Below are 60,948 nucleotides of genomic sequence, written 5' to 3'. Positions count from 1 at the left end.
ATAAGTTGCAGTTCACATGTTTGTTAAAATGTGCGTGTGTTCTAAAGAAAAATGTTCCATGAAATGGACTTCTTTCTTTCACACAAAAACACAGCTGAGCATAGAAGTACTGAGCAGTTATTTGAAACAAACATATTTTTCTGTTGGTGACCAGACAGCATTTGAATAAGGAATAATGTACTGGAGAGAACAAACAGCAGTCCATTTCATTGACTTAAGTTATCACATCTTTGTTTAATATGTTGGGAAATGTGTGCCAATTACAGTTCTGAAAATAAATGAGATCTGAAGATCTTTTCATGCACAATGTACATTGAGCCAGCACAACATTGTCAGTGCTACAAGAAGTTGTCCAGCTTCGTGATTCCCTTTCTATGGGACTGCAACTCTTCCCATTAATATAGTGACTCCAGAGGGATCATCCATTATCATTAAAATGAAGGGGTGGTTAACTGAAAACCCAATTGAAAACACAGTGAGATTGGAACTGGGAAGAAGCTGAGTGTCAGTGCTAGATGCTGTTTCAGTGCCAATCTCATGGGCATTCAAATCAGCTTTGTGAACAGCCTGCAAGGAAATGAAAGAAGTATTAATACTGTATTCAAAATATTAATACTGAGAGCCAGATGGGCTTGTTCTCAATCTTCAAGCCAGAGGTCTTTTACAAAAAATCCTTAGGAGATACTAAGGATTAGGCTTGTGCCCGATCAGAAAATTTGGATTCAACCCGATCCAAATTTACAATATTTAATTCAGAATCTATGGGCTCTGCCAATATCAGATATCTGGAATGGGTGTGCATACAGTTATAAAATCTGGCACACAGGAAGTGCACATTTGAAGGACTCTGTTATCCCCCACCCACATCCCCGCCACCACAAAGCTATGGGTCACTCCTCTGACTTTTGGTGATTATTATTTTTTAAACTCAAAAAGGTCTAAAAACAGTGAAAGCTGGTTTGTTTCAAGCCAGAATTTTATAAAACATTTTGGATCTGAATCCCCTGGTCCATAATTAGTGGAAAAATAAATGCACTCTGCGCATCCTCTGAGGTATACTCTTTCAGTCACTTTTTCCTTGTGGGACTTCTTAAACAACTTCACAAAGCAAAGCAAACAATCTCAAGTTCAAGTGTCCCTCTGGATCCTAACAGCCAATGGGAGCTGGGCAGTATCTCGTTTGGCAAAAGCCATCCTTTAAAGTGTGAGGCTGCAAAGAATTCAAATAAAACAGAAGGGGACAGAGCAGAACCGCAAAAAGAGCAGACGGGAGCCTTTGCCACCAGGTCAAAGAGTCAAAAGAAGAGCATACATCAGGGGAGAGATTCAGTGTATAGGTGCTTGTTTGCCAATGCCAGAAGATGGGTGAGCTGGAGTGCTTGGTTGCTAACGCAGAAATAGACATAGTGGGCATATCAGAAACATGGTGGAACAGTGAGAACCAGTGGGACACTGTTATCCCTGGGTATAAATTCTATAGAAAGGACAGGGAGGGGTGCCTTGGAGGAGGGGTAGCACTGTATGTTAAAGAAGGGATAGAATCTAGCAAGCTAGAAAATCTAAGTGGACTGGAGTCCACCACAGAAACCCTGTGGGTGACTATACAAGGCCGGAAAGGAAACGTGCTACTGGGGACGTGCTATCGCCCTCCGGATCAAAATGCCGACAGTGACTGGGAATTGCAGGAGGAAATCAGTAGTGGTGAGTCCGAACCGGTCCGGCGGCCATTCTAAGGAATGGCCGAACTGCCGGACCGGTTCGGGTCTTGGTGGTTCGGGTCCAGGTGGGGGGTATGACTTTAAGGGCGGGAGGGCTTGTTTACCCCTCCCGCCTCTTCGGCCCCCTCCAGCGCCCGTATTTAACTTAAAAGCGGGGCGCTGGAAACCAGCCGCCCCGCCGCCGCTACCGCTGCCCCCCCGAGCAGATTAACGATTAAGGGTGCCCCTGCCATCGCCCGCCCGCCCGCCAGCCAGCCAGCCCTCCCTCCCAGCTGCCCGCCCGCCCGAGTGTTTCCTTACCCAATGCTTGAAGTAAATGAGAGGAGCTACCGAACGGAGTTCCTCTCGTTAGCAAGGCCTCCAGAAGACTGAAGGCGCTTTGCGCGCGCGCGCGCATGCATTGGGTAAGGAAACACTCAGGCGGGCGGGCAGCTGGGAGGGAGGGCTGGCTGGCTGGCGGGCGGGCGATGGCAGGGGCACCCTTAATCGTTAATCTGCTCGGGGGGGCGGCGGTAGTGGCGGCGGGGGCGGCTGGTTTCCACCGCCCCGCTTTTAAGTTAAATACGGGCGCTGGAGGGGGCCGAAGAGGCGGGAGGGGTAAGCAAGCCCTCCCGCCCTAAAAGAAAGGGCCCCCCATCGGTGCCAGTCCAGACTGGGCCGGACCGTGCACATCCCTAGAAATCAGGGAGGCGTCAAGGAGAGGCAGGGCTGGAATTATGGGTGATTTCAACTACCCACACATAGACTGGGTAAATTCACATTCAAGTCAGGACAAAGAGGTCAGATTTCTAGATACGCTAAATGACTGTGCCCTAGAACAGTTGGTCATGGAACCAACCAGAGAGAAGGCAACCTTGGACCTAATTCTGAGTGACACCCAGGACATGGTGCGTGATGTCAGTGTCATCGACCCTTTAGGGAACAGCGATCACAGTGTCATCAATTTCAGCATACATGCGGGGAGAGAATCACCAAGGATGTCTAACGCAGACATTTTGAATTTCAGAAGAGGAAACTTCTCCAAAATGAGGAGTATGGTGAAAAGAAAGCTGAGGGGGAAAATCAGGAGAGTCACTTCGCTCCAGAGTGCATGGAGTTTACTCAAAACTACAATACTAGAAGCCCAGTTAGATTGTATACCCAAAAGGAGGAAAGGTACCACTAAGTCCAGGAGGATGCCAGCATGGCTAACGGGTACCGTCAAGGAAGCCATAAAAGGGAAGAAGACTTCCTTCCAAAATTGGAAGGCCTGTCCAAATGAAGAGAACAGAAAGGAACACAAACTCTGGCAAAAGAAATGCAAGGTGACAATAAGGGAGGCAAAAAGAGAGTTTGAGGAACATTTAGCCAAAAGTATCAAGGGGAATAACAAAAACTTCTTTAAGTACATCAGAAGCAGGAAACCTGCCAGGGAGTCAGTTGGACCATTAGACAATGAGGGAGTGAAAGGGATTATTAAGGAGGATATGGAGGTTGCAGAGAAGCTGAATGAGTTCTTTGCATAAGTCTTCACGGCAGAGGATACTGAGCATATACCTGCTCCTGAACCAGGCTTTTTAGGGATGGAGGCTAGAGAGCTGAGTCAGATAGAAGTGACAAGGGATGATGTTCTAAACTGTCTGGAAAAACTGAAAGCTAACAAATCACCAGGGCTGGATGGCATCCATTCAAGAGTCCTCAAAGAACTCAAATGTGAAATTGCTGACCTCCTTGCCAAAATATTTAACTTATCCTTGAAATCAGGCTCTGTACCAGAGGACTGGAGAGTAGCAAATGTAAAACCGATTTTCAAAAAGGGATCCAAAGGCGATCCAGGAAATTACAGGCCAGTTAGCCTAACGTCCGTTCCAGGCAAATTGATGGAAAGCATCCTCTAGGATAAAATTGTAAAGCACCTAGAAGAACAAGCCCTGCTGGGGGTAAGCCAGCATGGCTTCCGCAAAGGTAAATCTTGCCTCACCAACCTTTTGGACTTCTTTGAGAGTGTCAACGAGTGTGTGGATCAAGGTGATCCAGTTGACATAGTCTACCTGGACTTCCAAAAAGCTTTTGACAAAGTTCCTCATCAAAGACTCCTGAGGAAACTTAGCTGTCATGGGATAAGGGGACAAGTACATGTGTGGATTGCTAACTGGTTGAAAGACAGGAAACAGAGGGTAGGTATAAATGGAGAGTTTTCACAATGGAGGGAAGTAAGAAGTGGGGTCCCCCAGGGATCTGTACTGGGACCGGTGCTTTTTAATCTATTCATAAATGATCTAGAAGCAGGGTTAAGCAGCGATGTGGCCAAATTTGCAGATGATACCAAACTCTTCCGGGTAGTGAAATCCCAAACGGATTTTGAGCAGCTCCAAAAGGATCTCTCCAAACTGGGGGAGTGGGCAACAAAATGGCAAATGTGGTTCAATGTTAGCAAGTGTAAAGTGATGCACATTGGGACAAAAAACCCCAACTTCAAGTATATGCTGATGGGATCCGAGCTGTCAGTGACTGACCAGGAGAGGGATCTTGGGGTTGTGGTGGACAGCTCGTTGAAAGTGTCGACTCAATGTGTTGCAGCTGTGAAAAAGGCCAATTCCATGCTAGGGATCATTAGAAAGGGGATTGAAAATAAAACGGCTAACATTATAATGCCCTTATACAAAACTATGGTGAGACCACACCTGGAGTACTGCGTACAATTCTGGTCACCACATCTTAAAAAGGACATTGTTGAACTGGAGAAGGTACAGAAGAGGGCAACCAAGATGATCAGGGGCCTAGAGCACCTTTCTTATGAGGCAAGACTGCAACACCTGGGGCTTTTTAGTTTAGAAAAAAGACGGCTGCGGGGAGACATGATAGAGGTCTATAAAATCATGCATGGTGTGGAGAAAGTGGAGAGAGAGAGATTCTTTTCCCTCTCACACAACACTAGAACCAGAGGTCACTCCATGAAATTGATTGCCAGGAGGTCTAGGACCAACAAATGGAAGTACTTTTTCACACAACGCGTGATCCACTTGTGGAACTCTCTGCCACAGGACGTGGTGACAGCCAACAACCTGGATGGCTTTAAGAGGGGTTTGGATGACTTCATGGAGGAGAGGTCTATCAATGGCTACTAGTCGGAGGGCTATGGGCCAACTCCAGCCTCAAGGGCAGGGTGCCTCTGAGTACCAGTTGTAGGGGAGTAATGGCAGGAGAGAGGGCACGCCCTCAACTCCTGTCTGTGGCTTCCAGCGGCATCTGGTGGGCCACTGTGTGAAACAGGATGCTGGACTAGATGGGCCTTGAGCCTGATCCAGCAGGGCTGTTCTTATGTTCTTATGTCCACCATTCTGTCAGACCTTTCCCTAGAGGGGCCGGAATCCTCCCTCTGCTTACAATAAATTTGTGAAGCAAAAGAAATTCACTAATACAGCCAATTCTAGGGAGCACCAACTACAGAACTTCTTCACATCAAACACTAAAAGCGTGATATATATCATTGAATGTCCATCCATGCTCTCTACTATATTTAGGTACGTAAAACAATTAGACCTGTTAAAAGCAGGATAATGAAACATAAGAGCTGCATACGCAGAGGGATGATTCAGGCTGCTCTAGTGCAGTTTAGAACCCAGAGGCACACTTTGGGCCAGATCTCTGGTCCAAAGTCCAGTCCCCTGCCATGTGAGCAGGGGCTCCAAAATGTCCCTGAGGTCCTGGTGGTGGCAGCCATGCCACCATTGGGTGACCATGTGTGCAAGATCCACCCACAGTCTGATACTAGCAGCCTGCTGCCACCAGCCCCAATCGCTCTCCTGCGGGTGGCGGCGGTTGGGGGATAGTGTGGACCACCCGCCTGCCTCCTTGCAGAGGCTGGCCAAAGAAAGACTTCCAGATTCCCAGAGGTGAGGGTGGGCTGAGAGATGGAGCAAGCAAGCATGTGTTCTGACATGCTCGCTTGCACATCACGTGTTTGATTGCACAGGGCAGCGGCAGAAAGAGGGAGCAGCCCTTCACAGCAGCCAGGCTCCACATCACCACAGCAGCAAGCGAGGCCAAGGCTCCTCCATAGCAGAGCAGCACCCTCTGACTGTCTCCCTCCCTCCCTCCCTCATCCTGCTGGTCTGCCTCGCTAGGAGGCTCTGAGGTGGACGGGGCTCAGCCTCATTCCAGACATTGACGACTCCCCCAGCCTTTTATATTGGAAAGCATCTCTCTGAATACACGTGTTTGATCAGCATTCAGAGATCATTTGCAAACTGCAACTCTCCTTAAGCTGGTGTTAAATTTCAAGGTAGAGAAGAGCTGCTCTCTAGCTGAATGATTATACTGCACTTTCTTAGAGTTTCCAACAAGAACCTTGTGTAGAGTGACTAAAATAGGGCCAGAAGTCCCGCCCTGAACCCATCAGCCATACCCCTCAGAGCCCCGCTTACACTTAGAGCAGTGTTCATCTACCTCTGGATAGGAGTTGCAGTACACTTCTTTGTCCAAAAACCAACCCATAATAATAGTACTGGCAACAAATGGAGGAAAACAGAGAAGATTAAAGGTGTGCATACGGAGTAAGACCCCAGTTATAGCAGAGGTATACTTTTGCTAACTTTTGTTCCAAAACCCCACCTTCACTCACTGGCTCAGGTAACACATGCACACCAGCCATATACTGCTGCCTCTTGTTGTGGATCCCTGCTTGTCTCTTATATCTGGCAGAACAGCTCCTGCCTTCATCCCAGCAGCACAGGGGTCCTCCCAGTAGCTGTTTGCTAGTGTCTACACTGGGTCCCCTTTTCATGGTGAGCATCTTTAAGAGAGGGAACTCTCTTCTCTTCCTTTGCTATAGAACCTGCATTTAGAGGGCTTTTTTGGTTGAAAAGTGGTATATAAATATGATTACTACTGCCAATACAAATTTGGAAGGGTCTCTATAACAAATCTTCAAAAAGGTTGTGAGACCAGCCTTCCATTGTCTTCAAAGGCCAGATCTGTCCCAAATATCTCCTGAGAGACATCCCATGACATTCTGATGCTCAGATGACACCTTCAGGGGCCACCTGGCTGGGTACACCTGACTCACTTATTTAAATCAGAAGGCAAGTCCTGTGTAAACCAGCATACTTAAAACAAGCAAGCCTGGATAACAATGCTACCTAGTGACATTTGCTATAACTATTTGCTCTCCGGCAACAAGGGGTTCTTTTGGTCCATAACTATGTGGCTAAGCCCCAGTTCGTGCTGGTTTGAAACCTTTATTCAGTTTTCGACTCTGATCTCTGAAGTGGAAAATTGGGGGAAGAGATTAGTCACTTTCATTGGGAGCAGAGCATGGATGTCAAGAAAATTTGCAGGGTTGTTCACTGTATCTACAGGCAGTAATTGTAGCAAGGCTTCAATTCTGCTCTTCATTTGACTAGTAAAGGGCTACTCAACTGCAGCTTTTAGGCTGCTGTCAGACTATAGTACCCAGAATGCCTAGACCCCAGCCACATTGGCCAACAGCAGGGATGATGGGAGTTGTAGGCCAACATCTGCAGGTTGGATGAAATTGAATAGCCCTGTGACATCACGGGCATGTGACGATCTATTTCAGCTGTGCAGACAAGCTAGAGTGCCTCACAGTTATCAAGAGTCTATAGGCGGGATGGACAGTCCCAGTGGTCGGCCACCCCACGGCCACACGCTCCACCCTCCACGGCCACACACATGGCAGCTGAAATTTTGAGGGGGGGATGGAGGTTCAGCGTGGTGAGACAGTGGCAGGGTGGGTGCACAATGTCTTCAGGAAGTCTCCTTGGCTATTTAGAGCCCCCCCCCTGGATCTTGGAGGCCATGGACCAGGGCCCCAAGATCCAGGGGTAAGAATGCCTCTCTTACAAAGTGTGCTGTTTCAACAGCTCCTCCAGCACCTGGTTGTGTTGCAGATATTCCGGGCACATGCTGTAATCCTTTCAAACAATGCAATTATAAGATATGTATAATGGTTCTTTTAATCCATTAAAATTCCATCTATCCTAAAATTTCAAAATATTCCACTTTAATGGACCACCTTTTGAATCACAGAACAGATATTTGGTAGAATGTGACTTGTTAAAAAGAAAAATCTTCCCATTCTTCATTCTTTTTCACACAAAAGCACACGTGAGCATAGAATAATCACTGGGGTGCTTCTCATGATCAGCAAAAATTGGGCTAGCAGAGGCTAGCCCGATTTTTGTTGGTCGTAAGAATCACCGGGCTCGCAGCTGAGCCCGGTGATTCTTGAGCGGGCAACCTGCTCAAGAACCCCTGCTAAAAAGCAGGTTTGCAAAGCGAGCGCTCCTGCAAACTTGCTTTTTGCAATCGTGAGTAGCCGCGGCGCGCCTTCGCACCGTGTCTACTCATGAGTAGACCCCCAGCTGGGAGGCGAAAAGCCACCTCCCGGCTCAAGGGTCTCCCCAGTATGCCCTGCGCAGTCGCACAGGGCATACTGGAGCTTGTGGGGGCCACGCGGCCCCCACTCGCCCCAACCCTGCCGGCTCCATCACAGAGCCAGCTATTGTGTGGGCGGCCGATCCAGCCGCCCAGGGCTCCCTGCCCACTCACCAGGAAAAACCGGGTCTCACTGATCGTGAGACCCGGTCCACTGTGTAGTTACAAGAACCAATAAATATTTTATGTTGATAATTGCCAATACCTTAGAATATGAATTTTGTACTAGAGAGAGAGATACCAGAGAGAAACCAAAAATAAAACATTTATCACATTAGTGTTTAATTTGTTGGGAAATGTTTGTCAATGGCATTTCTGAAAGTAACTGGGGTCTAAAGACCTGTTCATGCACACTGCACATCAAACCAGGTCTGTGTTGTCAGGGCTGCAAGAAGAATACTGTCTGTGCAATTAGTTTCTTACAGGGTTTGAAATTCTTCCCATGAATATTACCTCATTTCCCTTCTGAATAATAAACTTGTAGGGCCTGTTAAATTCAGTTATAATGGGTAATGAAGTGTAAACTACTTCATTGGCAGTGGTAGCTGCAGCTTCCGTGCCGTCCTCATGGATGTTCAGATGAGCTTTGTGAATAGCCTGCATGGAAATGAAACAAGGATTAGGACTGAAGAGAGAGCCAGATTTTTTAAAGTTCATTTGTTCTGTTCCTGCCAAGTGAGGAGTTTCTTTAATCCCTTGCACAGCAGTTCTTGAACATGGGCCTCAAAATATTTCTGGGCTCAAGGCAAGTCCAAAGCGAAGATTTGGCACCCCCACCTCTTCATCTGTGCAGGTGCCCCCACCCCCTTCACCTACATGGGTGAGCGCGCCTTCCATCATGCAAGTTATTGACACTTTCTGTTGAGTGAATATTCAAGTTATAGCCTTTTTGCCTACTAATTCATTGGGGTTGCCTTTCTCTCTCACCTTAGGACCTTACCAAGTTCTGAATAAGAATCGTACTGACCTATAGACCATCCTAGGGGGTTCACACACTTTTTCTCAGTGCTCTATATACCGCTTTGCAACTAAAGTTCTCCAAGCAGTTGACACAGAAAAATAAATAATAAACAAGATGGGCCCGTGTCTCAAAAGGGCTCACAATCTAAAAAGAAGACACAGCAACAGCCACTGGAAGGATGCTGTGCTGGGGTTGGATATATGCTCTATCAGAGGATCTGCTTTTATCCCCAAAGGCCTGCATGAGCTCTCTGAGCACTGTGACTTTGCTGAAAGAAAAGGAAAATCTTAGAGACAGACTTTTGCTTGGGATTCTAGACAAAGCATTAGGAGAGAATGCAACTTGCTGAAAATTTTACTCTCAATCAAGCCATTGAAATGCCATGGAAATCAGAGACTAAAAATCACAGATCATGGAACAGTGGCAATTTTACACTAATGTGGAGGAAGTAACGTCTTCTCCACCAAGCATTGGAAGTTGGAAGAGGAGCCATTTGGAATGCTCTTTTGGAAAAGGCAAGAGCAGCCCTTTTGCAAAGGGGAAATTCACTTCTATAGCTGCAAAAGCCGAACTGAAGAAACCACAGATAGGCAGCCCAGCTATTTCAAAAGCACACAACAGTACAAATAAACAACCACTTCCAGTCTGCATGTACAAGATGTGGGTCCACAGCATTAGATCCACACCATTAGGAATATCCACAGCATTAGAAATAAATGTCCAGATAGAGAAGCACAGCACAATAAATATTTAAATATAGGGCACATTGATGTTGCATGCCATACACAGATGGTACAAGAGTTTACCAGGGGAGTGGAGGAATAGATTTTCTTAGTCACCATTGCTTGCAAAGACACTGATCCTGGCTGCATGGAGAATTATTATTATTATTATTATTATTTTATTACAATTACATTTATATCCCGCATGGTTGTTAATTTCAAAATAGACTCCAAAAAGTATGTTAGGGATGTGCACAAATAGATTTTTTCATTTTGATTTTTGCCCAAATCCAAACATCCCCAATTTGTTTTGGGTCCCAATCTGACCCTCTTGAAAGACCCCAGATTCAATTTATACCCAAATTTTCCAAATCTGAATCCGAATCAATTTGGATCAAAAAAGGTCCCCGGGTCAAAAGAGTGGCGGGGGGGCGGGGTAATGGGTGCAAGGAAGCTACCACCCATATTCCAAATGTATATATTCAAAGGAATATATATTTCAAAGGATGTGTGAAAAGATTCAGGTGCAAAATTATTTGTCCCCAAATCTGGCCAATTCGGGTGATTTGTAGGCAAAACTAATCACCCCTGGCCTCAATTGCTCAGATTCAGGTACAAAACAAATCACCTCCAATTTAGATCCAAAAAATTCAAAGATTCAGACTTCCATTTTGTGGCCAAACTGGGTATTAGTGCCCAATAGGTGCAAGGAAGCTACCACACAGATTTCTAAGGAATTGGGCAAAGGGCTAATTTTGAAATGATTTTTGAAGTTTACGAGTCTTTAAGCTTTTCTCCAAAGGGAATATTGAGGATTTCAGCAGCCTTACTTATAACTCCCGGGGGGTGGGTGACACCAGGGTGGCCCAGAGCAGGATTTCCTTTGAAATTTGGGTGGTAGCAGTCACCCATTGGGGCACTAGCACCTGACCCACTCTTCTGCCCCCCAAATCCCTTTTCTGCCCCGAATCTGCCCCAAAGACATGCCATCTTCAAAAATTCTTTATAAATCACCCCTTTGCCCAACTGCTTTGAAATCTGGGTGGTAGCTTCCTTGCACCCATTGGGCACTACCACCCGCCATACTCTTTTGGCCTTCAGACCCTTTTATAATCCAAATCGATTTGGATTCTGATCTGGAAAATTCAGGTACAAATTGAATCTGGGGTGATTTGTGGGGGGGATACTGACCAAAAATAAATTGGGGGTGATTCAATTCAGGTACAAATCAACATGAAACAAATTGAATTGTGCACACCCCTACTTTTTAATTTCTCCTTAGGCCTTTTAACGTATCATTATGCATTATACTTTGTACTGTGTAATCACCTCCTGCATTTTATGCTGTTCTAAGCCACCTGATGGCACAGTGGGGAAGCAACTTGTCTAGGGAGCAAGAGGTTCCCAGTTCAAATCCCCACTGGTATATTCCCCACATTATGGGAAACAGCTATTTTGGGCAGCAGTGATATAGGAAGGTGCTGAAAGGCATCATCTCAAACTGTGTGGGAGATGGCAATAGTAAACCCCTCCTGCATTCGACCAAGAAAACCACATGGATCTGTGGTCACCAGGAGTCAACACCGACTCAATGGCATAATCTCCCCTTTCCTTTTTATGGTCATAATAAAGTTGATTGATTGGTAGTCCTAGGGAGGGCTTAGGATACTCAACTTTTTGCCCTTTTTTTGCTATTTTATTTATCCCAAAATTTCCCCCCAAATCCAAAGAGTTACCCATAGCCTTGAAAAAAATAACACAGGGTCCTACCAATGTGGACTTCATGTGTGCAGGTTTCTTAACTGTATTCCCATCTATTCCGGGAATATAAAGTGGGGAGGGGCATGCTGTTTCCCCTTTTCATGAAGGCAAAGGGCAGATTCCTCCCAATGATGGTGGAATTATGGACCAAGCAGCATCTTAAAGGTTTTTGTAAAATTCTGGCTTTGAAACAATGCAGATTTCTCAGTATTAAACAGCCTGCTTCCCCCTGCCAACTTTTCCACAAAAGTTAACTCTGGCTTGGCTCAGGACAGGAAGGCCTAAAAAGGAACCATCTCACCCCATCCCATGGGTGGAAGTACTCCTTTGGCATCACACATGAAATCAGCAGACTAAGGATGAGTTGACAAGACTATTTCTTTCAAGGTCTTAGAGAGCGCCTTCTTCTGCACAGTCCCGACCGCACATTAAGGTCATCTGAGGAGGTCCATATTCGGTTACCACCAACACGTCTGGTGGCAACTCAGAGGCGGGCCTTCTCTGTAACTGCTCCTGGGCTGTAGAATGCACTCCTGGCAGAAATCCGTCTACTGAGTTCATTATTGGCCTTCAAGAGAGCCCTTAAGACCTATCTGTTTGGCCTGGCCTTCCAGGATTTTTAAACTGTTTTTAAACCATAAAGGTCTGGCCTCATTTTCCAGGGTTTTACAAACTGTTTTAATAATGCCTTTATGTTGTTTTTACAGGTTTTTTAAAAAAAAATTAATAGTGAATTGATTTTAGTTTTGCTTTATTGTAAACTGCCCTGAGCCATTTTTGGAAGAGCAGTATAGAAATCAGATAGATAGATAGATAGATACTAGAGCTCTTTTCTCTCCTCCCCACCCCTATTCCCCTTCCTTGCATACATAACTGCTCCTCTGCTCTTCTTTGTTTGTTCCTATAGTCGTACTGATTGCTTTTGATGCATTTGTGCCCACATAACCTTTTTAGGGAAGACAGCTGGTGTGGTGAGAGCAAGCATGACCTGTCCCCTTGAGCTAAGCAGGGTCTGCCCTGATTGCATACAAAATGGAGACTAGAAGTGCGAGCACTGTAAGATATTCCCCTTAGGGGATGGATCCGCTCTGGGAAGATCATCTAGGCTCCAAGTTACTTCCCAGGCATCTCCAAGACAGAGCTGAAAGAGATTCCTGCCTGAAATATTGGAGAAGTCACTGCCAGTCTGTGTAGACAATACTAAGCGAGATGGACCTATGGTCTGACTCCGTATATGGCAGTTTCTTATGTTCCTATGTGTTTCTAGTTTGCCAGATACTCCTGTTAGAATTGTGTTTGTTATTTCAATAAATTTCATTCCTTGTGCCTGAGTCTGTTGCTCCTTAGGGGCTACTCTAGCATTCATATCTGCCTGTGCCCAGACTGTGGACCTCTGTTTTTGTACCCTTGCCAATTTGGTTTTTTGCTCATTCCCCCAATGCAATGAAAAAGGCATCGTCCCAAATGTGTTTGTAGACCCACATCTGAGCAAGTGTGGTTTCACAAGGATATCTGCATATTCCTCTAGGAGTGGTTGCATCATTACAAGTCTCAACTAGCTGAGCAGATTCTCGAAGTTGCTCAGCCTCTTGCAATCTAGATCCACTTGCACAAGTGCTACACATGCACAACAAGAATAGCTTTGCATAATTTGCTGTAACATGTATGGGCTGAGGAACAGGTTTCATAGCAGAATATATGCCACTGAGTGAAGAAGTGCACCCTGCTACACCAGCACAACAGCAGTCTTGAACTCAGCTCCTGACTTAGCAGAACTAGCTAACGTGACATCCTTGCACTAGTGTGACATGTTTGCACTAGTGCAGTGTTAGTCTGGATATAAGCCAGAGTTTTTAATTCAGTATAAACCCCATGAAGATTCCTGAAAAGCATACCTTCAGCTCATGTTTCCCAGTAATTCCAGATCGTTCTGCTCTCTCTTTGAAAAGGTCAATAACACCCAGGTTTTTAAACATCTCTGTGACATCATAACTTTCAGACAATGAAATCCTTGGGAGATACACACTTGTTCTCCTGTAAAAGAAGGAATAGAGGCCATGTGAGCTATCACCCTGCAAGAATATATTGTACAAGGCACCCTGTATAGCAATTTAGTATCTGGCTTGATAGAAAATCAGTGTAATGACGCAAGCTTCGATTGAACCTGAGCCTAGGCCCTGTCCAGTCCAGCTGTTAAGTTGGCTCAAAGGGCTCACCAGGCATACTGATAAAGTGGAATCTGGCAAGGATTCCTCATTACAAGTAAATGACTAAAGGCGGGGAGTGAAGGCAAAGCTAGCATGTTTGTAATGTACACTTCAGTGCCTTCAAATCAAGCTGTGGCAGCAGTGAGGACAGGAGAGGGCAAAGGGGTATGGGGCAGTGTTCTCTCTAATTTCCCGATTCCTGATTCAACCCGAGCGGACATCCAGAAACATGAGCATGCACACAAACATGCCTGCCTGAGAAAGAACCCAAGTGGTGGGGGGTGGGTGAGGGGGAAGCTAGCATTTTTGAAATGTACAGTACATTAAAACAAGGCAGTGTGTGTGCATGTGCATTCAGAGGAGGCCTTCTTGATTCAACCTGAGCGGTATCTAAAATTAACTGAGCAGACATCAAGAAACATGAGCACACACCTTAGAGAGAACTGGGGGTGGGGGGAAGCTAGCATTTTTGTAATGTACACTACAGTACATCAAAACCGAGCTGCAGCATCAGCGGGAGGTGGCAGCAGGGGCTCTCTCCACCCACTGCCAGACTCCCTCTTTCCACACATGCACGGATGTTGCCTTTCAACTGAGAAATCCCATTGTGTGCACCTGCAGAGGTGAAGAAACAACTGATTTCTACTCCAAGGCAGGGATTTCTCTGCTTCCCCAGCTCGGCTCTGACGATGCACATAATTGAAAGGCAACATTCACATATGCACAGGGCCTGAAAGAGGCCACAGAGCAGACGTCCAGCAATTTGGGAGCCTGGGAGGGGGTGGAAGGAGCGCCAGCTGCTGCCTTCATCGGCCCCACCATCATCGCCACCCCTTTACAGCGTGGCTGACTGATTATTTGGGAGGCCAGTGGGGGGGGGGTGGAAGGAGCCCCTGCTTCTACCGCCACCATCCTTGCCTCCACAGCTTGGTTTTGAAGCTACTATAGTATACATTACAAACACGATTGTTTGTTCCTCGCCCACTTCTCTGCCGTCCCCCATTCACGCCGCTGCTGTGGTTTGGTTTTCAAGCTACTTGAAATTCCTTGCCGAATTATCCTTCACAAATGTGCCTGTTGAGCTGGCTCCTGAGGTGGGGGTTAGGCTCAAATTGCCCTCCGGAACCACCACTCCCATCTGGTTCTAGAGAGAGCCTTCAAGCTGAGCTGGCTGAATTTCAAGCCGGCTCACACACCCCTAGGCTACACCACGTGTAGTTGTGAGGTGGGAGGATTCATTGGACAGGATAATCGGGTACAGTATACATAGTTATAGATGCACAGGGATAGTTAATATCTGCACAGAAAATGGAGGCAAAACATCCCCTACACCATGCTGCATTACCGTAGTTTCAATAAGCTCTTCCATTTTACTAAAATTTCTTTTCCCAGTGCCTCTTCCACCAGTTTCAATTTTCCTTGCTCAGGCAGAATGAACAGTGCTGAAACGTTGCCTTTGTAGGGGATCTCAACCACCTCACAGAACAGTCTCTTATCATAGTAACTCTTAAAATAGCCATCTTTCTTCATCATATCAACTTTCATTGTTGTGTCTTCATCCACAAAGAAGAAATCTTCTTGAGCATTCAGAAGACTGAAAGGATTTTCCCAGGAGACTTATGGAAAGAAAGGCAAGAGAATCATGGTTATACTATGCAAAAACATCTGTGCATTTTAAAAATCTAAAGGAGTGTAATATGTATTACAAAATAATTAAAAGATCAGAAATCAAATAGGAGCCTTTGTGCTTGTGAACATTTTCAGTTTCTTGTTTTAGAAATTCAGTTTTCAGAGGTACATGTGTGTTCACAGTTGTGTTCTAAAAACTTCTTTTCATTTGCATAATGGGAAGGAGTGATTTTCTCCAACCCCCCTTTGATCTAGAATTTCCTGAAGCCCTCAAAAATCTGCTGTTGAGGATTGAGAATCATCCACTCTGCATCTTGTTTAAAAATGGAACAAGCCTAGAGTATGCATGTCTGAACAAGGTGTATGGGTTTCTCTTGACAAGGAGATTTTCTTTGACTATATCAAAGAATCTTTTGCTGACATCATATAGAGTTTTAAAATGAGCAGAAGGACACCAGAGGGATGCAGCAACTAATCTTTCAGAGAAAGTAGCATCTAGAATGACTTCTCGAAGAACAGATCCCTAATAGCAGAAAAAGGAAGTTTGCAACAACATGCAACCAAAAAAGGCATTGCTACGCTTAAAGGATAGAGCAGGTTCTCGAACTGATGGGGGACAATATGTGAAAACCCACTTCAGAAAAAATTGTAGCTCATTTGGAGAAGATTACCGCAAACGTAATCCATATCTGGATTGATCTTCAAAAAGAATCACAACTGTGCCTCCCTCACTCCCAGATCCCCCATCTCAAGAACTAAACCCATATTATTTGGTGGTCAATAATCAGCAGCAGAAGGGAGTTTGGCTTGCTCTCATACAGGTCTGTCCCTTGAAGCTTTCTCAGCATAAAAAGGACCATCATTTGAAATTCTGGGGAAGGCTGGAACGCCTTTTGTCACCAATCCCACCACCACCACATACACACATCATAAAGTATTGGTAGGTCTTATTTTATCTTATTTACTTCCAAGGGGCAAGGATTTAAAAAAACTCATTTTGTGAGAATAAACTTTCAGGCACTCATAAAACCTCTTCATGGTTTTTGAGGATTTGCAATAAGTGCTTGGAAAACATTGATGGTTTGCATGCTGAGAAGAGGCTTGCCCTTTCCAACTATGTTTAGGAGGGAAAGTCCACTTACTTTACCTTTCATTATAATATAGTTTACAAGAACCATGACATCCTCTGGATCAAGACCCTGGATCACATCGACTAATTTCCCATTGCTTTTCTTCTTCAGGTAGCTTTGGATCTGGGCCTGGGCTTCTGTCAAATTTTTCAAGTCTATTGGAAGAACTTCAGCCTGATAGTTATGTTTGGAGTCATTCAAGAACTCTGCTAGTGGCAACCATTTCTTATCTATGAAAATAGCATTCCCAATATGCAACTCAATTTCAGAGTTATTGCGGTTCAGCATTTGGAAGAGATGATGAAAACATTCATGTATTTCTTGCTCACTGATCTCTGAATGGTTCAGACCAAGACCTGAAAAAAGCTGATTCGCAGTGGCAGACTCAGCCCCCATGGAGACCATTGCAAGGACAGTGAAAATGCTCAGTGGAGAAAAGAAAATGTTCTTGCCAGGATCTTCCAAAGCAGCCTGGTGGTATAATTTGAAGGCAAAATCCACATTTCCTGCAATTATCTTTTGACAAATCTCATTTTTGCTTCTTTGATGACCTTCAGCAGAAGGATGAGGGTCATATTGGCAGACTTGGTCCTCTTGGGGACTTGTAACATCTTGAGCATAAGTAAAAGCACAGAGACCAGCAAACAGCAGACAGAGGTGAACATTAGCCATTGTATTCCTATGGAGTAAATCTGCAACAAAAGAATCACATTATCTTTGTACATTTCAGTGTCAAAATGGAAGATATTTATCCAAACATGAGGACAGAATCTTTATTTTGTGCTTATGGTCTCTGCAGCACTTGGTACTGAGAGCATCTCTTTGCACCCAGACAGTGAAGACACGAGACAAGCAAAACTGGTATTAAAGGGCCACAACTGTATTGAGAACAATTTGAACACATGCCGCTTGCCCTATGTTTAGTCTGCCCTTCCTAGCCGACCTAATGGCAGGCATCTGCGAAGACCATCACACAAACACAGCAAAGCCATGAAGTGTTTCAGGAAGGTGCTGCTTCCACAAATTGGAAGAAATCCCAGCCAGAAATCCCTAAGCCGTAGAGCTTCTAGGGCATGGCCAGGAGTCCTCTTTCCCACAAAACATGTGCCTAAGATGCTCACTGCACCAGCCCTACACTATTGGTTGCAAACTGCACTGTACCTGCCACAGTGAGGGGTTATCCTAGCTTGGCCCCATGCATCTCCCACTAAACCTGCAGTAATGCAGCCAATCCCCTCGGCAGGTCTGCCAAATAGATGTCTGTCCCCTTGTGAAACAGGTGCACGCCATCACCCCGGTAACGGTCCGGAGAAGAAAAAACAATATTTGGGTGAAGAATCACTACACCTCTGCATAAGGAGACAAACTTGCCCATGTCCTAATTAACTTTTCTCCAAACCCAGCCAATCTTGCCCAGGCTTCCGGCTCCCCTCCAGTCCCTGTGTTGAAGGAGGTTGGACCAACCTGGGTGTATGCCTTGGTCCAAAAGCAAGATAACCTCCCAATCCAAGCTGCTTTCAGAAAAATTGCCAAGTCTTTTAACCCCAACTGTAACCACAATATATTGGGAGGTGGGCGGGCCTCTAGATGCTCTCCAAAAGCAGGCAACAGTTAATCAAAAAAGCACCCCACGATTACCGATCCAACAGATTGATACCCACCACCCCAGGCCGAACTGTGTTCCAACACTGCATTCACGCACCCACTCATGGGCCCCCAAAATTTTAGAGTAACCATGGATCAGTACTGGCAGAGCTGGCAATTCTAATTGGATTGGACCACTTTTCCAGTATCACCAGATGTGGGACTACCTCCACCTTTCCTACTGCCCTGAGCCAGCACTTGCTTTTCTCCACTAAAACCTCTGGCTCTGGGGCAGTTAGTGCTGCAGAGACACTTGCCACACACACCTGCATTCATGATGGAATCTACATGGGGAACAGGTGCATCTTCTGCCGCCATTAAACTCCCAACAAATGAGCAGGGTTTGAACCCCTTGCACAGAGACTGGCAACCATGCTCGCACTGCTAGGGTGCCAGAGCTTTTTTTAAAAAATTAAACTTCTAGCTGCTATAGGCTTTCAAGGCCAGTTGCACACCTAGGTAATTTTGGAGCCTGGACCTAAAGGCCTCTGGACCGCCCCCACCCCCACCGCTGGTGTAACATACCTCCCTGCCACTGAAAGTTAAGCATCATCACCAAGAGGCCTTTACAGCCCCTCCCCCACTAATACCCAACCTATTAGTGTCTCCCAAACTATTTCTAATGGGGAGGACAGGGAAGGGAAAAATGAGAATTGATGGAGAACTTAAGAGAAAGAGAAAGAGGAAGGAGGAACTGGAACGTGAGATGAAGAACGAAAGAAAGTACCTTGCAAAAAATGGATGAGAGTATTTTCTTTCTCAAACCATAGTTGAGTATTTGACTTTTTTCCACATTTATTTCTATTTCTCTATTTGATGGAGACAGGGTTTGGCTTGAACAGAAGTAGGGAATGATTACAAACCACTGCCACCGCCCCAACTGAGAAAAACATTTGAAACAGATATTGACACAAGCAAAAGATCCCTCTTTGAGTCCCAACTCTCTCTCTCTCTCTCTCTCTCTCTCTCTCTCTCTCTCTCTCTCTCTCTCTCTCTCACACACACACACACACACACACACAGAGACACACACATACCACCTACTCTAAGTCCCCAATCTCCAGCGTAACATGAGAACTCAGTAATGCCCCACCACTGCCACAACAGCCTCACCCACTTGAGCTCACAAAGTGACCTTGGGCCACTTGCTATCTCTCAGCCCAACCTACTTCACAGGGTCGTGGTGAGTATAAATGGAGGGGAAACATATGAAGCTGCCTTCCACTGAGTCAGGCCATTGGTCCCGCCAACACTGATGGGCAGCAGCTCCCCGGGCCCAGGGTTCCAGTCCTTCCAGCCCTAGCTGGAGCTGCCAGGGGCTGAACCTGGAACACACTTCAAGCAAAGCAGGTGTCATTTCTCAAAAATACAGCTCCATCCCTGACTATCTGCATGCCTTGGAGGATGGCCAGGGAAAGAGAGAGAGATGAAAATGCCAACTGTGGCAAGAAATGGTGTTTTCTAAATGTTTCCTTGCAGTTAGAACACTACCCATTTCTTTACAAGTACTTCACAAGAGTAACAACAGTGACAATGTATTTGTCACAACCTAATGTTGGAGTCATTGTGCCAGCTTGTATTACTTAGTAATTAATATGTGGACCTGGGAAACTGCAGGCAAGTGAGTGGCGCTCTGGGAGAGCTACCTTTCCGCGCCCACCTCTCCTCTTCTTCAGCCCCCTCCTCTGATTTTCTTGCTCTTTTCCTTTGCTGAAAACTCCCTCAGCTTGCAAAAGTGGGAGGAAGGGAGGGCAGGGGAGGGCCGGCTGGGATTTGAGAAGGAGTGCAGGATACTGCTGGGGAAGGGGAGGCACGCTGGAGAGCAAAAGGGAAAGGGCTAAATTCCCCCTTTTCTTTTTGCTCTCCAGCTGAATTTGAATGCAATATCCTTTTCAGCCCCAAAGGCAAACTATATCTCCATTTCACAGCAAATCACAAGGCAGCCAGAATCAGCAGCATGTTCAAATAGGCAGCCGAGGCCCTAACCCGACGTTGCAGACAACCCGCCCCCGCCCCCGTAGCATACTTGCTCTCCAGTATATTTCTGCATCCTGGTGCACCATGGAGCCAGACACCACCACCGGAGGGGCCCTCAGAGGCTGTGGGGCAGGAGACATTTGTCTCCCTTTGTCTCATTAATGGCACACTCGTGATTTAAATCTAGGTTTACTGTGGGTTACCAGCATCAGTGTGATTGTGTGAACCAATGCCAAGGTGTTGTGTGGCCTGAGATGAAGCTGGGATTCCCACCTGGGCATGGGTTCACAGAATTGCACTAATGCCATTAAACCTTGATTTGAATGATAGTGTGAACCAGGCTTCAGTATAGAATAACACAATCATCCATGCTCACGAAGAACACAGAAACATTTGGGAGTTAGCAAATAATGTTTTTGAGTTGCAGAGGCTTCTAGAAGGCACAGTCCTCCATAGGTAGGAAGAGGAGGATATTAAATGTAGATAAGGATATTTAATGTAATACCCTATGGGACTGCAATAGTTTGAAACAAGGACATTTGTTTGTTAAAGAGAGCGCAGAAGGTGATGATACAACGTATCATCGAAGGACATCCCTAAAATTCTACTGTTGAGAGATATGGTACTGCTCTGTAAGCAGCAATAACCTCACCAAACTGTCAATTTTTGTGAGCATTTGAAATCTGTCTTTAAAGGCAGAGTGAAGAAAGAGCAGGCTAAAAGAAAACACACACCCATAAATCCTAGAAAAGAGAGTTGGGAGGGGGTCGGAGGGCAAAGCTCCCACAACACATGAAATCAAAGCACCCAGCCAGATGGCCACCAAGGTATGAAAAAACCACCCTGACTCAGCATGTACCAAACAAAAACAATTGCTACAAGGAGAAAGGAGATATTGGGGGGAAAGCCTGGAGACAAACAGTCTTTATTATTGAGTATATACCATCTCAAGGACACTCTTTTAACCACTTTTCCATTTGGAATTTCTTTGAACATCTCCACGTCTCAGAGCAAATCATATGGAATTCAAATGTGCCCAAACTTCTCTGGGACCTGTTTCCTATCATCCTTATCATTACATACAGGCATGGTGCTGCCTCTATACTTAGAGATGTGGAAGCTGGATGGATCAAACAGCATTCTCTATTATAAGCCCTGACCATGGTACATGCTAATATGCATCAAGCCATTTGACCAATTCTGGCATTTGGCAAGGTCGTTCACATGGCCAGCCCTACTGGGGCTTGCACAACCCAACCTGGGAAGGGTTGGTTATCTGGAGTACTGGGATTCTTCCCTATCCCAGAGCTGTGCACCAGCATAGCCTAGGTTTTGTACTCGGGTTTATAGAGTGGTAGAAGGCAGATATTGTGCCCTTCTAATCCACTCCCCAGTCATGTGAAAATTCGGGTTGCCTGCACACTGAGAGGCAGTTCCCACGATCAGTGGGAGCAGCCTGGGGAGGGTTTGCGTGGAGAGCGGGCTTAGCCCATTCTCCCCACACAAGAGTAGAGAGTCTGCTCTGGGTGGCTGCAGCGGCCGCACACACGACTGCGGGCTCTGTCATGTCTGTCTTCCCCAAGCCAGGAAGCTGCTTTTCAGCCTCCCGGCTACAGGTCTGCTTGTGAGTAGAGCCGTGCTGTGGCAACTCTTCAGCAGGAAAACTGGGTTTGTGTAGCGCTAGCTCTGCAAACCTGGTTTAAGCGCAGGGCTACATAAGTGGTCGACCTGCTTAAGAACCACAGGGCTCACAGCTGAGCCTGGTGGTTCTTACAATGAGACAAAATTGGGCTAGTAGTGGAGGCAGTGGGGGCATCCTCCACTGAACTATGCTCCTCACACGATGCATTGTGGGATGTGGGGAGCTGCTACCTGCATTCTGTACGTAAGTTTTGAGCGGAATGAAAATAGATAAAATAAATAAATACATAAATTCCCCCTGTAACCTCGCTGCTCCCAGAACGCTCACCCACCGGTCCTGTTGGTGTGTGGCATTGAGAAGCCCAGGAGTGACACTGGTCATGTGCGGGAAGGCAGGCAGGCTCCTGCTTTCCCCCCAGGATGGGTAAGTATGGTCATGGGAACAACCTTATTATGGAGCATCTCTGTTCTGGCCCAATTCTTGACCTTTCTGCAGAGAAACAAATGGAATAAATATTTTTCTCTTCTTGTGCATGTTTCTCTCATTTACCAGATTTTTTTTTGCTGGCCTGTGCCATGCATCCTGCTATTTTGTCCCAATACATGTGGTACAGCTGATGTGAGGTCATTCTTCCCATCACCCTCTGCTGAATCCAGCTAAATAATTGGGTAGTTAACGAAAAGAGATACAGCGAACAACCTACAGAGAGGAAGAAGCAGATGAGGGTTCTGGAGGCTGGGGTGCAAAAGTGAGACAGAAGGCAGAAGAGAAGCAAAGGTACAGGCATTGCTCTCTGCAAACTGGGGTAACCCATGGTTGTGCTGGTAGCTCTACTATTTCCATTCTAAATAGTGTAAATCTGTAACTAAAGCAAATCTTACAAAGGTGCCATAAGCCTCCAGTGATCTCTCCTTCCCAGAAACTGGAATCTGAGAAGCACTTCATCCCTGCGCAGAGATTTGGTCCTAGGGATGCATGACGATAGATTTCATATGTACTGGTTAGCAAAACTGTTATACACACAAAGGCTTCCTGCATCCACACAGCTAAAGCACCAAAGAGATGCTACTGAGATTATTCTCTGACACCCAGTTAAGATTTGATCTTTCCATACTTACAGTACATTCAGAGGTGCCTTTCTTTAGAAGCACAGGGAGACCGCTGAGCTGGAGTTGTGCTGCCAAGGGTTGCCACTCTGATCACTGGGCAGCTCTGTGTACGCCTTGTCCTTTTATCTTTTTCTCTTGTCCCTTTAAGTGTGATAGAGCTGATATGAGGTGACTCATCACACTCCTACCCACTCTACATAATGAGGCTATTCTCACAACCAGCAAAAGCTGGATAAAGAGAGCCCATCATGGTTCTGGCTGGTCGTGTGCTGCAACGGGAGCGGTGAGGCTTCTGGCAGCAAGCCAGCTTAAATGCCCCACGCTGAGGGTAGCAGAGCATGCACTCCCATTTTCCTGCTCCTGTGTCATGGTGGTGCGACTTTGTGCTGCAGTGACTCATGAATAGCTCCCCGACGGGTTGGCTACAACAAGTCTCCAGGCATCGGTGGGCTCCCCAGAATGCCCCGTACACTTGCAAAGGGCATTCTGGGACTTCAGGGGCCTGGAGGCCCCTGAACTGGCCACCCCAACCGGCTCCATGACGTTGCTGGTAATTATTTGGTTGGATTTTCCAGCCACCCTATGAGGGCTTCCTGTTTGTGTGCAGGGAGAGAGGGTCAAGACCACTCTCCCCTCAAACCCCATTTATGCTCTCCACATTCCTCGTGTGGAGAGCCGAAGTGTCTGCAAAATCAGTGGGAAAAGATACAGGTGGCAAGCTACAGAGAAGGATTGCTATACAGGGTTTTGGAGACTGCAGTGTATAAAAAGGGGAGAGAGTCAAAGTCCCATATGATGCTGGTTGTCTATCAGCCTATTGTCTATTGCTGGTTGGGGAGGCTTGTAGGCCTTGTAAGCAGCTTGTCTAGAAATGTGTTGATCTCACAAAACCAGCTAGCTATAGCACAAATCATTCTCAAATACCAAATTAAGGTGAGATCATTCAATAGATACGTTCTGTTCAGAGATGTTTTTCTGATTAAGCAGAGGGGGTTCTTTGGAGCCCTGGAGGCAAAAGAAGCATAGTTTATTAATTTAGACCGCTCTGTTGTTCTCCTTGTACCTCCTCATTATTTATGTTCCAGACTTCTGCCAATCCCAGTATGAATTAAGAACATTAAACAAAGCAAAGGTGGAAATCCCATCAGGTGAAGGGAAAACTTGTAAAAGTTGGTGATGGAAAAGAACAGCTGCCCTGATGGAAAATCAGGACATGATACAACGCAAAACAATGAACATGTCAGCATAGACTGCATCACAGAATTTTGGTTGAAAGGGAGAGTTGTCCGTCGGGTTTCTGAGTGCAGCATCAGCCTTGACTCAATCTGTAGGGAGGTGGAGTAGGTGTAGTTGACTGGGATTCCATATTTACCTCCAGGTATCCTGACAAGCAGGGCTAGCGAAAGGCCGGTTAGCTTAACTGCTGAACCAAGTAAATTCAATTGAAAAAATCATACTTAAGGACAACATTGTTAAAAGTATATAAGAACAGGCCATGCTGAATGAAAACCAGCATGGCTTCTGCTAGGGCAAGTCTTGCCTCACTAACCTTTTGGAGTTCTTGAAGAGGACAATCAAGATTATCAGGATGCTGGAGCACATTCCTTATTAGGCAAGGCTACAACATCTGGGGCTTTTTACTTTAGAAAAGTGGCACCTACTGGGAAACATGGTAAAGGTGTATAAAATCATGCATGGAGTAGACATGAATAGACAAAATAGAATGATTATCGATGTAGTGCCAGATGATGGGCCCCTCAGGTCGGATGGTACTCAACAGGCTACTAAGAAAGATCTGAGGATCTCTCAAAGTAGCGATGGTGTTTATGACAAAGTTAGGTTAAAGCCTTTTGGATGTCTAGCAGCTGATGTTGTCATGCAGGAAAAGAAATTCTGACGCTGCAAAGAGAATCTTAGTGGGAATGTGGAATGTAAGACGCATGAATATGTGTGAGCTCGACACAGTGCAAAATGAATTGACTACAGATTGACATCTTGAGCATCAGTGAATTACAATAGACTGGAATAGGACACTTTCATTCAAAAAATCATACCGTTTACTACTCAGGAGCAGGGCAGAGAGCAGAAGGCCCTTACAGTGCAGGTTCTCTCTTGGAACCGAGGTAGCCTACTATGTTTGTATAAGAGCTTTGCTATTCAATTCTGTCTAATGCTTATCTTGTATATTTGTAAATAATAGTCTAAACATTACAAAGCTCCCATAAGGCTCCTCTAAAGGAAACCAGACTCCCAGAAGCACTGACCCACGGCATTTCTCACTACGCAGAGAAGTGGAATTGGGAGGATTTAACAAAACCCTTTTTATTCATGGATCTGCAGTGTCACAACTAGGGATGTGTGTTTTGTTTCAGATACAAAATGTTTTGTGCACAAAACAGGCCATTTCAGCTGTTTTGTAGCCAAAACAAAACACCCAATGCTCAAATTTTTGGTTAATAAGGCTTTAGGAAAAAATTTGTCTCTTCAGACAAGAAAAAAAAAAGAGGGGTAGTATTTTATGTCAAACAACAATTTGAACCTAAACTGATTTTTAAAGATGAAGAAGGCAGGATATTAAGCATTGGAAATTCTAATTTCTGGAATTAAAGTAGTGATAATTGGAATCTATGCCCCAAATGAAAAGAAAGTTGAATTTTATAATTATCTGGATCAAAAGATGGCGGAGTTATCGAATGTCAATCTGATTGTATTGGGAGATTTTAATGGAGTTGTTTCAACATCTATGGATAGAAAATCTGACATTTTGGATAGGAATTTACAAGGTAAACTTCCTAAACTATTTTTTGACTTAGTAGAACACATGGAGAATTAAAAATTCCACTGCAAAAGAATATACCTATTTCTCTGAAAGATATCAATCACATTCAAGGATAGATATGGTTTGGACATCTAAAGCTATTACACCATGTATAGAAAGGATGGATATTTTACCTAGGACTTTTTCAGATCATAACCCAATTTGCTTTACATGGAAGAAGAAAAGAATGACTTCATTTCGTTGGAGATTGAATGAATACCTCTTGAAAACGTTATGGAGAAAGCTAAAATGAAATTAAAGGACTATTTTGAATTGAATTTGAATCAGGGAATGGACAATAAGATTGTTTAGGATGCAAGTAAAGCGGTTATCAGAGGTTTTTTTATACAGCAAAATTCATATTTTAAAAAGCAAAGAGGACTGAAAAAAGATACATTATTGATGCAGATCTCCAAAAAGGAAAGGGAATTATTATGGGCCAAAGATAAGAAGACGGTCATACAAGCTATCAAAATGCTGCAACAACAACTTTCTATGTTGATAGCGAATGAACTAGAACGGAATTTGAAATATGTCAAGCAAAGGACATTCGAGTTCGCAAACAAACCAGGCAAGTTGTTAGCTTGGAAAATTAGATCTGAGAAGAAGAAAAATTATATATCCAAAATACTTACAAAAAACGGGCTCTCTTATGATGGAAAGGAAATAAGAGCGGAATTCTTTAAATATTATTCAGAATTATATAAAGGCAAAATAGTAGAAGATAAAAAAATTGAGCAGTTTCTCAGGACCAAAAATATTCCAAAACTTACTAAGGAGCAAATAGAAATTATGAATGCTCCGATAACAGTTATGGAAGTAATAGAAGTAATAAATCAAGCCAAGCCCAAAAAGGCCCCCGGGCCTAATGGACTGTCCGCTTTATACTATAAGTCATTTAAAGATCAAATTTTACAACCTCTTCAATGGACTATGAATGATATTTTACAAAAAGGGACTATGCCAGATTCGTGGAAGTATGCAAATATTGCAGTAATCCCCAAACCAGACCAAGACTTAATGTTAGTTAAAAACTATAGACCAATTTCACTTTTAAATAATGACTGTAAACTTTTTGCTGCCATTTTGGCAAGAAGAACGAAGGTTATACTGAGGCATTTTATTCATGAAGATCAAGCTGGATTTTTGCCAAAGAGACAATTGAGAGATAATGTCAGAACAGTCCTGAATGTACTGGAGTACTATGAAAAACACAATGATAAACAGATGGCGATGATTTTTTTGGATGCAGAGAAAGCTTTTGACAATATCTCGTGGCAATTTTTGTGGAGATTACTAGAGGTAATGACTGCTGGCAATAATTTTATTAGGGCAATTAAGACAATTTATTCGGAGGAATATGCTAAGATTATTGTAAATGGGGAATTATCAGACAACTGTGTAATACAAAAAGGGACTAGACAAGGATGTCCACTTTCCCCATTGCTTTTTATATTGGTTCTAGAAGTGCTTTGTAGAACTATTAGAGAAGATGATAAATTACACGGTCCCAAAATTGGGAAACAGGATTATAAGCTGAGAGCCTTTGCAGATGATGTTGTGCTGTTTTTAGAGAATCCAATGGATAAGATTGAAAGACTCTTGGATAAAATACAACAATTTGGTCAGCTGGCTGGATTCTATATAAACAAGACCAAGACTAAGGTGTTAACTAAAAATATGGATCAGAAAACCAAAGACAGATTCTCTGAAATAAGTGAGCTGAAAGTGGAGAAGAAAGTTAAATATTTGGGGGTTTGGTTATCAAATAACAACTCCCTGTTGTTTACAAATAATTATGTCAAAATATGGAATTCAGTGAAAACTGATTTACAAAGATGGTCTAAAATGAATCTGTCTTTAATGGGAAGAATTTCAGTGGTGAAAATTAATGTCTTGCCTAAAATGTTGTTTCTCTTTCAGACTATCCCCATAATTAACACTTTAACTTGTTTTAAGCAATGGCAGAAGGATATAACTAAGTTTGTTTGGCAGGGGAAAAGACCAAGAATTAATTTTAAGAATCTAACAGATGCAAAGGAAAGAGGTGGTCTTACCTTGCCAGACTTAAGGTTGTATTTTGATGCTGTTTGTTTGACATGGTTAAAAGAATGGATAACATTAAGAAACCCTAGAATTCTTGATTTAGAAGGATTTAACAGACGGTTTGGATGGCATGCGTATTTGTGGTATGAAAAAAGTAAAATACATAAAGATTTTTTGAACCACTATGTGAGAAGGAATTTAATGAGGGTGTGGTTAAAATACAAAAATTGGTTTGAACCTAAAACTCCGTTATGGGTATCTCCGATTGAAGCCTTATCACATAAAGAAGTAAATATGCAAATGTGCTGGGGTACCTATAGGGATTTGTTACATTTTCAGGGAAAGGATTGTCAGTTAAAAAGCTTAACTGAAATACAAGATTTGGTTAGAGATTGGTTTCAGTATCATCAGTTAAATGAGATGTATAAGAAGGACCTTAATGTCGGATTTGAGGACCAGACTTCAAATTTCAAGAAGGAATTATGTCAAAACGATGAAAAATTAGTATCTAAAATGTATAAACTGTTGCTTTTGGAGGAGACAAGAGAGGAAGTGGTTAAAACGACTATGATAAAATGGGCTCAAGATGCGGGGCGTAATATAGAAATGGCAGCCTGGGAAAGGTTATGGAGAAATGACTTAAAATTTACTGCATGTTATGTTATCAAAGAAAATTATTATAAAATGATGTATAGATGGTATCTGACACCAAAAAAACTGGCATTAATATATAAAAATGTTTCAAACAAATGTTGGAAGTGTGGACATTTTGAAGGCACATTTTTTCATATGTGGTGGACCTGTGGGAAGGCTAAAGCCTATTGGGATATGATATATAATGAATTAAAGAAAGTATTTAAAATGACATTTCCTAAGAAGCCAGAATCCTTCCTGCTGGGAATAACACAAGGTGCAATCTCTACAACCAATTTAACATTTTTTATGTATGACTGCACGGCGGCTAGAATTATATATGCACAGAAATGGAAGTCTAGTGAACTGCCTTCAAAAGAAGACTGGCTGATAAAATTTTTGGAATATGCGGAGATGGCAAAACTTACAGCACTATTGAGAGATCAAAACTTGGAATGTTTTAAAGAAGATTGGAAACCATTTCTGTTGTATCTAAAGAATTACTTTCTTACTATGGACTTGACAGCAGGGTTTGAAATTTAGTATAAATCGCAGGTTGGTTAGATTAATTATGTTTGTAAGGGTTTGCACTTATGTGAACTTATGTTCTGATTTATTATCATAGCAAGGGTAAATTTTATAGTTGTTGATTCATGAAGAAATGTGAGCGGGAAGTCCTCCCTTTTGTGTGTATTTTTAATGAATGATAATATTGTTATTCTTAAAATCAATAAAAATTGAATTTGCAAAAACAAAACAAAAAACCCCCTTTTTTTTAATGGATCTGCAGTGTTACAACTAGGGATGTGCATTTTGTTTCAGATACAAAATGTTTTGTGCACAAAACAGGCCATTTCGACTGTTTTGTAGCCAAAACAAAACACCCAATGCTCAAAACAGAAAACGTTGTAGCCAAAACAAAACGTCCCTATTTCGGATACAAAACATTTTGTTGTTTCGGCTGTTTTAGAACTCCATTTTGAAATCGCAAAAAGTCTTTCTCCTTCACTCTAAATTTTGAGTTTTGACATCTGAATTCCCAGCCCTTCCAGCCCGCAGATTGGCCAGCGAAAGTATGGGCTGATCTGCTGGCAATTGCCTCCTTATTCCTTTTAAGCAAATTTAAGAGTAAATTTTACCCTCATTGGCTAGTGGGGCAGTGTGCATTTACCCTCATTGGCCAGTGGGGCAGTGTGAATTTCATTGTTGTTGTTTCACACTGTTGTGTGTAGATCAATTGCATTTAGGGGGTGGGGGATGTGGATGTGCATGACCTTTGGAAATCTGCCTGATTTTTTCCAAAGCTCTGCTGTTGTTGATGTGTGATGTTGATGTTATTTGGGGTGGAATGGTGCCAGAAAGGGGACTTTAGGGGCAGAAGAGAGGTTCAGGTGGTAGTGCCCCAATGGGTGCCTGCTGTCACTCAGATTCCAAAGGAATTGGAAAAAGGGCTGATTTTTAAAGAATTTCTGAAGTTGACATGCCTTTGGGGCAGATTCAAGGCAGAAAGGGGGCCTGAGGGGCAAAAAAAAATGGGTTGGGTGGCAGTGCCCCAAGGGGTGCCTGCCACAACCCAGATTCCAAAGGAATAGGGCAAAGGCCTGATTTCTTAGGAATTGTTGGAAGTTTACGCTTCTTTAAGGTCCCCCCCAGGGAATAATGGAGGTTTCAGCAGACCCATAACTCCACCTGGGGGACACTGAGGTGGCCGGGAGTGAGTGGTGGTATAGTGCACATAGGGTACCAAGCACCCCCATGGGTTGCTAACCCATGGGATGCTGGGTTCTGTTGTTTCTGAGGTCTTCTGAGTGTAGATTCTCTGGTAGCATATGAGATTTTCAATGACAAACCATGAATCCACTCTCATTTGCTACCAGAGAATCTGAATCTACCCTCAAAACATCTCAGAAACAACAGAACCCAGTACCCCGTGGGTTAGCAACCCATGTGGGTGGTTGGCACCCTATGTGCTCTACACCACCACTCGCTCTGGGCCACCCTGGTACCCTACAAGTGCAGTTATGGGGCAGGAATTATGGAAGTCCATCATTCCCTATGGGGAAGAACTTTACAGACAAGCAAACTCCATTACATCTTTAAAAATCAGTCTTCTTCCCAATTCCTTTGAAATAATTCTGGCAGCCTCCTTTGAAATAATTCTGGCAGCCTCCCACTGGGCACTATCACCTAACCTACTCTGCTCTGGAACACCCCTTTCCCCCCAACATGAAGCTATACTTTTGCAAAAACCTCCATTCTTTCCTACGGGAAAAATCCTACACTTCAAATATTCCCCCAAAACCAGCCCTTTGCCCAATTCCTCTGAAATTTGGGTGGTAGTTTCCACCCATTGGGCACTACCACCCCCACCCACTAGTTTTGCTCAGTGGCCATTTTTTAAAATCCAAAACGTTTCAGATTCGGTTATTGCAATTTCGAACAAAGAACAAAATTGGGGTGTTTTGGATTGGCTGGTTTTGAACTACGAACAAAATGGGGGTGTTTCGGATTTGGGCCAAAAACAAAACAGAAAAAAAAAAGTACAACCCTAGTCACAACGCAGTAAGTATGAAAGTACACTTCCAAGATTATACATGACCCTGTTGCAGGGTCTAATCTGGAAAGCGCCCTGGTTCAGCAATAGACCTGGTGCAATTGCGGGGGGGGGGGGGAGTTTGGAGCTGTGATTCCTTTAAATGTGATGCCACTGATGTGACTTGACTCTTCACACTACCCCCCCATCACCCCACACTCCGGGCAAGTGACTGCATATGTAACAGAAACAGATATAGTTGACAAGGAAGAGATAGGCAGGATTTTTTGGAAGCTGGAGTATATAAGAGGGTTATGCACAAAATGGTTTTTGAGTTCTATTTTGAACTTCCAATGAAAAACAAAATGGCAAAAACATTCCACCAAAACAGCGGCCAAACAGGCTCTTTTGATGTAATGAAACATTTTGAATGTTTCGGCCATAAGGAACAATGGGGAAACTCAAGACACCCCGTTGTTCCCCATAGGTAGGTCCTAGGGACACCAAAGTGGGTTGGGTGGTAAGACATAAAACAGCTCTTAACATCATGTTAAATTTTAGATTATTTTGATTTAGCATTTTAATTTTATTTAAATTTGTATTTTATTGTAAATCACTCAGAGACATGTGTTTTGGACAGTACATAAATATATTAAATGAATTAATGAATGAATGAATGCTGCCAATCCCAGCATGAATTAAGAACATTAAGAAAAGCAAAGGTGGAAATCCCTTCAGGTGAAGGGAAAATATGTAAAAGTTGGTGATGGAAAAGAACAGCTGCCCTGATGAGAAAAAAGGGCATGATACAACGGAAAACAATGAACATGTCAACATAGACTGAATCACAGAATTTTGGTTGGATGAGGGGAGAGATGTATGTCAGGTTTCTGAGTGCAGCATCAGCCTTGACTCAAGACGTAGGGAGGTGGAGTAGGTGTAGTTGGCTGGGATTCCATATCCACCTCCAGGTATCCTGACAAGCAGGCCGAGCTAAAGGCTGATTAGCTTAACTTCTGACACAAGTAAATTCAATTGAGGAAATCATACTTAAGGACAAAATTGTTGAACATACACAAGAACAGGCCTTGCTGAAGGAAAACCAGCATGGCTTCTGCTGGGGCAAGTCTTCCCTCACTAACCTTTTCGAGTTCTTGAAGAAGACAACCGAGATTATCAGGGGCCTGGAGCACCTTCCTTATTAGGCAAGGCTAGAACATCTGGGGCTACTGGGAAATATGGTGAGCTGCATAAAGTTATGCATGGAGTAGACATAGATTGACAAAATAGAATGATTATCGATGTAGTGCCAGATGATGGGCCCCTCAGGTCCAATGGTACACAACATGCTACTGAGAAAGCTCTGAGGATCTCTCAGAGTACTAATGGTGTTTATGACAAGGTTAGGTTTAATCCTTTTGGCTTTATTCATGGGTTGGGGAAACCTGTGGGCCCAGTAAGTACCTTGTCTCAAAAAGTGTTGACCTCGCAAAGCTAACTGCCTCTGACATAAATCATTCTCTGATACTAAATGGGATGATTGCAAATCTATACACTCTATATTACATTCAGAAGTGTTTTTCTGTACAGGCTCAGGGAGCTCTTTCATCTGGTGTCCAGCTGGCAAGAACAGCTGGTTTCATGACGGTGGACTGTTCTGTGATACTCCTTGTTCCTCTTCATCATTATGTTCCAGATGTGTGCCCAGCACTAATTTAAATATGAAAACAAGGTAATCAAGTCAGGTTGTATTTCAAAGCAAAACTATCAGCTTAGCGATATACAGGTGAAACTCGGAAAATTAGAATATCGTGCAAAAGTCCATTAATTTCAGTAATGCAAATTAAAAGGTGAAACTGATATATGAGACAGACGCATTACATGCAAAGCGAGATAAGTCAAGCCTTAATTTGTTATAATTGTGATGATCATGGCGTACAGCTCATGAAAACCCCAAATCCACAATCCCAGAAAATTAGAATATTACATGGAACCAAGAAGACAAGGATTGTAGAATAGAACAATATCGGACCTCTGAAAAGTATACAGTGTACTGTGCTTGATTGGCCAGCAAACTCGCCTGACCTGACCCCATAGAGAATCTATGGGGCATTGCCAAGAGAAGGATGAGAGACATGAGACCAAACAATGCAGAAGAGCTGAAGGCCGCTAATGAAGCATCCTGGTTATGGAAGATAACACCTCATCAGTGCCAGAGGCTGATAGCATCCATGCCACGCCGCATTGCTGCATAATTGCTGCAAAAGGGGCCCAAACCAAGTACTGAATACATATGCATGCTTATACTTTTCAGAGGTCCAATATTGTTCTATTCTACAATCCTTGTCTTCTTGGTTCCATGTAATATTCTAATTTTCTGGGATTGTGGATTTGGGGTTTTCATGAGCTGTACGCCATGATCATCACAATTATAACAAATTAAGGCTTGACTTATCTCGCTTTGCATGTAATGTGTCTGTCTCATATATCAGTTTCACCTTTTAATTTGCATTACTGAAATTAATGGACTTTTGCACGATATTCTAATTTTCCGAGTTTCACCTGTATATGAATTATATTCAAAGCACAGAAGCTCCTTATGTGATAGAGGATTGGCATAACATACAAAGGGTATTTATTTATATCTATATAAGTATGTGTTGAAAAATCCAAGCTCTTTACTCCTTCAAGGTGTAGTGAAAATCTAAACTGGTTATGGGGAAAACAGCTTGCATGATGCAAGTCAAGTCAGTGTTGCTGTTGCTTGGGCTTGCATCACAGAAACCTGATTGGATGTGGGGAGCGGTGTTTATCAGGTTTCCTGGGAGCTTTCCAGCCTAGCTGCTCAACAGCAACAAAAGGACTCCATTCAGGCAAGTCGCATTGAAAACATAAACAGCAGGGAGAGAAGTCTTGCGGAAACTAACAACCTGAAAAAACAGCAACTTTCGTATGCTGTTTATATGACGTCTTAGCTCTATATCGCAGCAATTAAATTCAAAACAAGGCATTGGCAATGTGAACGGCACCCTGCTATCCATGTAGGGACTGCGGTGTCACAACGCAAGAAGTGTGAAAGAACACTTCCAAGATTCGACATGACCCCGTTGCAGGGTCTAAACTGGAAAATGCCCTGGTGCTGCAATAGACCTGGTGCAATTGCGGGGGGGGGGGAGTTTGGAGCTGTGATTCCTTTAAATGTGATGCTGCTGATGTGACTTGGCTCTTCACACTGCCTCCCCATCACCCCACACTCCAGGCAAGAGACTGCATATGTAACAGAAAGAGATATATTTGACAAGGAAGAGATAGGCAGGATTTTTGGAAGCTGGAAAATACAAGAGGGTTATGCACAAAATGGTTTTTGAGTTCTGTTTTGAACTTCAAATGAAACACAAAATGGCCAAAACGTTCTGCCAAAACAGTGGCCAAACGGGATGTTTTGACTCCTGCCTTGTTTCCAGCCTGAGCCCAGCCTGTAGATTCTCTGGTAGCATATGAGTTTTTCAATGACAAACCATGAATCCACTCTCATATGGATTCTGGGGGGATTCATATGGACCCCTGCTAACTTAGCCAAGAGGCACCTTTTAATATGCTGATTCTCTTTATTTAGCAGGGGGAGGGAAACTGGCCCTATCCACCCCCAGCACAGTACTTCCAGTGACTGTTGCTGGTGTCTATCTTGTTTTTCCTTTTAGATTGTGAGCCCTTTGGGGACAGGGGCACATCTTATGTATTTACTAGTGATTTTAAGCCCGTTAAATTAACGGGCGCTAGTAGTACTTTGGTTGTTTTTCTGTGTGTTTGCACTTGTTTAATTTTGTGTGTGTTGGCTTTCGGGTGTTTGGGCGGGCGGGGAGTGTTCTGCTTAGTGCATACTTCTGACTTGGTTTTTTGTTTGGTTTTTAAACTTTTTTGGCTTGGTATTTGGGCTGCTGCCGCCATTATATGCCGGTTCCCGCTTCTGCTCCTGCCGGTGCCCGTGATTGCTTGAGCGGCAGGGCCGGTCCCGCCGCTGCCGCATCTGCCCTTCTCGGGCCCGCTTCTCTTCCTCCAGGTGCCTTTGTTTGTTTTAGCGGCAGGGCCGGTTCCGCCACTGGCGCCTCTGCCTTCCCGGTCCCCTCTTTCTATGGCCGTTTCTTCCTCCTGTACCTCCGCTGCCCCCTCTGTCCTCCCAGTCCTCTCGTACCCCCTCTGCCCTCCCGGCCCCCCAGCTGCCGCTTTTGCCCTCCCCGTAGCCCGTTCCTCGGCTGCCTCTGCCCTCCTCAGCAGTCGGCCGCTTCTGCCCTCCTTCCCCGTGCTCGGTCCGGATCCTGGCCCCGCCGTTCGTTTCCTCTCTCTGATCAGGCCGGTCTCGCTGCCACCGCCTTTTTCTGCCATCCCCCCCCCCGCGGTCAGGCCGGTCCCTTTTCCACCATTCCCCCCCCCATGGTCAGGCCGGTCCTGCTGCCGCCGCCGTTGTTCCCTGCCCCGCGTCTTTCCGTGCCCCATCTTTCCCTGCTCCCAACATGGCCGCCCGAGTCCCTGCGGCCGTATCTTTCTCGGACATTCTGGGCATGCGCTCTGCACATGCCCTGAACGGCCGAGAAACACACGGGCAGGGACACGGGATGACACTCAAGGGCTTTATTATAGAGGATTATTTCTCTGTGTAAACCACCCTGAGCCATTATTGGAAGGGCGGTATAGAAGTTGAATGAATGAATGAATATGCTACCAGAGAATCTACACTCAAAACATCTCAGAAACAACAGAACCCAGTACCCTATGGGTTAGCTACCCATGGGGGTGGTTGGCACCCTATATGCTCTACAACACCACTCTCTCTGGAATGCCCAGTGCACCCCAAGTGCAGTATTTGGGGCTGCTGAAACCTCCATCATTCCCTATGGGGAAGAACCTCAATGGTGCATAAACTCCATTAAATCTTTAAATATCAGCCCTCTGCTTAATTCCTTTGAAATAATCCCAGCAGCTTCCTTGCCCCCATGGGGCACTACCACCCACCCTACTCTGCTCTGGTCCACCACCTTTCCCCCAACGTGAAACTATACTTTTGCTGAAACCTCCATTATTCCCTAAGGGAAAAATCTTAAATTTCAAAAATTCACCAAAAATCAGCCTTTTGCCCATATCCTCTAAAATTTGGGTGATAGCTTCCACCCATTAGGCACTACCACCCCCATCTAATAGTTTTGCCCTGGGGTTTTTTTTAAAAAAATCTAAAACATTTCAGATTTGAATTTTGCAGTTTTGAAAAAAGAAAAAAAATGGGGTTGATTTAAACAAAGATTGGTTGATTTAAACAAAGAACAACATGGGGGTTGTTTTGGATTTGGGCCAAAAACAAAACAGAAAAAAAACAAAAAAAACCCGCACAACCCTAGTCATGGGAAGTAGAGCTTGGATGATGTACATGGACCTGTGCCTTGCCTGTTGCTGGAGGTTGCATCAGGGAAACCAGATTGGATGAGGTGAGAGATGTCCATCAGGTTTCCCTGTGCAGCATTATCCTTGGCTCAATGGGTGGGATAGCTGTGGTGGCCTGGGATTCCATCTCTCTCCCCAGAAACCCTGTTAAGCATTTTCTGTCCATACCCTTGCCAGGAAATGGGAGCTGCTGAAGCAGCAATGAACTGGTTACTATGGGATGCCTTTGTATCTAGCAAAGGTCTCACTGCTTCCTGAATAATTAGGGCAATAGTCCTCCTGAGGATACATTGACGCTCACTTCCTCTCCTCCTAAATAGACACTAGGGATGTGCACAAATCAATTTTTTCATTTTGATTTGCACCCAAATCAAAACACCCTCAATTTCTTTGGGGTCTAAATCTGATCCCCTGAATCACCCCAGATTTGATTTGTAACCAAATTTTCCAAATCTGAATGAATCTGAATAGGTTCGGATTTTTAAATAGGGTCCCAGGGCCAAAAGTGTCAGGGAGGTGGTAGAGCCCAATGGATGGAAGCTACCACCCTAATTTCAAAGATATTGGGCAGAGGGGTGATTTTTAAAGAATTTTTGAAGTTTACACATCTTTAAGATTTTCCCCATAAGGAATAATTGGGATTCCAGCAACCTTATAGCTCTATATGGGGGCACCGGGGTGGCCCAGAGAGAGGTATGGTGGGTGGTAGTGCCCAATGGATACAAGGAAGCTGCCACCCATATTTCAAAGGAATTGGGCAAAGGGCCGATGTTTAAATGATTTTTGAAGTTTACACTTCCTTAAGCATTTCACCATAGGGGAAATGGGTTCAGATTCGGATTTGAAAAGTTTGGGTACAAATCGAATCTGGGGTGATTTGCGGGGACAGGCTTCTGACCCAAAATAAATCGGGATGATTCAATTCAGGTACAAATCAAAAGAAAAAAATGATTCGTGCACACCCCTACTTTTTAATTTTTCCTTAGGCCTTTTAACGTATCATTATACATTATACTTTGTATTGTGTAATCACCCCTTGCATTTTATGCTGGTCTAAGCCACCTAATGGTGCAGTGGGGAAGCAATTTGCCTAGGGAGCAAGAGGCTCTCAATTCAAATCTGCACTGCTATGTTCCCCAGATTATGGGAAATACCTATTTTGGGCAGCAGCAGTAGAGGAAGGTGCTGAAAAGCACCATCTCAAACTCTGTGGGAGGAGGCAATGGTAAACCATTCCTGTATTCAACCAAGAAAACCACATGGATCTGTGGTCGCCAAGAGTCGACACAGACTCGATGGCACAATCATCCCTTTCCTTTTTATGGCCATCATAAAGATGATTGATTGATGGTCCTAAGGAGGGCTTCGGATACTGAACTTTTTGTGAGGTTCTGGCTTAAAACAAGCCCATTTTAGCCCTTTCCCCCTATTTTAGTTTCCCCCCAAATTGCCCCCAAATCAGAGGAGTTACTCTTGGAGGCCACGGACCAGGGCCCCAAGGTCCAGGGGTTAAAACGCCTCTCTTACTAAGTGAGCTGTTTCAACAGCTCCTCCAGCACCTGGGTGTGTAGCAGATATTCCAGGCACATGCTGTAACCTTTTGATACATTGCAATTATAAGATATGTATAATGGCTCATGTAATCCTTTAAAATTCCATCTACCCAAAAATTTCAAAATATTCCAGTTTAATGGAGCACCTTTTGAATCACAGAACAGATATTTGGTAGAATGTGACTTGTTAAAAAGAAAAATCTTCCCATTCTTCATTCTTTTTCACACAAAAGCACACATGAGCATAGGATAATCACTGTATAGTTACAAGAACCAACAAATATGTTTTTATTTAAGGAATTTTGTACTAGAGAGAGAAAGATACCAGAGAGAAACCAAAAATAAAACTTATTCCTCACATTAGTGTTTAATTTGTTGACAAATGTTTCTCAATGGCATTTCTGAAAGTAACTGGAGTCTAAAGACCTGTTCATGCATAGTGCACATCAAACCAGGTCTGTGTTGTGGGGGCTGCAAGAAGAATACTCTCTGTGCAATTAGTTTCCTACAGGGTTTGAAGCTCTTCCCATGAATATTATCACATCTTCTCTACGAGTAACAATCACGAAGGGCCTGTTAAATCTAATTGTAGGGAGTAATGAAGTGAGAACTACTTCATTATCAGTGGTAGCTGCAGCTTCCATGCCCTCCTCATGGATGTTCAGATGAGCTTTGTGAATAGCCTGCATGGAAATGAAACAAGGATTAGGACTGAAGAGAGAGCCAGATGTTATAAAGTTCATTTGTTCTGGTCCTGCCAAGTGAAGGAGTTTCTTTAATCTCTTGCACAGGGTTACTTGAATGTGGGTCTCAAAATATTTCTGGGCTCAAGGCAAGTCCAAAGCGGAGATTTGGCACCCCCACCTCTTCATCTGTGCAGGTGCTCCCACCCCCCTTCATCTACATGGGTGAGCGCGCCTTCCATCATCCAAGTTATTGACACTTTCTGTTGAGTGAATATTCAAGTGAGAGCCTTTTTGCCTGAGTTACTAATTCATTGGGTTGCCTTTCTCTCTCACCTTAGGATCTTACCAAGTTCTGAATAAGAATCGTACTGACCTATAGACCATCCTATGGGGTTCACACACTTTTTCTCAGTGCTCTATATACTACTTTGCAACTGAAGTTCTCCAAACAGTTGACATAGAAAAATAAATAATAAACAAGATGGGCCCGTGTCTCAAAAGGACGCACAATCTCAAAAGAAGCAACAGCAACAGCTGTTGTGGCCAAAGTGTTTGGGTATTAGTTCCCAAAATGGCTTCAAGGAAGCTACCACCAGATTTCAAAGGAATTGGGCAAAGGGGTAGTTTTTAAATGATTTTTGAAGTTTACGAGTCTTTAAGCTTTTCTCCAAAGGGAATAATGAGGATTTCAGCAGCCTTACTTATAACTCCCCGGGGGTGGGTGACACCAGGGTGGCCCAGAGCAGGTTTTCCTTTGAAATTTGGGTGGTAGCAGGCACCCATTGGGGCACTAGTACTTGACCCACTCTTCTGCCCCCCAAATCCCTTTTTTGCCCCAAATCTGCCCCAAAGACATGCCATCTTCAATAATTCTTTATAAATCACCCCTTTGCCCAACTGCTTTGAAATCTGGGTGGTAGCTTCCTTGCACCCATTGGGCACTACCACCCGCCACACTCTTTTGGCCTTCAGACCCTTTTATAATCCAAATCGAATTGGATTCTGAACCGGAAAATTTAGGTACGAATCGAATCTGGGGTGATTTGTGGGGGGGAATCTGACCCAAAATAAATTGGGGGTGATTCAATTCAGGTACAAATCAAAATGAAAGAAATTGATTTGTGCACACCCCTACTTTTTAATTTCTCCTTAGGCCTTTTAACGTATCATTATGCATTATACTTTGTACTGTGTAATCACCTCCTGCAATTTATGCTGTTCTAAGCCAGCTAATGGCGCAATGGGGAAGCAACTTGCCTAGGGAGCAAGAGGCTGTCAGTTCGAATCCCCACTGGTATGTTCCCCAGATTATGGGAAACAGTTATTTTGGGCAGCAGTGATATAGGAAGGTGCTGAAAGGCATCATCTCAAACTGTGTGGGAGATGGCAATGGTAAACCCCTCCTGTATTCAACCAAGAAAACCACATGGCTCTGGGGTCACCAGGAGTCAACACCGAATCAATGGCATAATCTTCCCTTTCCTTTTTATGGCCAGAATAAAGATGATTGATTGATGGTCCTAGGGAGGGCTTCTGATACTGAACTTTTTGCCCTTTTTTGCTATTTTATTTCTCCCCGAAATTTTCCCTCAAATCCAAAGAGTTGCCCATAGCCTTGAAAAAAATAACACAGGGTCTTACCAACCATGGTGCTTCCCCTTTTCGTGAAGGCAAAGGGCAGATTCCCCCAAATGACGGTGGAATTATGCTCCAAGCAGCATCTTATAGGTTTTTGTAAAATTCTGGCTTGGAAACAATGCAGATTTCTCAATTTTAAACAGCCTGCTTCCCCCTGCCAACTTTCCCCCATAAGTTACGTCTGGCTCGGCTCAGGCCAGGAAGGCCTAAAAAAGGAACCATCTCACCCCTTCCCATGGGTGGAAGTACTCCTTTGACTTCACACATGAAATCAGCAGACTAAAGATGAGTTGACAAGACTATCTCTTTCAAGATCTTAGAGAGCGCCTTCTTCTGCACAGTCCCGACCTCACGTTAAGGTCATCTGAGGAGGTCTGTCTTCGGTTACCACCAACATGTCTGGTGGCAACTCAGAGGCAGGCCTTCTCTGTAACTGCTCCTGGGCTGTAGAATGCACTGCTGACAAAAATTCATCTTCTGTGTTCATTTTTGGCCTTCAAGAGAGCCCTTAAGACCTACCTGTTTGGCCTGGCCTTCCAGGATTTTTAAACTGTTTTTAAACTATAAAGGTCTGGCCTGGTTTTCCAGGGTTTACAAACTGTTTTGATTATTTTAATAATTCCTTTATGTTGTTTTTGCAGGGTTTTTAAAATTTTAATAGTGAATTGATTTTAGTTTTGTTTTAATGTAAACTGCCCCAAGCCATTTTTTGAAGGGCAGTATTGAAATAAAATAGATAGATAGGCAGCAGAGGCGTAACTAGGGAAAACGGCGACCGGGGCAAGCACTGAAATGGCGCCCCCTCCGCGCCCCCCCCATACTATATTATACTTAGGTTTTTCCTCACAAGCGCCCGCCGCCGCCATGCCAGGCCACTGACTGGCCGCCAGGCGCCAGCAAAGCAATGGGGGGGGGCCCGGGCGGCGCGGAAGGGACCGCTCGTGGGGGAGGGGGCGCTGACGTGCTCCCTTGACTGCTGCAGTGCTGATGCACTGAGCAGGAAACATTTGTATTAACAAAAAATAAATAAATAAAATTGTCATGGCGGCGCCCCCCACGTGACCAGAAAAGATGGCGCCCGGGGCACATGCCCCCCCTGCCCCCCTATAGTTACGCCTCTGATAGACAGATAGATAGATAAGCAGATAGATAGATGGACACTTGTGCTGTTTTCTCTCCTCCCCACACCCATTCCCCTTCCATGCCTTCATAACTGCTCTCCTGCTCTTCTTTGTTTGCTCCTATAGGTGTACTGATTGCTTTTGATGCATTTGTGTCCACATAACCTGCTTAGGGAAGAGAGCTGGTCTTGTGAGAGCAAGCATGACTTGTCCCCTTAAGCTAAGCAGGGACTGCCCTGATTGCATACAAAATGGAGACTAGAAGTGTGAACACTGTAAGAAAATCCTCTGAGGGGATGGAGCCGCTCTGGGAAGAGCATCTAGGCTTCAAGTTCCTTCCCCAGCATCTCCAAGACAGAGCTGAGAGAGATTCCTGCCTGAAATCTTGGAGAAGCTGCTGCCAGTCTGTGAAGACAATACTGAGCGAGATGGACCTATGGTCTGACTCAGTCTATGGCAGCTTCCTATGTTCCTATGTTTTTCTAGTTTGCCAGACACTCCTGTTAGAATTGTGGTTGTTATTTCAATAAATGTCATTTCTTGTGCCTGAGTGTGTTGCTCCTCAGGGGCTACTCTAACATTCATATTTGTCTGTGCCCAGACTGTGGACCTCTGTTTTCGTACCCTTGCCAATTTGGTTTTTTGGCTCATTCCCCCAATGCAGAGAAAAAGGCATTGACCCAAACGTGCTTGTAGAACCACACCTGAGCAAGTGTGGTTACACAAGGATATCTGCATATTCCTCTAGGAGTGGTTGCATCATTACAAGTCTCGGCTAGCTGAGCAGATGCTCAAAGTCGCACAGCCTCTGGCACTCTAGATCCACTTGCACAAGTGCTACACATGCACAACAAGAATAGCTTTGCATAATTTACTGTAACATGTATGGGCTCAGGAACAGGTTTCGCAGCAGAATGCATGCCACCAGCACAACAGTAGTCTTGAACTCAGCTCCTGACTTAGCAGAACTAGCTAACATGACATCCTTGCACTAGTGTGACATGTTTGCACTAGTGCAGTGTTAGTCTGGACATAAGCCAGAGTTTTTAATTCAGTATAAGCCCCATAAAGATTCCTGAAAAGCATACCTTCAGCTCATGTTTCCCAGTAATTCCAGATCGTTCCACTCTGTCTTTGAAAAGGTCAGTAACACCCAGGTTTTTAAACATCTCTGTCATATCATAACTTTCAGACAATGAGATCCTTGGAAGATACACACTTGTTCTCCTGTGAAAGAAGAAATAGAGGCCATGTGAGCTATCACCCTGCAAGAATACATTGTACAAGGCACTCTGCTATCTGGCTTGATAGAAAAACAGCGTTATGACGCAAGGTTCGATTGAGCCTGAGACTGGGCCTTGTCCAGTCCAGCCGTTAAGCTGGCTCAAAGGGTTCACCAGACATACTTATAAAGTGGAATCTGGCAAGGATTCCTCATTACAAGTAAATGACTAAAGGCAGGGGGTGAAGGGAAAGCTAGCATGTTTGTAATGTACACTTCAGTGCCTTCAAATCAAGCTGTGGCAGCAGTGAGGACAGGAGAGGGCAAAGGGGTATGGGGCAGTGTTCTCTCTAATTTCCCGATTCCTGATTCAACCCGAGCGGACATCCAGAAACATGAGCATGCACACAAACATGCCTGCCTGAGAAAGAACCCAAGTGGTGGGGGGTGGGTGAGGGGGAAGCTAGCATTTTTGAAATGTACAGTACATTAAAACAAGGCAGTGTGTGTGCATGTGCATTCAGAGGAGGCCTTCTTGATTCAACCTGAGCGGTATCTAAAATTAACTGAGCAGACATCAAGAAACATGAGCACACACCTTAGAGAGAACTGGGGGTGGGGGGAAGCTAGCATTTTTGTAATGTACACTACAGTACATCAAAACCGAGCTGCAGCATCAGTGGGAGGTGGAAGCAGGAGCTCTCTCCACCCACTGCCAGACTCCCTCTTTCCACACATGCACGGATGTTGCCTTTCAACTGAGAAATCCCATTGTGTGCACCTGCAGAGGTGAAGAAACAACTGATTTCTACACCAAGGCAGGGATTTCTCTGCTTCCCCAGCTCGGCTCTGACGATGCACATAATTGAAAGGCAACATTCACATATGCACAGGGCCTGAAAGAGGCCACAGAGCAGACGTCCAGCAATTTGGGAGCCTGGGAGGGGGTGGAAGGAGCCCCAGCTGCTGCCTTCATCAGCCCCACCATCATCGCCACCCCTTTACAGCGTGGCTGACTGATTATTTGGGAGGCCAATGGGGGGGTGGAAGGAGCCCCCACTTCTACCGCCACCATCCTTGCCTCCACGGCTTGGTTTTGAAGCTACTATAGTAAACATTACAAACACGATTGTTTGTTCCTCGCCCACTTCTCTGCCGTCCCCCATTCACGCCGCTGCTGTGGTTTGGTTTTGAAGCTACTTGAAATTCCTTGCCGAATTATCCTTCACAAATGTGCCTGTTGAGCTGGCTCCTGAGGTGGGGGTTAGGCTCAAATTGCCCTCCCATACCACCACCGCCACCCGGTTCTAGAGCGAGCCTTCAAGCTGAGCTGGCTGAATTTCAAGCCGGCTCACACACCCCTAGGCTACACCACGTGTAGTTGTGAGGTGGGAGGATTCATTGGACAGGATAATCGGGTACAGTATACATAGTTATAGATGCATAGGGATAGTGAATATCTGCACAGAAAATGGAGGCAAAACATCCCCTACACCATGCTGCATTACCGTAGTTTCAATAAGCTCTTCCATTTTACTAAAATTTCTTTTCCCAGTGCCTCTTCCACCAGTTTCAATTTTCCTTGCTCAGGCAGAATGAACACTGCTGAAATGTTGCCTTTGTAGGGGATCTCAACCACCTCACAAAACAGTCTCTTATCATAGTAACTCTTAAAATAGCCATCTTTCTTCATCATATCAACTTTCATTGTTGTGTCTTCATCCACAAAGAAGAAATCTTCTTGAGCATTCAGAAGACTGAAAGGATTTTCCCAGGAGACTTATGGAAAGAAAGGCAAGAGAATCATGGTTATACTAGGCAAAAACATCTGTGCCTTTTAAAAATCTAAAGGAGTGTAATATGTATTACAAAATAATTAAATGATCAGAAATCAAATAGGAGCCTTTGTGCTTGTGAACATTTTCAGTTTCTTGTTTTAGAAATTCAGTTTTCAGAGGTACATGTGTGTTCACAGTTGTGTTCTAAAAACTTCTTTTCATTTGCATAATGGGAAGGAGTGATTTTCTCCAACCCCCCTTTGATCTAGAATTTCCTGAAGCCCTCAAAAATCTGCTATTGAGGATTGAGAATCGTCCCCTTTGCATCTTGTTTAAATGGAACAAGCCTATAGTATGCATGTCTGAACAAGGTGTATGGGTTTCTCTTGACAAGGAGATTTTCTTTGACTTTATCAAAGAACCTTTTGCTGACATCATATAGAGTTTTAAAATGAGCAGAAGGACACCAGAGGGATGCAGCAACTAATCTTTCAGAGAAAGTAGCATCTAGAATGACTTCTCGAAGAACAGACCCCTAATAGCAGAAAAAGGAAGTTTGCAACAACATGCAACCAAAAAAGGCATTGCTACGCTTAAAGGATAGAGCAGGTTCTCAAACTGATGGGGGACAATATGTGAAAACCCACTTCAGAAAAAATTGTAGCTCATTTGGAGAAGATTACCGCAAACGTAACCCATATCTGGATTGATCTTCAAAAAGAATCACAACTGTGCCTCCCTCACTCCCAGATCCCCCATCTCAAGAACTAAACCCATATTATTTGGTGGTCAGTAATCGGCAGCAGAAGGGAGTTTGGCTTGCTCTCATACAGGTCTGTCCCTTGAAGCTTTCTCAGCATAAAAAGGACCATCATTTGAAATTCTGGGGAAGGCTGGAACGCCTTTTGTCACCAATCCCACCACCACCACATACACACATCATAAAGTATTGGTAGGTCTTATTTTATTTTATTTGCTTCCAAGGGGCAAGGATTTAAAAAAACTCATTTTGTGAGAATAAACTTTCAGGCACTCATAAAACCTCTTCATGGATTTGCAATAAGTGCTTGGAAAACATTGATGGTTTGCATGCTGAGAAGAGGCTTGCCCTTTCCAACTATGTTTCGGAGGGAAAGTCCACTTACTTTACCTTTCATTATAATATAGTTTACAAGAACCATGACATCCTCTGGATCAAGACCCTGGATCACATCGACTAATTTCCCATCGCTTTTCTTCTTCAGGTAGCTTTGGATCTGGGCCTGGGCTTCTGTCAAATTTTTCAAGTCTATTGGAAGAACTTCAGCCTGATAGTTATGTTTGGAGTCATTCAAGAACTCTACTCGTGGCAACCATTTCTTATCTATGAAAATAGCATTCCCAATACGCAACTCAATTTCAGAGTTATTGCAGTTCAGCATTTGGAAGAGATGATGAAAACATTCATGTATTTCTTGCTCACTGATCTCTGAATGGTTCAGACCAAGACCTGAAAAAAGCTGATTCGCAGTGGCAGACTCAGCCCCCATGGAGACCATTGCAAGGACAGTGAAAATGCTCAGTGGAGAAAAGAAAAGGTTCTTGCCAGGATCCTCCAAAGCAGCCTGGTGGTATAATTTGAAGGCAAAATCCACATTTCCTGCAATTATCTTTTGACAAATCTCATTTTTGCTTCTTTGATGACCTTCAGCAGAAGGATGAGGGTCATATTGGCAGACTTGGTCCTCTTGGGGACTTGTAACATCTTGAGCATAAGTAAAAGCACAGAGACCAGCAAACAGCAGACAGAGGTGAACATTAGCCATTGTATTCCTATGGAGTAAATCTGCAACAAAAGAATCACATTATCTTTGTACATTTCAGTGTCAAAATGGAAGATATTTATCCAAACATGAGGACAGAATCTTTATTTTGTGCTTATGGTTTCTACAGCACTTGGTACTGAGAGCATCTCTTTGCACCCAGACAGTGAAGACACGAGACAAGCAAAACTGGTATTAAAGGGCCACAACTGTATTGAGAACAATTGGAACACATGCCCCTTGCCCTATGTTTAGTCTGCCCTTCCTAGCCGACCTAATGGCAGGCATCTGCGAAGACCATCACACAAACACAGCAAAGCCATAAAGTGTTTCAGGAAGGTGCTGCTTCCACAAATTGGAAGAAATCCCAGCCAGAAATCCCTAAGCCGTAGAGCTTCTAGGGCACGGCCAGGAGTCCTCCTCTTTCCCACAAAACATGTGCCTAAGATGCTCACCGCACCAGCCCTACACTATTGGTTGCAAACTGCACTGTACCTGCCACAGTGAGGGGTTATCCTAGCTTGGCCCCATGCATCTCCCACCAACCCTGCAGTAATGCAGCCAATCCCCTCTGCAGGTCTGCCAAATAGATGTCTGTCCCCTTGTGAAACAGGTGCACGCCATCACCCCGGTAATGGTCCGGAGAAGAAAAAACAATATCTGGGTGAAGAATCGCTCCACATCTGCATAAGGAGACAAACTTGCCCATGTCCCAGTTAACTTTTCTCCAAACCCAGCCAATCTTGCCCAGGCTTCCGGCTCCCCTCGAGACCCTGTGTTGAAGGAGGTTGGACCAACCTGGGTGTATGCCTTGGACCAAAAGCAAGATAACCTCCCAATCCAAGCCGCTTTCAGAAAAATTGCCAAGTCTTTTAACCCCAACTGTAACCACAATATATTGGGAGGTGGGCGGGCCTCTAGATGCTCTCCAAAAGCAGGCAACAGTTAATCAAAAAAGCACCCCACGATTACCGATCCAACAGATTGATACCCACCACCCCAGGCCGAACTGTGTTCCAACACTGCATTCACGCACCCACTCATGGGCCCCCCAAATTTTAGAGTAAACATGGATCAGTACTGGCAGAGCTGGCAATTCTAATTGGATCTGACCACTTTTCCAGTATCACCAGATGTGGGACTACCTCCACCTTTCCTACTGCCCTGAGCCAGCACTTGCTTTTCTCCACTAAAACCTCTGGCTCTGGGGCAGTTAGTGCTGCAGAGACACTTGCCACACACACCTGCGTTCACGATGGAATCTACATGGGGAACAGGTGCATCTTCTGCCGCCATTAAACTCCCAACAAATGAGCAGGGTTTGAACCCCTTGCACAGCGACTGGCAACCATGCTCGCACTGCTAGGGTGCCAGAGCTTTTTAAAAAAATTAAACTTCAAGCTGCTATAGGCTTTCGAGGCCAGTTGCACACCTAGGTAATTTTGGAGCCTGGACCTAAAGGCCTCTGGACCGCCCCCACCCCCACCGCTGGTGTAACGTACCTCCCTGCCACTGAAAGTTAAGCATCATCACCAAGAGGCCTTTACAGCCCCTCCCCCACTAATACCCAACCTATTAGTGTCTCCCAAACTATTTCTAATGGGGAGGACAGGGAAGGGAAAAATGAGAATTGATGGAGAACTTAAGAGAAAGAGGAAGAGGAAGGAGGAACAGGAACATGAGATGAAGAACAAAAGAAAGTGCCTTGCATAAAATGGATGAGAGTATTTTCTTTCTCAAACCATAGTTGAGTATTTGACTTTCCCCCACATTTATTTCTATTTCTCTATTTGATGGAGATGGGGTTTGGCTTGAACTGAACTAGGGAATGATTACAAACCACTGCCACCGCCCCAACTGAGAAAAACATTTGAAACAGATGTTGACACAAGCAAAAGATCCCTCTTGGAGTCCCATCTCTCTCTCTCTCTCTCTCTCTCTCTCTCTCTCTCTCTCTCTCTCTCTCTCTCTCTCTCTCTCACACACACACACACACACACACACACACACACACCACCTACTCTAAGTCCCCAATCTCCAGCGTAACATGAGAACTCAGTAATGCCCCACCACTGCCACAACAGCCTCACCCACTTGAGCTCACAAAGTGACCTTGGGCCACTTGCTATCTCTCAGCCCAACCTACTTCACAGGGTCGTGGTGAGTATAAATGGAGGGGAAACATATGAAGCTGCCTTCCACTGAGTCAGGCCATTGGTCCCGCCAACACTGATGGGCAGCAGCTCCCCGGGCCCAGGGTTCCAGTCTTTCCAGCTCTAGCTGGAGCTGCCAGGGGCTGAACCTGGAACCCACTTCATGAAAAGCAGGTGTCATTTCTCAAAAATACAGCTCCATCCCTGACTATCTGCATGCCTTGGAGGATGGCCAGGGAAAGAGAGAGAGATGAAAATGCCAACTGTGACAAGAAATGGTGTTTTCTAAATGTTTCCTTGCAGTTAGAACACTACCCATTTCTTTACAAGTACTTGACCACAGTGGCAATGTATTTGTCGCAACATAATGTTGGAGTCATTGTGCCAGCTAGTATTACTTAGTAATTAATATGTGGACCTGGGAAACTGCAGGGAAGTGAGTGGCGCTCTGGGAGAGCTACCTTTCCGCGCCCACCTCTCCTCTTCTTCATTCCCCTCCTCTGATTTATTTGCTCCTTTCCTTTGCAGACAACTCCTTCAGCTTGCAAAAGTGGGAGGAAGGGAGGGCAGGGGAGGGCCGGCTGGAACTGAGAAGGGGTGCAGGATACTGCTGGGGAAGGGGAGGCATGCTGAAGAGCAAAAGGGAAAGGGGTACATTGCTCCTTTTCTTTTTGCTCTCCAGCTGAATTTGAATGCAATCTCCTCTTCAGCCCAAGAGAGAAACTATATCTCCATTGCACACCAAATCACAAGGCAGCCAGAATCAGCAGCATGTTCAAATAGGCAGCCCGGGCCCTAACAAGATGCTGCAGACAACCCCGCCCCCCTCATTAGCATACTTGCTCTCCAGTGTACTTCTGCATCCTGGCGCACCATGGAGCCAGACACCGCGACCGGAGAGGCTCTCAGAGCCTGTGGGGCCAGGAGTCATTTGTCTCCCTTTGTCTTATTAATGGTACACTCGTGATTTAAATCTAGGTTTAATGTGGGTTACCAGCATCAGTGTGATTGTGTGAACCCATGCCAAGGTGTTGTGCGGCCTGAGATGAAGCTGGGATTCCCACCTGGGCATGTGTTCACAGAATTGCACTAATGCCATTAAACCTTGATTTGAATGATAGTGTGAACCAGGCTTCAGTATAGAATAATACAATCATCAATGCTCACGAAGAACACAGATGCATTTGGGAGTTAGCAAATAATATTTTTGAGTTGCAGAGGCTTCTAGAAGCCACAGTCCTCCATAGGTAGGAAGAGTAGGATATTTAATGTAGACAAGGATATTCAATGTAGTACTCTATGGGACTGCAATAGTTTGAAACAAGGACATTTGTTTTTTAAAGAGAGAGCAGAAGGTGATGATACAACATATCATCGAAGGACATCCCTAAAATTCTACTGTTGAGAGATATGGTACTGCTCTGTAAGCAGCAATACCCTCACCAAACTGTTAATTTTTGTGAGCATTTGAAATCTGTCTTTAAAGGCAGAGTGAAGAAAGAGCAGGCTAAAAAACCCCACCACCCATAAAACCTAGAAAAGAGAATGGGGAGGGGGTTGAAAGGCAAAGCTCCCACAATACATGAAATCAAAGCACCCAGCCAGATGGCCACCAAGGTATGAAAAAACCACCCTGACTCAGCATGTACCAAACAAAAACAATTGCTACAAGGAGAAAGGAGATTTTGGGGGGAAAGCCTGGAAACAAACAGAGGCGGGTCTCACGATCCGCTGAAACTGTGGGGAGAGCGGGATAAGCCAGATGGAGATGGAGGGGGGTGGGGGGAGTGGGGGCCACGCGGCCCCCGCAGCCCCAGTATGCCCTGTTTTTCGCCTCCCGGTCAGGGGTCTACTCACGAGTAGCGCAGCATGGAGCCATGCCGTGGCTACTCACGAGCAGATAGCCCGGGTTTGCGGAGTGCTTGCTCCGGAAACCTGGGCTAAGGGACGGGCTACTTGAGCGGGGTTAGCCACTCAAGAACCATCAGGCTCACCTGCAAGCCTGGTGGTTCTTATGATTAACAAAAATCAGGCTAGGCTCTAATAGGCCAATTTTTATTAATCGTGAGAATAGCCCTACAAGTGTTTATTATCGAGTATATACCATCTCAAGGACACTTTTAAAATCACTTTTCCATTTGGAACTTCTATGGACATGTTCACATCTCAGAGTAAACGATTGGGGATCTGTGAAATGTTTCGGATACAAAATGTTTTGTAGACAAAACAAAACACCCATTTTCCAGATCCAAAAGTTTTGTATACAAAACAAAATGTCCCTGTTTCTGCTACAAAACGTTTTCTTGTGTCGGACCTCCATTTTGTAGTGCTCTCTGAGTCAGTCTCCATTATGCGTTTGAAATCTGTTTGAAAATTCTGCCCTTCCAGCCTTTTGATTGGTGACCTAAAGCATGGGCTGACCTATTGGGCAAAGGGCTAATTATTTGTGATTGTTGAAGTTCACGTGTCCTCAAGATTTTTTTCCATAGGGAAGAATTGAGGTTACAGCAGTCCCATAACTCCACTTGGGGGGCATTGGGGTGGCCAGGAGTGAATGGTAGTTTAATGCACATAGGGTGCCAACCACCTCATGGGTTGCTAACCCATGAGGTGCTGAGTTCTGTTGTTTGCAAGGTGTTCCAAGTGTAGATTCTCTGGTAGCAAATGAGATTTTCAACGACAAGCCATGAATCCACTCTCATATGCTACCAGAGAATCTACACTCAAAACATCTCAGAAACAAAAGAACCCAATACCCCATGGGTTAGCAACCCATGGGGGTGGTTGGCAACATGTGCTTGACACCACCACTCACTCTGAGCCACCCCGGTGACCCACAAGTGCAGTTATGGGGCTGCTGAAACCTCCATCATTCCCTATGGGGAAGAACCTTAAAGACGCGTAAACTCCATTAAATCTTTTAAAAATCAGTCCTCTGCCCAATTCCTTTGAAATAATTCTGGCAGCTTCCTTGCCCCCAATGGGTACTACCACTCACCCTACTCTGCTCTGGGCCACCCCTTTCCTTCTGATGTGCAGCTATACTTGTGTTGAAATCTCCATTATTCCCTATGGGAACTATCTTAAACTTCAAAAATTCACCAAAAATCATCGATTTGCCCAATTCCTCTGAAATTTGGGTGGTAGCTTCCACCCATTGGGCACTACACCACCACCTACTAGTTTTGCCCCAGCACCATTTTTTATAATCTAAAATGTTTTGATTCGTATTTTGCAATTTCAAACAAAGAACAAAATTGGGGTTTTTTGGATTGACTGGTTTTGAACAAAAAACAAAATGGGGGTGTTTCAGATTCAGGCCAAAAACAATACAGAAAAACACCAAAACACACAACCCTATAAATGATATGGAATTCAAATGTGCCTAAACACCTTCTCTGGGACCTGTTTCCTATCCTCCTCCTCCTCATTACATACAGGCATGGTCTGCATTCTCTATTATAAGCACTGACCATAGTGCATGCTAATATGTTCCAAGCTTTTTGACCAATTCTGGAATTTGGCAAGGTCATTCACATGACCAGCCCTACTGGGGCTTGCACAACCCTACCTAGGAAGGGTTGGTTATCTGGAGTACTGAGATTCGTCTCAATCTTGGAGCTCTGCACCAGCATAGCCTAGGTTTTGTACTTTATAGTGTGGTAGACGATGGAAAATGCACAACTGTAATCCACTCCCCAATCATGTAAACTCTCGGGTTGCCTGCACACTGAGTGTTCATAGAGCCGAGTTTCTCTCATTTTTTGCTGGCCTGTGCCATACATCCTGCTTTTATGTCCCTTTACATGTGGTACAGCTGATGTGAGGTGACTCTTCCCATCACCCTCTGATGAATCCAGCTAAATAATTGGGTAGTTAATGAAAAGACATACAGCAAACAACCTACAGAGAGGAAGAAGCAGACGGGGGTTCTGGAGGCTGGGGTGCACAAGTGAGACAGAAAGCAGAAGTGAAGCAAAGGTACAGGCTTTGCTCTCTGGAAATTGAGGTTACCCATATCTGTGCTGGTAGCTCTACTACTTCCACTCTAAATAGTGTAAATCTGTAACTAAATCAAATCTTACAAAGGTGCCATAAGCCTCCAGTGATCTCTCCTTGTCATAAACTGGAATCTGAGGAGCACTTCATCCCTGCGCAGAGAACTGGTCCTGGGGATGCATAACGATAGATTTCATATATAGTGGTCAGCGAAACTGTTATATACATGAAGGCTTCCTGCATCCACACAGCTAAAACACCAAAGAGATGCTACTGAGATTATTCTCTGATACCCAATTAAGATTTGATCTCTCCATACTTACAGTACATTCAGAGGTGCCTTTCTTTAGAAACACAAGGAGACCGTTGAACTGGAGTCGTGCTGCCAAGGGTTGCCAGTCTGATCATTGGGCGGCTCTGTGAATGCCTTGTCCCACTTCACTATTTATGTAGCAGGCTTGTGCAATTCGCTGCACTGATTTAAAAAAATAAATCCAAGAAAACATGGCAATCAGAGCAGGTGAAGGGAAAGGCTAGTGAGAGGGAAACTGTTGCCACACTGTGGGGCAGGGAAGCTTGCATGATGCAATGAGCATGTTGACCTGGTTGCTTCACAGACACCTGCTTGGATGAGAAGCACCTCAATGTCTTCTCTGAAACATGTTACATTTTAAGGGAATTCACATGTGCAGCCTAAAACCGGCTGGGGCAGGCCAGCCTGGGTTAGGCTGCATGTGTGAAGTGGCAAAAGCGATCATAATCTTGGTGCTTCCCTCACCACCAAGCCTTTCTCCCCCCCGCCCGCCGTGATTCCTGGCAGTGAGCCAGGGAGAAGGAGCAGCTGTGTCTTAATGAGAACATCTCCTGTGCTCATTACCCGGAGCACCTCGGGATGTGGCAGGGGTGTCTTCCCATTCCCGGCGTCTACCTCTGCCACATCGCCACGATGTGGGCCCAGTGCAGGAGGGTGGGGAGGGCAGCTGCTCATCTGTCAGAGAATGCAGGAAAGCTCCAGCCTTCACTGCAGCCTGCCAAATCTCTTTACCATCCTCATTATTGTATACTGCCATGGTAGAGCTTGTATTATGAAGATGAATAGATGAATCTTGCTCTAAAAGAAGTGGAGATAAGAGAGGCAATGTCCAGGGGGAAAAAATCCCTGTCAGTTCCCCATGATTCACCAGAAGAAGCCCATCTCCTTCCCAAATGCCACCAAGGGGTACTGGGGAAATCTTTGCTCTCATGGTTTTAATACTTTTTCATAAATAGACTGGGAAGGTTTATCTGAAATGGATTCGGTAAATGTCATAAACAAACAGCATTGTGCCACTGTTAAGTCTTGAGCAATCTACATGCTAGAAAGTTTGAGGTCACCTAAAAACCTATCTGAAATTTGTTATGGAACTTCTGCATGTTAAGTGCCTTTTTCTGACTCAATTTCAGGCTGTTTCATTGAGAAATTAATGACTAAGATATAGAATTTGTCCCTTCTGTGTGTTTTTCTCCTGAGTACAGTCTATTTTACTCACTTATTATATTCCTTTTGTCTTTTTCTCTTGTCTCTTTAAGAGTGATAGAGGCTGATAAGAGATGATTCATCACAGTGCTACCCACTCTACACAATGAGGCTATTCTCACAACCAACAAATCCAGGCTAAGAGAGCCCATCATGGTTTCGGCTGGTTGTGTGCTGCAACGGGAGCTGTGTGTATCCTGGCAGCAAGCCAGCTTAAATGCACCCCCATGAAGTTAGCAGAGTGCGGACTCCACTAACCCCATTTCCCTGATAATGTGTCATCGCAGCGTGGCTTCGTGCCTCTGAGACTCATGAGTAGCTCCCCAACGGGGAGCCTACAACAAGTCTCTATTCATCGGGGGGGCTCCCCAGAAATCCCCGTTCACTCACATGGGGCACTGGCCACCCCCAAGCGACTCCATGACGGAGCCGGTAATTGTCTGGGTGGACGATCCAGCCACCCAATGAGGGCTTCCTGTTCGTGTGCATGGAGAGCGTGCCAAGCCCACTTTGCCTACAGACACCCTTTAGGCTTTCCACATTGCTCGTGTGGGGAGCCTAAGTGTCTAAGTGGCTATGCAGGGTTTCGAGGCAGCAGTGTATAAAAGGGGAAGAGAGTCAAAGTCCCCCATGATGCTTGTTTTCGCTCTTGGAACTGAACTGCAGTTACCTGTTGTGTTTATGTGAGAGTTCTGCTATTGTGCTCTAATTCTCAGCTTGTATGTTTGGAAATGAGCCACATATCACCATGCCACTGTAATTTTCATCTAAAGGAAGTAATACTCCAAGACGGATTCCTGGAATTGATCACCTCTCCAAGAAGTGGACCTGAGTGTGAATAATACTCTTTATAGTCATGGGTTGGGTGAAGCTTGTAGGCCTTGTAAGAATCTTGTCTAGAAATATGTTGACCTCACAAAACCAACTATTTATGGCAGAAATCACCCTCTAATACCAAATTAGGATGTGATCATTGAACACATACGTTCTATTCGAGAAGTTTTTCTGATTATGCAGAGAGAGTTCTTTTGAGCCCTGGAGGCAAGAGAAGCACTTGTTATTAATTTGGACTGCTCTGTTGTTCTCCTTGTTCCTCTTCATTATTTATGTTCCTGACTGCTGCCAATCCCAGCATGAAGTAAGAACATTAAGCAAAGCAAATTTGGAAATCCCATCAGGTGAAGGGAGAACAGGGCATGATGCAACACAGAACAATGAACACGTCAGCATAGACTGCAACATAATTTCAGTTGAAAGAGAGATGTCCATCAGGTTTCTGAATGCAGCATCAGCCTAGACTCAGTACGTAGGGAGGTGGAGTAGGTGGAGTAGGCTGGGATTCCATATCCACCTCCAGGTATCCTGACAAGCAGGCTTAGCTAAAGGCTGGTTAGTTTAATTTCTGACCCAAGTAAATTCAATTGAGGAAATTATACTTAACGACAAAATTGTTAAACGTACATGAGAACAGGCCTTGCTGAAGCAAAACCAGCATGGCTTCTGCTGGGGCAAGCCTTGCCTCACTAACCTTTTGGAGTTCTTGAAGAGGACAACCAAGATTATCAGGGGCCTGGAGCACCTTCCTTATTAGGCAAGGCTACAACATCTGGGGCTTTTAATTTTAGAAAAGAGGCACCTACTGGGAAACATGGTAAAGGTGTATAAAAGTATGCATGGAGTAGAGATAGTGAATAGAGAGAAAGTTCTCTCGCGCGCACACTAGAACCAGGCTTCCTCCAATGAAACTCAAGTCTGGGAAATTTAGGACAACAAAAGGAAATACTTTTCCACGCAGCACATGATAAATGTATGGAATTATGTACCATTGAATGTGGTGATGGTCACTAGCTTGGATGTCTTCAAAAATGACTTAGACAAATCCCCCCCCCCCAAGTCCTGCTATCCTGCCTCATCATGGTGGGAGAGGGGAGATGTTCTTGGGAGGTATGAGTGAATTATCCCGGGAGATATACAACCAGTTGGGTCACACAAAGCACAAAGGTCATCCTAGCTGCCCAGCTAAAGCAAACAGGCACTTATCTTGGGCAGCAGTGATATAGGAAGCTGGTGGAAGCAGACGAGCACTACAACAACAAGGGCATCATTTCATACTGTTCAGGAGAATGCAATGGTAAACCACTCATGTATTTTACCAAGAAAACCACATGGATAGACAAAATAGAATGATTGTCGATGTAGTGCTGGATGATGAGCTCCTCAGGTTGGATGGTACTCAACATGCTACTGAGAAAGATCTGAGGATCTCTCAGAGTATTGATGATGTTTATGACGTGGTTGGATTAAAGCCTTTTGGACGTCTAGCAGCTGATGTTGCCATGCAGGAAAAGAAAATCCAAAGCTGCAAAGACAAATTTATGATAGGAACATGGAATGTAAGAAGCATGAACAAGGGTTAGCTTGACACAGTGAAAGATGAAATGAATCGATTACAGATTGACATCTTTGGCATCAGTGAACTAAAATAGTCTGGAATAGGACACTTTCAGTCAGAAAATCATACCGTTTACTACTCAAGACACTAAAAACAAAGAAGGAATGGTGTTGCTTTCATAGTCAGGAAGGATACAATAGTTACAGTACTTGGGTTCAATGTGGTCAGTGACCAACTCATATCAATTAGATTTTGTGGACAGCCCTTTAACATGACAGTTTTTCAAGTCTATCCCCCAACAACTGATGCAGAAGAAGAGGAAGATGGTGAGTTTTATGCTCAAGTTCAGTCTGAAATTGACAGAACCTGCAAGCAAGATGTGCTGGTGGTAGTTGGAGACTGAAAAGCTAAAGTTGGAAATGGTAAGGAGGAAAACGCAGTCAGACTATAGGCCATACAGGCCTAGGGAACAGAAATGAAGTAGGAGAACAACCTATTAGTTTCTGCCAAGCCAATGAGCTCTTCATTTAATGTATTGAATTTCTATACCGCCTGATATAGAAATCTCTAGGCAGTGTACAAGTTAAAAAATAATATAAAATATAAAACATTTAAAATTCATAAAGCAGATAAATATCACAATAAATAAAAACACATTAAAATTTAAAATTTAAAATTCAGTTAAAAGCCTTGAAAAATAGGTATGTCTTCAGGATCCTCCTTAAAACAGAGAAGGAGATGCTCTTATTTTAGCAGGGAGTGCATTCCAAAGCCCTGGGGCAGCCACAGAAAAGGCCTTCTCCTGAGTTGCCACCAAATGAGTGGCGGCAACCATAGCCAGACCTCTCCAGATGATCTGAATAGGCAACAGCGTTCATGACAGAGAAGGCACTCTCTTAAGTAACCTAGACCCAAGCCATTAAGGGCTTTATAGGTGAGCTTTATAGGTAATAACCAGCACTTTGTATCTCATTCAGAAACATATCGGCAGCCAATGCAGTTCTTTTAGAATTGGTGTTATATGGTCCCTTCAGGTAAACCCAGAGACCAATCTGGCTGCTGCACTCTGTACCAATTGTAGTTTCCGAATGATGTACAAAGGCAGCCCCATGTAGAGCACATTCGAGTAGTCAAGCCTAGAGGTTACAAGCATATGTACCACTGTTTTAACGTCATTTGTCTCCAGAAATGAGTATATCTGGCATATCAGCCGAAACTGATAAAAAGCACTCCTGGCCACTACCTCAACCTGAGAAACCAGGGAGAGTTTGGGATCCAGGAACACTCCCAGATTACAAACCTGATCTTTTAGGGGGGGTGTAACCCCATCCAGAACAGGCAGGACCTCCGTCTTGTTTGGATTCAACTTCAGCCTGTTATCCCTCATGATGAAGTTGGTATGGAGAAATAGATCTGGGTGTCATCAGCATACTGATAGCATCCCAGACCAAAATTCCTGACCGTTTCTCCCAGCGGTTTCATGTAGATGTTAAAAAGCAGTGGAGACAGTATGGAGCCTTGTTGAACCCCACACTTTAACTCTTGCTTTTCAGAACAACAGTCTCCAAGTGAAAACATCTGGAATCTGTCAGAGAGGTAGGAATGGAACCACTGTAACAAGAGTGCCACCCAATCCCACCTCCTCCAAGCGTCCCAGCAGGATACCATGGTCAATAGTGTCAAAAGCAGCCAAGGGATCCAAAAGGATCAGCAGAATCATACTCCCTCTGTCAATTGCCAGTTGGAGATCATCCATCAGGCTGACCAAGGCAGTCTTCACCCCATAGCCCACCCGAAAGCCAGTCTGGAAAGGAACTAAATAATCTGTGTCATCCAAAACTGCCTTGAACTGAGAATCAACCACTTGCTCCATCACCTTGCCCAACCAAGGAAGATTAGAGATAGGTCTGTAATTAGAGCCCCTGGTGGCGCAGTGGTAAAACTGCGCCACCCTGCTGCCGCCCTGTAACTGCCGCCCTGTAACCAGAAGGTTACAAGTTCAATCCTGACCAGGGGCTCAAGGGTGACTCAGCCTTCCATCCTTCCGAGGTTGGTAAAATGAGTACCCAGAATGTTGGGGGCAATATGCTAAATCATTGTAAACCGCTTAGAGAGCTCCGGCTATAGAGCGGTATATAAATGTAAGTGCTATTGCTATTGCTGTTGCTATTAGCTAACTGAGGGATCCAATGCAGGTTTCTTCAAATAAGGTCTAATAGCCTCCTTAAGATGAGGAGGCATCCTGCTCTCCCGCAGAGAAGCATTTATGATATTTACCAGACCCTCTCTGATCGTATGGCTGCCAGATGAAATAAGCCAAGGTGGGCAAAGGTCAAGAGAGAAGTTGGTGAGACATACAGTCCAAAGCAGTTTGTCCTCATTCTCAGAAGTAACAACTGAAAATGATCCAATTCAAGCCTACAAGAGGGATTGCTGGGCACCTCTATGATAGACTCTGCAGTAATTGCATAGTCTAGTTCAGTCACTGCAGAGTCAGGTTCAGCATGAATACAAGATATTTTATCCACAAAAAAAAATTTGTTAAAAACATCACAGTGTGTGACAGATGGTTCCAAGTTCAAATTCAAGGTGGAGGGGGCATGAACTAGCCCCCTCACAATGCTAGACAACTCAGCTGGACGTGAATTTGCAGAAGCAATGTGGGCAGAAAAGAACAACTTCCTTGCTTTCCTTACTGCCAGAGCGTAGATCTTCAAATGATCTCTGTGTTGCAATCTGTCAGATCTACGAGGAGTCTTCCTCCACTTGTGCTCTAGTCGTCTACCATGCCACTTCAACTCCCACAATTCAACTGAATACCATGGGGTTGACTTTAAATTAGGTTAGAGAGGACACTTAGGAGCGATTGTGTCTATGCTCTAGTAAGTTCATTATTTCATTTTGCACCAGAGCATCAACATAATCACCAGCAGAGCCAGCTTTAAACCCTTCCAAGGATTCTTGGGATCCTATTGAATCCAATAACCTTCTTGGGCAGAAAAACCTAATGGGCCCTTCACCCCTGCAGAGGTGGGTTGTGGCTGCAAATCCTACCTTAACCAGATGGTGATCCGTCCATGACAGGAGTCCCTATCCACAGGACATCACCCTGATCAGAGCAAAAGACCAAGTCCAGCATATAACCTGCATCATGAGTCGGTCCAGAGACCACTTGGGACGGGCTCATAGTCATCATGGCTGCTATGAATTCCTGGGCAGCACCTGACAACCCAGTCCCAAAATGGACATTGAAATCCTCCATCAACAAGAGCCTGGTCCCCTCCAATGCCAACTCGACAACCAGGTCCATCAGCTCAATTAGGGACTCTGTTGGAGAGCAGTGTGATCTGTACACCAGCAGAAGTCCCAATCTATCCTTGGTCCCTAGACTTAGATACACACTTTGAATATAGGCCAACTCCCTGACAGGGATCCTGGTAAGAGAAATGGTATTCTTATAGACCACAGCCAACCCATCTCCCTGCCCACATCCTCTCACCTACTCCACCATGGAGTAACCCATTGGGAGGAGCTGGGAGCAAACCAGGCCACTAGCCTCTCCCAACCAGGTCTCCGTGATGTACACCAGGTTGGCATCTTCATCCAAGAGCAAGTCATAGATTATCTCAGAATTATTTTGAGCCAACCTGGCATGACAAATTTGAGAAGGCACAGATGAAATGGGACTTCCAGAAGCTATTCAGACGAGCAGAAATCAGGGCTACATTCTGAAAGCAGATAGAACCCAATTTTTACCTCATAGCAAACAGACGGGTACATGCTGCAAACCCAGCAGGGGGAAAGAGACATTTGGGGGGAGAGCGCGGGTGGCGAGAGACTTGCAGGGGCGAGCGGGGTGGCAAGAGTGAGCGAGAGTATTGTGGGAGTGGCGAGAAACTTGCGGGGGGAGAGTGGGGTGGCGAGAGCGAGCAAGAGCGTTGTGGGGGTGCAATGCCACAGGCTCAGTGCAAAACCACACAGATGCTCTGTGCAGGGTCAGCTAATAAAATGTAAAACGAATGAATAGTATGACATGTTTCTGTGCAACTATTCCCCTTAGGGGATAGGGCTTCTATAGGAAGAAGGATTTGAGCTCCCTGCCTGGCATCTCCAGGACAGGCTGAGCGGGAATCCTGCCTGAGAGCCTCGGGAAGCCACTGCCAGTCTGTGTCGACAGTACTAAGACAGTACTAAGCTGGATGGACTAATGGTCTGACTCAGTGGAAGGCAGCTTCCTATGTCCATATTTTCCCTTGGGCTCATTTGCAAGGTGCCTGCCACTTTCAGGAAGCTTAGTGCTGTTTGCTGGAGAGGCTTTCTCCAAGCAAACTTCTGCTTGCTTTGCAGCCCACTCTGTTATCCGGTCTCTATGGTATCCCTGGGTAGGGAGCCTAAAGCAGGGTCCCACAGTGTTCCATGGCTCCACATGGGCACTGGGAGGGGGTAGGCAACCTCCCCGGGTTTTAGAGGAGGGGCTGGGACCTGGGTGACCCTCTTTTGACAGAGCCCTGTTTGGGAGCTTGCTGAGGTTCCACACGGTAGTACTAACCCCGCCTTCAGACCTCAAGCCCTGTTTTTATTGGTCATGAGAATAGCTTCCCAGTCTCCTCCTCCTTACACCTGTCACGTGATTTAGGACCCCACAATTCATTAGCTGTCATATCTTCAAAGACTCTCTAGCTGATTG

General features: G+C 44.7%; 2 protein-coding genes across 3 annotated transcripts; both read right to left on the bottom strand.

Moving 5' to 3' along the window:
• Window positions 1–227: 227 nt before the first annotated feature.
• Window positions 228–23,052, bottom strand: LOC128340145 (corticosteroid-binding globulin-like). 2 transcript variants are annotated; one of them, XM_053284936.1, is made up of 7 exons: window positions 22,948–23,052; window positions 16,584–17,258; window positions 15,153–15,423; window positions 13,496–13,634; window positions 9,924–9,983; window positions 8,610–8,753; window positions 228–567 (listed from the first exon to the last, which is right to left on the bottom strand). In XM_053284936.1, the coding sequence occupies exons 1-7, from the start codon at window positions 22,952–22,954 to the stop codon at window positions 373–375; spliced, it is 1,491 nt and encodes a 496-aa protein (XP_053140911.1). In that variant the 5' UTR covers window positions 22,955–23,052; the 3' UTR covers window positions 228–372. The 2 variants fall into 2 exon arrangements, with proteins under 2 accessions (XP_053140911.1, XP_053140913.1); XM_053284938.1 differs by lacking the exon at window positions 9,924–9,983.
• A 15,399-nt stretch (window positions 23,053–38,451) lies between these two features.
• On the bottom strand, window positions 38,452–47,497 carry LOC128340290 (alpha-1-antiproteinase-like). Its single transcript, XM_053285256.1, has 5 exons — window positions 47,446–47,497; window positions 45,550–46,143; window positions 44,130–44,400; window positions 42,488–42,626; window positions 38,452–38,637 (listed from the first exon to the last, which is right to left on the bottom strand). The coding sequence occupies exons 1-5, from the start codon at window positions 47,495–47,497 to the stop codon at window positions 38,452–38,454; spliced, it is 1,242 nt and encodes a 413-aa protein (XP_053141231.1).
• Between the last annotated feature and the right edge of the window lie 13,451 nt (window positions 47,498–60,948).

The sequence above is a fragment of the Hemicordylus capensis genome, chromosome 1 (assembly GCF_027244095.1).
Source record: "Hemicordylus capensis ecotype Gifberg chromosome 1, rHemCap1.1.pri, whole genome shotgun sequence".
Taxonomy (NCBI): domain Eukaryota; kingdom Metazoa; phylum Chordata; class Lepidosauria; order Squamata; family Cordylidae; genus Hemicordylus; species Hemicordylus capensis.
The sequence above is the reverse complement of the archived record's forward strand: the minus strand, read 5'-3'. Positions and strand labels throughout refer to the sequence as shown.

Coding starts and splice junctions, on each gene's coding strand:
- LOC128340145 (XM_053284936.1), bottom strand. Junction 13,635..15,152: donor AAGAGCTTATTGAAACTACG/GTAATGCAGCAT, acceptor CTTCTTTTACAG/GAGAACAAGTGTGTATCTCC. Junction 9,984..13,495: donor CTGGGAAACATGAGCTGAAG/GTATGCTTTTCA, acceptor TTCTCCATGCAG/CCAGGATCAGTGTCTTTGCA.
- LOC128340290 (XM_053285256.1), bottom strand. CDS start 47,497: ATGGCGGCAGAAGATGCACCTGTTCCCCATGTAGATTCCATCGTGAAC. Junction 44,401..45,549: donor AAACTATATTATAATGAAAG/GTAAAGTAAGTG, acceptor TCTTTCCATAAG/TCTCCTGGGAAAATCCTTTC. Junction 42,627..44,129: donor AAGAGCTTATTGAAACTACG/GTAATGCAGCAT, acceptor CTTCTTTCACAG/GAGAACAAGTGTGTATCTTC.